The sequence below is a fragment of the Piliocolobus tephrosceles genome, chromosome 10 (genome assembly GCF_002776525.5).
Source record: "Piliocolobus tephrosceles isolate RC106 chromosome 10, ASM277652v3, whole genome shotgun sequence".
Classification (NCBI taxonomy): domain Eukaryota; kingdom Metazoa; phylum Chordata; class Mammalia; order Primates; family Cercopithecidae; genus Piliocolobus; species Piliocolobus tephrosceles.
The window spans coordinates 118,889,216-118,958,000 of record NC_045443.1 but is presented as its reverse complement, the minus strand read 5'-3'; the positions used below and the strand labels follow the sequence as shown (position 1 = coordinate 118,958,000).

The following is a 68,785-nucleotide window of genomic DNA, read 5'->3' as shown; positions in this document are numbered from 1 at the left end:
AAAAAAAAAAAAAAAAAAAGAAAATGAATTTCTAATTTCATTGAAATGTGGTTAGAGAACCTGGTCTGTATCATATTGCTGTTGGGAATGTATTCAGGAAAATACATGATCTAATGGATAACTGTTGTTTTAATTCTTCCTTGTGCATCCTAAAAGAGAATGTACTGGCCAGCTGCGGTGGCTCATGCCTGTAATCCCAGCCGTTTGGGAGGCCAAGGCAGGCAGATCACCTGAGGTCAGGAGTTCAAGACCAGCCTGGCCAACATGGTGAAACCCCATCTCTACTAAAAATACAAAAATTAGCTGGACACGGTGGCGGGCACCTGTAATCCCAGCTACTTGGGAGGCTGAGGCAGGAGAATTGCTTAAACCTGGGAGGCAGAGGTTGCAGTAAGCTGAGATCGTGCCACTGCACTCCAGCCTGAGTGACAGAGTGAGACTCCATCTCAAATGTACCTTCTTGACTGAGTGTTGAATTCTCTCTATATCTGATAGCTTGAGTGAGGCCCTCTCTGAGGAAGTCCATCTGAGCTGAGATCTGGATGTCAGGAAGGAGCCAGCTCTCTAAATACTTTTCCTGGGGGAAAGTATTCTAGGCAAAAGGAATAGCAAATGCAAAGTCCCTGAGGCAGGAATTAGCTTGATGTGTTCCAGGAACAGAAGGAAAATCAATGTGAATGGAGCAAAGCGGGCAAGGAGGAGAGTGATGTGAGCTAAGCTCCTGAGAGGGCCGGGCGCAGTGGCTCAAGCCTGTAATCCCAGCACTTTGGGAGGCCGAGACGGGCGGATCATGAGGTCAGGAGATCGAGACCATCCTGGCTAACACGGTGAAACCCCGTCTCTACTAAAAAATACAAAAAGCTAGCCGGGCGAGGTGGCGGGCGCCTGTAGTCCCAGCTACTCGGGAGGCTGAGGCAGGAGAATGGCGTAAACCCGGGAGGCGGAGCTTGCAGTGAGCTGAGATCTGGCCACTGCACTCCAGCCTGGGCGACAGAGCGAGACTCCGTCTCAAAAAAAAAAAAAAAAAAAAAAGCTCCTGAGAGACAGTCAGAGGCCAGATCGAGTAGGGCCTGCAAGGCCTGAGTATGGACTTCAGTCTTAGCTAATGCAGTACATTCACTGACACTTACCGGGTGGTTTGCCAAGCACTTCATAGAAGCATAATGTCAGGTACAAATTGGTCTCATCTTATACAATGGGGAGAGCATTTTGAGATTATTATCATTATTACTTTTTTTTTTTTGAGACAGTCTCACTCTGTCACCCAGGCTGGTGTGATCTTGGCTCACTGCAACCTCGGCCAACCGGGTTCAGACAATTCTCCTTGCCTCAGCCTCTGGAGTAGCTGGGATTACAGGCAGCCGCCACCATGCCCGGCTCATTTTTGTATTTTTAGTAGAGACGGGGTTTCACCGTGTTGGTCAGGCTGGTCTCGAACTCCTGACCTCGTGATCTGCCCAGCTTGGCCTCCCAAGGTGCTGGGATTACAAGCGTGAGCCACTGTGACCGTCCCATCCCCAAATTTTGAGATTAAAAGTACCTTACAGGCTGGGTGCGGTGGCTCACACGTAATCCCAGCACTTTGGGAGGCCAAGTCAGGAGGATTATTTGAGCCTGGGAGTTTGAGACCAGCCTGTGCAACATGGTGAGACCTCATCTCTACAAAACATAAAAAAATTAGCCAGGCATGGTGGCATGTGCCTGTAGTCCCAGCTACTTGGGAGGCTGAGGCAGGAGGATCAGTCCAGCCCAGAAGATTGAGGCTACAGTGAACTGTGTTCATGCCACTGCACTCCAGCCTGGGTGACAGAGTGAGACTCTGTCTCCAAAAAAATTAAATAAATAATAATTATTATTATTTCATTCAGTTTCCAAATATTTTAAAAATCTACCTTTTAAAAATTAATTTCTGGCTGACGTGGCGGCTCACGCTTGTAATCCAAACATTTTGGGAGGTGTATTATTATTAAATAAATAAAATAAATAAAAATTTAAAAAGTACTTTAGAGGCTGGGCACGGTGGCTCATGCCTGTAATCCCAGCACTTTGGGAGGCTGAGGAGGGTAGATCACAAGGTCAGGAGATTGAGACCATCCTGGCTAACACGGTGAAACCCCATCTCTACTAAAAATATCCTGTGAATGGCGAAACCCTGTCTCTACTAAAAATACAAAAAATTAGCCAGATGTGGTAGTGGGTGCCTGTAGTCCCAGCTCCTCGGGAGGCTGAGGCAGGAGAATGGTGTGTGAACCTGGGAGGTGGAGCTTGCAGTGAGCCAAGATCGCGCCACTGCACTCCAGCCTGGGCAACAGAGCCAGACTCTGTCTTAAAAAAAAAAGTGCCTTAGAGATCATGCTTAGCCTAATTCTTTTCTTTTGCAAGTAAGGAAACCAAGAAGAGTTCTAAAGCATTCTCACAGCCAGGGTCTGTGCATCCCTCTGTCTCCTCAATAGACAAGCTCCTGAAAAGGAGGACTCAGTTCTTACAATTTCATTCAGATGTTCTTGAAGTAATCTTGTTGTCTTATGAACCCCTTTGTAAAGTAAAAATTACTCTCGCCCCTCCCATTTACTTTTTTTTTAAATGTAGATTTTTATCAATCGTATTTTCTTTCTTTTTTTGAGACGGAGTCTTGCTCTGTCACCCAGGCTGGTGTGCAGTGAGTGGCATGATCTCGGCTCACTGCAACCTCCGCCTCTTGGCTTCAAGCAATTCTCCTGCCTCAGCCTCCTTAGCAGCTGGGACTAGAGGTGCCTGCCATCACGCCCAGCTGATTTGTGTATTTTTAGTAGAGACGGGGTTTCACCATATCGGCCAGGCTGGTTTTGAACTCATGACCTCGTGATCCACCTGCCTCGGCCTCCCAAAGTGCTGGGATTACAGGTGTGAGCCCCCACACGCGGCCCATTAACTGTCTTTCTATGGCATCATTTAAAATAGCTGCATACCCTTCTGTTATATGAATGTGCCATAATTTACGTAACCAGTCTCCTGTTGGACTTAAAGGAATTTTTAAAAATTCATTTAACCAGGCTGGGCGTGGTGGCTCACACCTATAATCCCAGAGCTTTGAGAGGCCCAGGTGGGAGGATTGCTTGAGGGCAGGAGTTTGAGGCCAGCCTGGGCAACATAGGGAAACCCTATCTCTACAAAACAAAAACAAAACAAAAACATATATCTATCTATCTTCCTTTTCTTTCTATCACCACCACCAATTCAGTAGCACAGGTGGCTTATTGAGTCACTCCTATATAATCCCAGCTGACTTCTTCTTTCTTTTTTTTTTTTTGAGACGGAGTCTCGCTGTGTCGCCCAGCCTGGAGTGCAGTGGCGCGATCTCGGCTCACTGCAACCTCCACCTCCTGTGTTCAAGTGATTCTCCCGCCTCAGCCAGGGGTGGTGAGCCACCGCACCCAGCTGGGATGTTCTTAAATCATTGCTTTTCTCTTGTCCTCCGTCAGCCACAAGAATGGCTCCATCTTAACTTTGCAACTGGTTCAAACATCTCAACCTTTTTTTCTTTTTGAAGATTTCCCCAAATCAGTCCCATTTAATCTCCTTCCACTATCATAGTCACTTGTTTCTGGGCCTGGCTTGTGCTGCTGGTCCTGTTGGGAATGCTTCCTCTCATCCTACTGTTTCCAGCCCCTTCCTCCAGTGAGGGCCCGCTTACATCTCACGAGCTTCATAACCCTCCCAAGGCTGTGCTTGCCTGTATGAATTTCACCTTTCTTTGAGCGTCTGTTTCAGTGAGATGGAACCACGCAGTTTAGGAGGCAGTAAGAAAACAAGCAAGCCTGTGTATCTCATCGCATAGTTGCACTGGCCATCTGACAGTTCCTGGATCACACTCATTTCTTTTCTTTCTTTGTTTCTTTCTTTCTTTTTTTTTTTTTTCTTTCTGAGATAGATTATTACTGTGTTACCCAGGCTGGCCTCAAACTCCTGGGCTTAAGGGATGATCTCTTGTCACTGGGACCACAGGTATGTGCCCCTGCCCCAGGCCCTGGAACACTCTTATTTCTGTCTCACCCCTCAGCTTTGTGTTTTCCTTCCCTCTTCCTGGAATGCCCTTCTTTCAACTCATTACAGCTGGCTCCTTCTCGATATTCAGATCTAGCATAAATGTCACTTCCTTGGAGACACCATCCCTGCCCCCTGTTGGAAGTAACTCCCTTGCTCCTATCACAGCATCCTGCTTGTTTCTTTCAAACTCTGTATCCCAAGCTGTCCTCACCCCATTTATTTTCACTGTGATTGCCTGTCTTCCCCACTGCACCTACCCTCCCAAAGAGCCTGTCTTATTCACCTGTTCATCCCTAGCTCCTTTACAGTGCCGGGGTGCTCAGTTAGTGTTTGCTGAATAAACAGATGAGATTGGACAGAATGGGGAAGGAGAAGGGAGACATCAAGGTGTCTGTTGCAGGAAGTCAGGGACCCCAAATGCAGGGACTGGCTGAAGCTGTGGCAGAAGAACATAAATTGTGAAGATTTCATGGACATTTATCAGGTCCCCAAATTAATACTTTTATAATTTCTTACACCTGTCTTTACTGCAGTCTCTGAATATAAATTGTGAAGATTTCTTGGCCATTTATCACTTCCCCAATCAATACTCTTATAATTTCCTATGCCTGTCTTTACTTTAATCTCTTAATCCTGCATCTTTATAAGCTGAGGATGTATGTCACCTCAGGACCCTGTGATGATTGCAGTAACTGTACAAATTGTTTGTAAAATGTGTGTTTGAACAATATGAAATCAGGGCACCCTGAAAAAGAACAGAACAACAGCAATCTTCAGGGAACAAGGGAAGATAACCTTAAGGTCTCACTGCCTGCGGGGTTGGGCAGAATAGAGTCATATTTTTCTTCTTGCAGAAAGCAAATAGGAGAAATATTGCTGAATTATTTTCCCAGCAAGGAATAACCCTGGGGAAGGAATGCATTCCCAGGGGTAGGCCTATCGACGACTGCTCTGGGAGCGCCTGTATTATGTGGTTGAAGATAAGGGATGAAATACGCCCTGGTCTCCTGCAGTGCCCTCAGGCTTACCAGGATTGGGAAATTCCAGCCTGGTGGATTCTAGTCAGACCAGGTTATCTGCTCTCGAACCCTGTTTCTTGTTAAGATGTTTATCAAGACAATGCATGCCCAGTGGGACATGAAACCTCATCAATAATTCTAATTTCGCTCTCTGCCTCTGCCTTGTGATCTTTTATTGCCCTCTGAAGCATGTGATCCCTGTGACCTTCTCCCTATTCGTATACTCCTCCCCTTTTGAAATCCCTAATAAAAACTTGCGGATTTTGCAGCTCAGGTAGGCATCCCAGAACCTGCCGATATGTGATGTCACCCCCGGAGGCCCAGCTGTAAAATTTCTCTCTTTGTACTCTTTCTCTATTTCTCAGACTGGCTGACACTTAGGGAAAATAGAAAAGAATGTACATTGAAATATTGGGGGCTCGTTCCCCCAATAGGTATCCTTTGAATTTCTGGTTTGGGAAGTTGAACTGATGGCAGGTGGTGCTACTGGCTGATCTTGGGAGCTCTGGGACTCATATGTGGGTGGGGTGAACTGAGATCATGATTTGTCTTTTGTACCTGTTTGAGTTGCCTCTAAACCATTTAAGTATAGAATTTTTGGAGGTGATTTAATGTATGGGCCTGGAACTCAAGAGTGATGCTTGGGTACCATCCAAATCATAAGAATAGCTACCATGGCTAGACATGAGAAGCTACCCGAAGCCATGTATTAGTCTGTTCTCACGCTGCTAATAAAGACACACCCAAGACCGGGTAATTTATAAAGGAAAGGTTTAATAGACTCACAGTTCCACAGGGCTGGGGAAGCCTCACAATCATGGCAAAGGCAAGGAGGAGCAAAGCCACGTCTTACACGTGGCAGGCAAAATGAGAATGAGAGCCAAGCAAAAGGGGGAACCCCTTATAAAACTCTCAGATCTCGTGAGATGTATTCACTACCACGAGAACAGTATGGGGGAAACTGCCCCCATAATTCAATTATCGCCCACCGGGTCCCTCCCACAACACATGGGAATTATGGGAGCTACAATTCAAGATGAGATTTGGGTGGGGACACAGCCAAACCATATCAGGCCACTTGGCCAATAAGTGACCAAGCCAGGATTTGAACCCAGGTGGTCTGTTTCCAGTGCCCACCATACCACTGGGCTGAGATAGGTGTGTAAGGGACAAAAACCAAGATAAGTTCCTTGCCTCTGAGTGTCTTATTGTTTTTTGGGGGGAGATAAAACATAAATACTCATAACTTACCAGACTTGAAGGGCTTGCATAAGAGCCCTGTTACTTTTAGTTAACCCTTATCCAAGCTTAAGTGCGGTGATTATTTGGTTAAAATGGTAAGTCAGTGTCAGCCACTTCCTCTGATTCCTGAAGCCTTAGGATCATGTGACCATGATAATTCATTAAAGTTAGCTAAGGATGTTGGAAATGCAAAATCCTCTCCATAGATCATCATTTATTTTGGAAATATGATTCATAGCCCTCAGGAATGGAAAACAGGAAGCTGAAAAGTCACAATAAAAGTGAAAGAAGAGAGGAATTTCTAATCTATTCAAAAAGGAAAAGTTGAGTCAGGGGATCCCTGAATGATGACTTCATGGGATTAGAACATGGGTTGAGAAACATACAAGCAGCAGAGGGCAAAACCCCACTCGGTGCATTCCAGTGGGTAATCTGAATAAATGGGAGTGGTGGTCATGGTTCTTTATTGCCACTAGTAGGCAGGGCTTTGTGTAGACCATGACTTTGGGCAGAAGCCAAACAAAGATTAATTTTTTAGGGCTGCTGGTTGGCCTGGAATTAGGGATTTTTTTTTTTTTTTGAGACGGAGTTTCACTCTTGTTGTCCAGGCTGGAGAGCAGTGGTGCAATCGTGGGTCACCGCAACCTCAGCCTCTCTGGTTCAAGCAATTCTCCTGCCTCAGCCTCCCAAGCAGCTGAGATTATAGGTGCCTGCTACCATGTCTGACTAATTTTTTGTATTTTTAATAGAAACAGGGTTTCCCCATGTTGGCCAGGCTGGTCTCGAACTCCTGACCTCAGGTGATCCACCCGCCTCAGCCTCCCAAAGTGCTGGGATTATAGGCGTGAGCCACCACACCCAGCTGAATTAGGGATGTTTTAATAACCTCCTCTTTACCTCAGTGGTGAGGGAGGGATTCCCAGTTCCCACCCCAGTGTAATGGGGGTGGCTGAACACATGACACCCAACCCTGGGCAGATGAGATTGGCAGCAGTTTTTGGTCACACAGCTCAGGGAGGAAGACCCCACATGCCGTGCAGGGCCACACAGAAACAGAGTGAACAGCCAGGGCCAGTGGGGGGTAGGCGTTGTAGCACCAAGAGGGTGAGGAGGCCCTGCTTCCCTGGAGGATGTGACTGGCTCATTTGGATAATTCCATGGGTTGGCCAGAGACTCACACCTGCCGCTTAGGGATTAGCAGGAACTGCATCTGGTCTGTTTGATAAGGAAGGCTGTTTCACTGGGCACCCTTTGCCAAGGGAGGACTGGGAGAGAAACTTGGGGTGAGGCTATTCCAGGCACTCCTGATTTCACCTGATGTCAAGGCAGCACCTCATATTAGAGCTTGATTTTAGGCCTTACACCGCAGGGTGGGTACCCAGTGGATCCTGCTGACTGCCCTTCGTCTCCTGGTTTGGTGCACTCCTTCCTGTGATCTGAAGCTCAACACGCAGACTCATCCCTGCCAGCCTGGGACAGGGGCCATTCCAAAATTCAAGGCACACCGCAGCTTTTCCTCCTTTTCTCTTGCTGCTGATTTTTTTCCTTTTTTTTTTTTTTTTGGTGACTTCCCAAGAGGAAGAGGAGGGGAGAAAAGAAAAACATTCGATGTGGCTGCTTATGTGGGGCAAATGTTTCATGGAGTAGCGAAAGACTGAAACAAAAACTATATCCACCACCACTCCCAGCTCATTTTCCACCCAGCGATCACAGTGATCTTTTAAACATTAATAGGGTGGCTGGGCGCGGTGGCTCACGCCTGTAATCCCAGCACTTTGGGAGGCCAAGGCCAGTGGATCACTTAAGGTCAGGCATTCGGGACCAGCCTGGCCAACGTGGAGAAACTCCGTCTCTACTAAAAATATAAAAATTAGCCGCGCATGATGGCAGGTGCCTATAATCCTGGCTACTCAGGAGGCTGAGGCAGGAGAATTGATTGAACCCAGGAGGTAGAGGTTGCAGTGAGCTGAGATAGTGCCATTGCACTCCAGCCTGGGAAACAAGAGTGAAACTGCATCATGGGATGGGATGGGATGGCATGGGATGGCTGGGTGTGGTGGCTCATGCTTGTAATCCCAGCACTGTGGGAGGCTGAGGCCGGCAGATCACTCGAGGTCAGGCATTCGTGACCAGCCCGGCCAACATGGTGAAACCCCATCTCTATTAAAAATACAAAAATTAGCTGGGCGTAGTGGCAGGCGCCTGTAATCCCAGACACTCGAGAGGCTGAGGCAGGAGAATCGCTTGAACCCAGGAGGCAGAGGTTGCAGTGAGCTGAGGTTGAGCCATTGCACTCCAGCCTGGGCAACAGAGCAAGACTCCATCTCAAAAAAATAAAATAAAAAATAATAAATAAATAAAAATAAAAATTAAATGTGATCTTAACAGGCTCCTGATTAGAACCCTTACCTGGCTTAGATCTTAGGATAAAGACAAACTCTACCATGGCCCACAGGCTGCTAGCCCTTGCCTGCTTGTCCAGCTGTGACTCATGCCTTACTTCCCTGTACTGTTTATGGCACAGTCATATAGGTCTCCTTTAAGTTCTAAAAACCTGCTCTGCTTTTCCTGCCCCAGGACCTTTGCACATACTGTTCTCTCTGCTAGAATGCTCTTTCCTCCCCCACTCACTAGTTAAGTAGTACTCATCCTTCCGATTTTAGCTAAAACATTCCTTCCTCAGGTAGGCTGATCTTCCCAAATAGGCCAAATTCCCCTACTATAAGCTCTCATGCCATCATTTGCCTCTTCACCATGATACTCAGCACAAGTTGCAAGATTCCATTTGCTTGAATTATTTGATTAATTTCCATCTCCTCATACCTCCACGAGACTGGCAACCTTATTTATCCTTGGTCTCTAGAGAGTGCCTCATTGAATAGTTGTTGAATGAATGCGTCCATGAATGAGTTAACTGTGATTTGGGGACCTTCTGAAAAGAAAAGAAAGATTTAAATAAACAAATTATACATTTTTTTTTTTTTTTTTAATTATCAAAACAGTCACATTAAGGACACTTACATTGCCAGGCTAAAATCAGGAAGGGTTTAAAAAGTTATTCCCCTTTAGAAAGAGAAATCCAAGTCTATTACCAATACTATGTGAAATCAGCCAAGAGAAAGCAGATCCCTTCTCTTCTGACGCAGAGAGGAAGCCATGAATACTGGCAATTACCATAACAGAAGACTGTCTTTAAGTATAAGAAAACAGATCCTACAAAAACTCTCATCACCTTTGGTGATGCCATTATTTTCTACAGTAAACTAAAAATAAGAATACAAATATGATGCCTGTTATTATAGGATGTGTCTGACATATTACACACAGTTGAAGTGACACATCACTGTCTTACCCAGAGCATCAGTGGGGAAGGTGATGGAAAACAGTAGATGGATCCAGTGATTATTTGTAATTTCACATTCTGACTCCATCTGCGGCCTCATTAAGGTGATAGAAACATACTAGGAATAAGGCACCAAAAGCAAAGGTACAAAGGCCCAGAGGCCATCAGAATGGAAAGATGTAACAGTAACATAGAATTCGTGGAGTAAAGAAATGTCAGCTCCAAAGAAATATTATGCATATTATATATGTATAATTATCCACTTTTTAAAATGTCTTTGAAAAGGTAGTAAAAATCAAAGTTCAATCTGGCATAATTAACTTGGTTCCTGAGTTTAAAGCCAGATAAAACCCTGTATCAAAAAACATTTTTATTCATGCTGTTTTACATGAATATAGTAGAAAGCTGCTGGTTTTTAAAAGGTATCAAAATGGTAACTCTTAGAATATGTATAAAAAAATTCACAGATCTTTCATCAGTCACAATATTTAATAGTGGTCTCTAAACTATTCGATAAAATGGCAGTTGTTTAGAAACAGATAAATAGCCAACTCTAGTGACCAAACCAGGAAAAGGAAATTCTGAAGCAGGATCCTAAAATCTGTCACTGCATTTTCATATTCTTAGCAGTTGATGTGTGGAAATGGTAAAAGTGTGGTGTGGGTTGCTTTTGAAGTAGCTAGCACCCAGACTGCGTCAGTTCTGATTGGCTGCAAAGTACAGAGTGTTAATGGCATAAAGGCAGCTTTTTAGTCACTTTCAGTCATGGAATTGTTTTGTTTTGTTTTTTGGTTTTTGTTTTTGAGATAGAGTCTTGCTCTGTCGTCCAGGCTGGAGTACAGTGGCACTATCTTGGTTCATTGCAACCTCCACCTTCCGGGTTCGAGAGATTCTCCTGACTCAGCCTCCCAAGTAGCTGAGATTACAGGCGCCCACCACCACGCCCATCTAATTTTTGTATTCTTAGTAGAGACAGGGTTTCACCATGTTGGCCAGGCTGGTCTCGAACTCCTGACCTCAGCTGATCCACCTGCCTCGGCCTCCCAAAGTGCTGGGATTACAGGCTTGAGCCATTGCACCCGGCCTTCAGTCATAGAATTGTGATGAGGATTGGAATGCATTGTGTAGCTCAGCAGTTAGATTTGATAGATTCCAAGGCTGGTCTGGTGAGCTACCTGATTTGGTCCATAGCCCTTCTAGAACTGTCCAGTGGACACCTAAGTTCCTGAGAGTTCCAGGGTTAGTCTGAGCTCCCTAAGAACATTAGAACCAGGGAAGGTAAGGGCTGAGTCTGTGTGCCCATTCGTCAGGCTTGCTCTCTGTTCCAGTTATCTGTTGCTGTGGAACAAACAAGCCCAAAACTTAGTGACTTAAGATAGCAATTTGGTTTTCTGGATTTATGGGGCAGTTCTCACTTGGGATGTATCACGTGGTATCAGTCATATGTTAGTAGAGTCCAGAATCACCTGAAGGCTTCTTCTCTCTCATGTTTGGTGACTGGGCTTGGATGGCTTGAAAGCTGGGGCTGGTCAGGCACTGTCCACATGGCTGCTTGGGCTTCCTCACAGCAGGGTGGTCTCAGGATAGGCAGACCTTTTTTTTTTTTGAGATGGAGTCTCACTCTGTCACCCAATCTGGAGTGCAGTGGCACAATCTCAGCTCAATACAACCTCCACCTCCCAGGTTCAAGTGTTTCTCCTGTCTCAGCCTCCTGATAGCTAGGACTACAGGTGCCCGCCACCATGCCCAGATAATTTTTGTATTTTTATTAGAGATATGGTTTCACCATGTTGGCGAGTCTGGTCTCGGACTCCTGACTTTAAGTGGTCCGCCCGCCTTGGTCTCCCAAAGTGCTGGGATTACAGGTGTGAGCCACCACGCCTGGCCAGGATAGGCAGACTTTTAAATGGAGTCTGGCTTCCCCGATAGCAAGAGTTCCAAGGGACAGGAAGTAGAAGCTGTCAGCCTCTTAAGACCAGGATCTGAAACTGACACAAGGTCACTTCCACTTTTGGATAAAACAATCAGAGCCACCCATACTCAAGGGGAGGAGATAAAACCCTTAGGTCTTGGGGGACTTGAGTGTCAAAGAATCTGTGGCCACTTTTAGTCCTCCACATTCTTCAACCAGGACAAAAAGGGTTTGTTTTCAGTTGGACATTATCCTAGTCTGACCTCATAATGAAATGTTTTGCATTCACGTAGATCTTTACATATTAACAAGACAGTTCTTGTGCACTGTCTCAATTTGTCCTCACAATATCTCTGAGATAGTAGTTGGGCAACGAGGAGACAGAGGCACAGAGGTGAGAGGCCTAGGGTCACACAACTTCCTAGGGACAGAGTTGAAACTTACATCTCAATCTCTTTGCTCTCAGTCCATGCAGAGGGATTCTGGGTTGTTTAACCAGGTCACTTTGCTCTCAGACACAGAGAGCTATAGAAGATGAAAGCACATTTCCCTTTGGTTAAAAATGTGGCCACAGTGCGTTGCAGGTGAAGTTCAAGTTGCTAGGAAAGGTCATCATGTTAATATGGCTACTGCAGCCCCTGCTATCAGTAGGGACTCTTTTTTTTTTTTTTTTTTTTTTTTTTTTTTTTTTTTTTTTTTTTTTTTGAGACAGTTTGCTGTGCCTCCCAGGCTGGAGTGCAGTGGCACAATCTCGGCTCAGTACAACCTCCGCCTCCCAGTTCAAGTGATTCTCGTGCCTCAGCCTTCTGAGTAGCTGGGATTACAGGTGCACGCCACCATGTCTGGCTGATTTTTGTATTTTTAGTACAAACGGGATTTCGCATTGTTAGCCAGGCTGGTCTCCAACTCCCAACCTCGGGTGATCTGCCTGCCTCGGCCTCCAAAAGGGCTGGGATTACAGACGTGAGCCATGGTGCCTGGCTTCAGTAAGGACTCTTGAAGCCACTGTACTGCCCTTCACTCTTGGGAAACTCTTTTCGGATCCTCCAGCGGCAGCAGCTGGGCAGGATGGCAAAGTCAGCCATGTCCTGGGAGCCGAAGCGCCAGGTGGCGTAGCACCTGTAGGCACAGTGCCGCAGCCGGCTGTTGGTGGAATCCACATCCAGCGCCAGCAAGGGCTCCTGGTAGAGCAGGAGGAACTGCAGGACGTGTCTGGACAGGACCAGCTTCCTGAACAGCTCTGAGGTGGTGATGCAGGCCCCTGGCTTTTTCCGGCAGCACAGCTCCTCCAGGCACCTGTGGCTCTTGGGGAGTTGGGACGGAAGGCAGCTTCCACACTGGCACCAGACGGGGCTGTCCCTGGATCTAGGAGTCACCTCCTCTCTAAGCAGCTGCATCTCCCCTGGTTGTCCAGGAATCGGGGGTGGGTCATGGAGGGCCAGGGGCAGCTTGGACAAATCTGTGAAGTCCACTGCAGGTCTCTGAAAAAGCAAGTTTCCAAACCTATTAGCAATGACAAGCCCTCAGGTTCTAGGTTCTTTAATTTTATTAACTTATAAAGTTACATTTAATATTACATGAGTTATAGTAGCCGTCATTTATTAGGTGTAGATATCAGGACCATGCATGTGTTCTGTAAGCATTGCCTCATTCAAGTCTTTGAAGATGCTTGTGAGGTAATGCATCCTTGTCTCTATTTTACAGATTTTTTTTTTTTTTTTTTTGAAAGAGGGTCTCACTCTCGCTGAGGCTGGAGCGCAGTCGTGTGACCTCTCAGCTCACTCTAACCTCCACCTCCCAGGTTCAGGCAATTTTCATGCCTTAGCCTCTTAAGTAGCTTGGATTACAGGTGTACGCCACCATGCCCAGCGAATTCTTTTGCATTTCTAGTAGAAACGGTATTTCAACATATTGGCCAGGCTGGTTTGGAACTCCTGACCTCAGGTGATTTGCCCGCCTCAGCCTCCCAAAGTGCTGGGATTACAGGCATGAACCACTGCACCTGGCCTATTTTATAGATTTTGGAAAATGAAATTCAGAAAAGCCAGGCCTCTGTTGAGATGTCACCTCCTGTCCTGACCACCCTCTCTAGCAGCTTTTATCCCACGTGATTCCCTTATCACACTGTGGTATTCCACATTCTTCCCAGGACTTAGCACTATCGGAATTTTTTTTTTTTTTTTTTTTTTTTTTTGAGAGGGAGTCTTGCTCTGTCTCCCAGGCTGGAGTGCAGTGGCATGATCTTGGCTCACTGCAACCTCCACCTCCCGGGTTCAAGTGATTCTTCTGCCTCAGCCTCCTGAGTAGCTGGGACTACAGGCGTGCACCACCACACCCGGCTAATTTTTATATTTTTAGTAGAGACAGAGTTTTACCACATTGGCCAGGCTGGTGTTGAACTCCTGACCTCGAATGATCCACCCACCTCAGCCTCCCAAAGTGCTAGGATTACAAGTGTTAGTCACCACACCCAGCTGTGACTTGGTTTTTAACAAAAATGTTTAAATAAAAATAAAAAATGTTAAAAATAGAAAACAGTATATAGAATATATAAAGATATAGAGAAAGAATTATTATTATTATTATTATTATTATTATTATTTTGAGATGGAGTCTTGCTCTGTCACTCAGGCTGGAGTGCAGTGGCGTGATCTTGGCTCACTGCAAGCTCTGCCTCCCGGGTTCATGCCATTCTCTTACCTCAGCCTCCTGAGTAGCTAGGACAACAGGTGCCCACCACCACGCCTGGCTATTTTTTTGTATTTTTAGTAGAGAGGGGTTTCACCGTGTTGGCCAGGATGGTCTCAATCTCCTGACCTTGTGATCCACCCACCTCGACCTCCCAAAGTGCTGGGATTGTAGGCGTGAGCTACCACACCTGGTGAGAAAGAAAATATTTTTTTTTTCTTTTTTTTGAGACGGAGTCTCGCTGTGTCGCCAAGGCTGGAGTGCAGTGGCGCAATCTCGGCTCACTGCAAGCTCCACCTCCCGGGTTCATGCGATTCTCCCGCCTCAGACTCCGAGTAGCTGGGACTACAGGCGCCCGCCACCACGCCCGGCTAATTTTTTGTATTTTTAGTAGAGATGGGGTTTCACCGTGTTAGCCAGGATGGTCTCCATCTCCTGACCTCGTGATCCGCCCGCCTTGGCCTCCCAAAGTGCTGGGATTACAGGCTTGAGCCACCGCGCCCGGCTGAAAGAAAATATTTTTATACCACTGTACAAAGTTTAAAAAATTTAAAAATTTATAAAGTAAAAAAGTCACAGTAAGCTAAGATTACTTTATTGAAGAAAAAGAAATATTTTGAAATAAATTTAGTGTTTATGAAGTCTACTGTAGTGCACAGTAACAACCTAGGCTTTCACATTCACTCACCACTCACTCGCTGACCGACTCACCCAGAGCAACCTTCAGTCCTACAAGCTCCATTCATGGTAAGTGCCCTATGTAGATGTACCATTTTTTAGCTTTATATATCATATTTTCACTGTACCTTTTCTATATTTAGATATACAAATCTTACCATTCTGTTATAGTTGCTTACAGTATTCAGTACAGTAACATGCTCTACAGGTTTGCAGCCTAGGAGCAGTAGACTACACCATGTAATCTAAGTGTATAATAGGCTATTCCATTTCGGTTTGTGTAAATAGAGTCTATGATATTCAAACAACCACAGAATCACCTACTGATGCATTTTTCAGAACATATCCCCATCATTAAGTGACACATGACCGTAGTTCACTTCATACACAAATCCAATAAGAATATTACAAGAATGGAAACACTTTGGTCAGTCTCAAGAAGAGATGTAAAAATCCTAAATATTAGTGAATGGAATTCAGCAATAGATATAAAGAATAGTACAACACATTCAAATTGAGTTTACTTCAGGAACGCAAGGTTGGCTTAATATTTGAAAATCAATCAGTGCAATTCACCACCTAACAGAAAAAAAGAAGAAAACTCATTGATATTTCAAAAGGAGCAGAAAAAAACTTTTTTTTTTTTTTGAGATGGAGTTTTGTTCTGTTGCCCAGGCTAGAGTGCAGTGGCATGATCTCAGCTAACTGCAGCCTCCACCTCCCAGGTTCAATCAATTCTCCCACCTCAGTCCTGAGTAGCTGGGATTACAGGTGTGCACCACCATGCCTGGCTAATTTTTGTACTTTTAACAGAGACAGGGTTTCGCCATGTTGGCCAGGCTGTTCTTGAGCTCATGACCTCAGGTGATCCGCCCACCTAGGCCTCTCAAAGTGTTGGGATTGCAGGCATGAGCCACTGCACCCGGCCAGAAAACAAAAAAGACATTATTTCAGAAATCAGTATCCATTAATGGTAAAAGTGCTTAGCAAACTAGAAACAGGAGGGAATTTTCTTACCTAATAGCACATTCTGAAAAACATACTGCAGGCTGGATGCAGTGGCTCACTCCTGTAATCCCAGCACTTTGGGAGGCTGAGGTGGGCGGATCACCTGTGGTCAGGAGTTGGAGACAAGACTGGCCAACATGGCAAAACCCTGTCTCTACTAAAAACACAAAAATTAGCCAGGCATGGTAGTGCACACCTGTAATCTCAGCTACTTGGGAGGCTGAAGCAGGAGGATTGCTTGAACCCAGGAGGCAGAGGTCGCGGTGAGCCAAGATCACACTACTGCACTCCAGCCTGGGCGTCAGAGTGAGACTGCATCTCAAAACAAACAAACAAACAAAAACTTACTGCAAATAGTGTAATGAATGGTGAAGTATAAAAGCCTTTCTCCCTAAGATAGGGAATGAGGCAGAGATGGCTGCTGTCACCATTTCTGTTCAGTATTGTACTGGAGGTCCTGGTCAATGTCATAAAACATTAGATGCCAGGAAGAGGCAAGGAAAGATTCCTCCCTAGAGCCTTCAGACAGAGAGGGGCCCTACCAACACTTTAATTTCAGACTTCTAGGCTCCAGAACTGTGACAGAATATGTTTCTGTTGTTGTTGTTGTTGTTTTTGAGACGGAGTTTTGCTCTTGTTGCCTAGGCTGGAGTGCAATGGCGCGATCTCAGCTCACCGCAACATCTGCCTCCCAGGTTCAAGCAATTTTCCTGCCTCAGCCTCCCAAGCAGCTGGGATTACAGGCATGCTCTACCATGCCTGGCCAATTTTGGTATTTTTAGTAGAGATGGGGTTTCTCCATGTTGGTCAGGCTGGTCTCAAACTCCTGACCTCAGGTGATCTGCCCGCCTTGGCCTCCCAAAGTGCTGGGATTACAGGCGTGAGCCACCAGCCGTTTCTGTTGTTTTAAGCCGCTTAGTTTGTGGTAATTCAGCCCTAGGAAATTGAAGATGCCCAGCAGCCAGAACTGTTGGGGAGAGTGTGAATGAGAACAGCCATTTTGTAGCACTGTTTGTTAGTATCTCCTAAAACTGAATATATGTCTGCCTTATGACTCAGCAATTCCACTCTTAGGTAACTGCCCAGTAGAGTACCGTATGTTGAGCATAGCAGCATTATTGGCATTAGCCCCAAACTGGACACTACCCAAATGTCCATTAACAGTAGGATGGCTGAATAAGTTGGATGCTTATAAAACGGAATTATACAATGGGAATGAACTAAACACAGCGTCATGAACGACTCTCGCAAAAATAATGTCGAGTAAAGGAAGCCAGACACTCAACCGAGTATATACCGCTTACACACTACATGATTCAACTTTTAGAAACTTCTAGCAGAAGTAAAATTAATCTTTGGATACAGGATAATGACTACTTTTAAGAGAGGGCAGTTGGGTGGACTTGGTAGAGCCAAGGCGGGAGGACTGCTTGAGACCATCCTGGGCAACGTAGTGAGACATCGTTTATAATTTAAAAATATACATTTTTTTCTCTTTTTTTTTGAGATGGAGTCTTGCTCTGTCACCCAGGCTGGAGTGCAATGGCACAATCTTGGCTCACTGCAAACTCCACCTCCTGGGTTCAAGTGATTCTCCTGCCTCAGCCTCCTGAGTAGCTGGGATTACATGTATGCCTCCACACCACCCGGCTGATTTTTGTATTTTTAGTAGAGACAGGGTTTCACCATGTTGGCCAGGTTGGTCTTGAACTCCTGACCTCAAGTGATCCACCTGCCTTGGCCTCCCAAAGTGCTGGGATTGCAGGTGTGAGCCACCATGCCCAGCCAAATTTTAAAAATTAAAAAAAGAGAAAGAGAGGGTAGTGATTGGAGGGGGGCATAAAAGAGACTCCTGCTAGTAATTTTCAGTTGTTTAATCTGAGTGCCGGTTACATGAGTATGTTTACTTTGTTAAAATCCATCAGTTTTGATTTGTACAAGTTTCTAGATGTGTTTATATTTAATAGTAAATTTTCTTTAAAAAATAAAGACAAAATTGTTTAACTTACTGGGACTTCTTGGCCCTTGACATCTTGCAGACTTCTCCCTAGTAGCTTCTGGTTCACCATCCTAATGTGGGATTCATCCACAAAGGACACATACTTTAATGTCTAGGAAAAGACCGTTTGAAAGTTTACCCATTTTTGTACAGAATTATCAAGAATTGCCTATTTAAAGGCAATTGTAATTCCTATTTGCCAAATGATAGACTATTGAACAAGCTGGCTCAAAACTCTCATTGACCAAGAATAAATGATTTCTGAGTCTAAAGGTAAATCAGAAATGGAACCCCATGCTTTTTTTTTTTTTTTCTTTTTTTGAGACGGAGTTCGCTCTTGTTGCCCAGGCTGGAGTGCAGTGGCGCGATCTTGGCTCACTGCAACCGCTGCCTCCCAGGTTCAAGTGATTCTCCTGCCTCAGCCTCCTGAGTAGCTGGGATTACAGGCATGCACCTCCATGCCCAGTTAATTTTGTATTTTTAGTAGAGATGGGGTTTCTCCATATTGGTCAGGCTGGTCTTGAACTCCCGACCTCAGGTGATCCCCCCACCTTGGCCTCCCAAAGTGCTGGAATTACAGGCATGAGCCACCACGCTGGGCAGAACCCCATGCATCTTAATTTGTAAATTCAACGCAGCCTTACTGCTTAATGTTTTTACATTGGATCCCCCAATTGCCACGTACAATTTCTTTGTGGTATTATCTCAATTTCAGTAACTCTAGATTCAGTATCTCCAGAAAGTTGTACTATTGCAACTTAAATTATTTATATGTTTGTTAAATTTCATCTCATCTTGGGCCATGAAGTAGTGATTAGTTTTAGCTGCAAAGATGAACTTTTCTTTCAAATTGTGAATGCATATACAATGGACAGTGAATTGTGCATTCAGCTGCTGGAACAGGACAATCATGTTCCTGGATGAGGGAAAGACAAATAAATTGTCTTTTTTTTTTTTTTTGAGACGGAGTTTCGCTCTTGTTGCCCAGGCTGGAGTGCAATGGCGCGATCCTGACTCACCGCAACCTCCACCTCCTGGGTTCAAGTGATTCTCCTGCCTCAGCCTCTGGAGAAGCTGGGATTACAGGCATGCGCCACCACACACCACTAATTTTTTGTATTTTTAGTAGAGACGGGGTTTCTCCATGTTGGCCAGGCTGGTTTTGAACTCCTGACCTCAGGTGATCCGCCCACCTTGGCCTCCCAAAGTGCTGGGATTACAGGCGTGAGCCACCGCGTCCAGCCAATCACCTTTGTTTTTAGGTACCAGAGATTTCTGTTTGGGGAAAATCATGGAGTTGAATGCAGAGGACCTGCTTAATAAAGTCCAAATTAATCAAATCAAAACAATACAGATGACACTGAAATCTCTTTGACTACTCTCTCACCTAAGCTCCTTTCCAGAAGCAGCCACTGGTACAATTTTGTGTACATACATACAACCACACATATGTATATGTATGTGTGTGTACACTTCTGTATACATAGAATATACATGCAGAAAATATATAGATTAGCTTCTGAGTCTAGTGGTTTTTTTATCCTATATATCATATAATATATGTTGTTCTACAGTTTGCTTTTTTTTTCTTTTAACAAATGTCTTGGAGATCTGCTCTTGTCAAGCCCTATAATTTTTTTTTTTTTTTTTTTTGAGACAGAGTTTCCCTCTGTCACCCAGGCTGGAGTGCAATGGCATAATCTTGGCTCACTGCAACCTCTGCCAACCAGGTTCAAGCAATTCTCCTGCCTCAGCCTTCCAAGTAGCTGAGACTTCAGGCATGCACCACCACACCTGGCTAATTTTTGTATTTTTAGTAGAGATGAGGTTTCACCATGTTGGCAAGGCTGGTCTCAAACTGTTGACCTCAAGTGATCTGCCTGCCTCAGCCTCCCAAAGTGTTGGGATTACAGGCATGAGCCACTGTGCCCAGCCTTGGGCCAATTATTTAACCTTCCTGTGGTTCAATTTCCTCATCTATGGAAAGAGATAATAGTAGCATCTGTCTACATCAGGTTGTTGTGAAGATTCAGTGAGTTAATGTATAAAGCATTTAGAAGTGTTGTGTAAGTGTTTGCCATTATTATTATCTATCTCATTTTTTAAAACTGGTGCCTGGTATTCCTTTCTATGGATTTACCATAGTTTCTTTCACCATTCACCTGTTGGATATTTGGTTAGATGCTATTTCTTCACTGTTAATAATCATATATGATTGATAATTTAATAAACAATCCTGCTTTGAACATCTTGCACTCGTGTATTGCTTGGGTACTCATGTGAGTATTTTTCTAGGGCAGGTGTGGAGAACTGAAAATGCCAGGCTGTAAAGTATGTCCCATTTAAACATTAGTCACTGCCAAATTGTTCTCTAAAGTCGTTATTCTTTTTTTTTTTTTGGCTATACCAATTTAATAAATGACAAAACAGACTGGGCTCAGTGGCTTACACTTGTAATCTCAGCACTGTGGCTGGCAGAGTGGGTGGATCATTTGAAGTCAGGAGTTTCAGACCAGCCTGGCCAACATAGCTAAACACCGGCTCTACTAAAAATATAAAAATTAGCTGGGTGTGGTGGTGTGTACTTGTGGTCCCAGCTACTTGGGAGGTTGAGGCAGGAGAATCACTTAAACCTGGGAGGCACTCCAGCCTGGGTGATAGAGCAAGACTCCATCTGAAAATAAATAAATAAATAAATAAATAAATGACAAAATTGGCAAGTCCTGGACATAAAAAATTGCCTTCCCTCTATCTTGCCCCTCCATTTTTTGTTTCTATTCTTCTCTAAGACCCAAGAATTTATCTCAGAGTTGGTTGATCGGGGTAGAGCCCAGAGACGTATCCACTACAGGAGGAAGCCTGTGATTTGGGCCTAACTTTCGTGCATTGCTCAGTGATTTCATGGAATCTCTCCATGTCTCAGTGTCCTGTGAACACAGCGGCCTCACCGGCTTTGGCTCCACAATGGACTCGCACTTCTTCCTGTAGTAGTATTCGTTGACCACACAGGGCTGACAGCACTTGCACCAGGGATAAATATGGGAGCGACAGTAGTTACTGGAGTAAGTGTTGATGAGGAAGTCGATGAACACAGTGGCCTGTGGAAAACGCAGACAAGCGCCACGTTAGTAACTTCCTTCTCCAAACCATTTTCCTAATGCGCGGAAAAGAGAATCTCTTACCAGACCGAAGTAGGAGAGGGTTGAGCCAATGTACACAACCAGCTGGATAATGTCAAATTTTCCTCCCTAAAAACAGAGTGGGAGAGTTTACTCAAGTGAAATTCAGAGCAGCGCTGTTTTGCTTCAGCGTGCAATGGTTGGTTCTATCAGGGAGCGGAGCCTCCTACTGTGACTTGGATAGATGCATTCAAGTGCTGGCGGAGGCAGAGACTACGCAGACTGAAACTGACTCTCAGGCATCCTGCTTCAGCCGTGCAGGGTGTGCTTAGACCCATAAAGGTTTTACATGAACAAGCACTGGGGCCCACACATTAAGGGGAGACCCATCAAAGGGCTGTCATTTCTTCATACAAGGTGAGGGTTTCAGACAAGCTTCTTCTCCAAAAGGTTTGACATTACTTCAGAAGCAGAGGGAAGGAATGTCTGGGTGGCCTCATGGTTTTTTGTTTGTTTGTTTGTTTTTTGTTTTTTTGAGACAGAGTCTTGCACTATTGACCTGGCTGGAGTGCAGTGGCGTGATCTCGGCTCACTGCAAGCTCCACCTCCTGGGTTCAAGTGATTCTCCTGCCTCAGCCTCCCAAGTAGCTGGGATTACAGGCACCCACCACCACGCCCACCTAATTTTTTGCGTTTTTAGTAGAGACAGGGTTTTACCATGTTGGCCAGGCTGGTCTTGAACTCCTGACCTCGTGATCCACCCACCTCAGCCTCCCAAAGAGCTTGGATTACAGGCGTGAGCCACTGTGCCCAGCCCAGCCTCGTGGTTTTTATTCCCAGTGGTCTTTGCATTCTTTCAGCTATATCTCATTGCTTCTTGTCCTGCTTATCACCATCTTACACAGATAACATGCTCTTGGACACCATGTCATGGGATATGTTGATTTTTGCATACCTGGCATCTTTTCCTTCTGTCTTCAGAGGGCAACACTCCAATTTTCTTTTCAGTCCATGTAGTGTGTGTGTGTGTGCGTGTTGAAGGGGCTGGGGTGTTGGCCTCTCTGCTGGCCCCTGGGCTGGGTTAGGGTTGGTTCGAGACCAGCCATTGGGAGTATGGCATGACCCTGGTCACAGTGATTAGTTCAGTGGTGGGCATGTCATCCATAGTGGGCCAATCAGAGCCAATGACATTTGTCTGAGACCTTTGCTGAACCTTCTGGCAAAGAGGCATTTTCTTTTCACTGAGGTTGCTAAACCGGTCAGATCGAAGGTGCTGCTTGATACCTTCATAGAGAGATGGCTGGTCTGGGGATGATGCCAAGACCGAGGAGGACGTACACAAGACACAGAGGGTGGCAAGTTCTTTTTTTTTTTTTTTTTTTTTTTGGAGACGGAGTCTCGCTCTGTCGCCCAGGCTGGAGTGCAGTGGCCGGATCTCAGCTCACTGTAAGCTCCGGAGGGTGGCAAGTTCTTGATGATGATGATGATGTTGTTTTAACACCTGGATCCAACCATGCTTGTAGCTTAAAAATAACCCCTGGAATTTTTTCAGTTATGTGAACCCAAAAAAGCCCACTGAAAACGTTTTTTTTTTCCCCCTTAAGCCAATTTGAATTGGATTCTGTTACTTACAAACTATTTTACAGGAGATTTCTTTCTCTCTCTTGTTAAGTATCAGAGTATTTTTATTTTTATTTTTTTATTTTTTTATTTTATTTATTTTTTTGAGACAGAGTCCCGCTCTGTCACCCAGGCTGGAGTGCAGTGGCTGGATCTCAGCTCACTGCAAGCTCCGCCTCCCGGGTTTACGCCATTCTCCTGCCTCAGCCTCCCGAGTAGCTGGGACTACAGGCGCCGCCACCTCGCCCGGCTAGTTTTTTGTATTTTTTAGTAGAGACGGGGTTTCACCGTGTTCGCCAGGATGGTCTCGATCTCCTGACTTCGTGATCCGCCCGTCTCGGCCTCCCAAAGTGCTGGGATTACAGGGTTGAGCCACTGCGCCCGGCCCAGAGTATTTTTAAAGCCGAATGTTAGAATTGCTTTCTAGGCCCACTCCTGTACTCATCAGATGACTCATTCAGGGACAGCACCCCGAGGACATCTTCTTCCTCTTTTATCCCATGTGCAAAATGCCCAGTGCTAGCTAATGGCTGTGACCAAAACCCTTCCCTCCATGGAGGCCCCACAGCAGTAATTAGGACACAGTCATAGGATGCCGGTGCCCGGAGCTGGGAAAGGAGACTTACAGTGCCAAAAACCAGGATGTCAAAACGGATCCCGAAGACTTTTATCAGAGTCCGTTTCTCAACATTGTTTTCCTTGTAGTACTTGGCATATCTGTAGGAAGAAAAGGATCTGTATTTATAAGATCTCTTTGAAGGTGTTGGGCTTTTGGGGTTTTTTTTGAGACAGGGTCTCACTCTGTTGCCCAGGCTGGAGTGTAGCAGCAGGATTACTGTTCACTGCAGCCTTGACTTCCTAGGCTCAGAAGATTCTCCCACCTCAGTCTCCCAGCCAGGTGGGACTACAGGCATGCACCACCATGCTCGGCTAATTTTTTGTATTTTTTGTAGAGATGGGCTTTTGCCGTGTTGCCCAGGCTGGTCTCAAACTCCTGAGCTCAAGTGATTTGCCTGCCTCAGGTTCCCAAAGTGCTGGGGTTACAGGCATAAGCCACTGCATCTGGCAAAAAATGCTAGTATTTTATGGAAGGAAAAGCCCAAACAGTGGCCCATCTAGTCCTCCTGGTCTGTCCCCTGGCTCTGTGACAGGTGGCAGGGGAAGGAACACAATCCAAAGCCCTGGGTGACTCTCTCCAACCACCTGCAACCAAAGAGCATCCCCCTCCCCGTGTCACTGCCTGTACTTGCATCATCTCAGAGTGATGGAAAATCAGCTTGTCGCTTAAGATTAAAATGCATTTTAAAACAATACAGGATCAACAACAAGCAGATACATTTTTAAAAAATAGCTTCAAGCAATATGACTATTCCTTAAGGGGGAAGAAGAGGTTGGGCATCTAGAACAAAGCGGGAATGGATGGTGGTAAATCTTAGATACTGATTACTGGACTGGGGACAGGCACACCTCAGCAAACTGTATTTTCTTAGATTCTGTGTATGTCTATTTGGCAATCAATCACAGGGCCAAACTAAAGGCTGAAGTTGTGTTTTTTGTTTTGTTTGTTTGTTTTGAGGTGGGGTCTTGTTCTGTCACCCAGGTTGGAGAGCACTGGCATGATCAGATGATCAGAGCTCACTGCAGCCTCCACCTCCTGGGCCCAAGTGATACTCCCACTTCAGCCTCCCAAGTGGCTGGGTGGGACTACAAGCGTGCACCATCACACGTGGCTAATTTTTATTTTTAAAATTTTCGACTGGGCATGGTGGCTTACATCTGTAATCCCAGCACTTTGGGAGGCCGAGGTGGGTGGATCACTTGAGGTCAGGAGTTCGAGACCAGCCTGGACATCATGGTGAAACCCCATCTCTACTAAAAATACAAAAATTAGCCAGGCATGGTGGCACATGCCTGTAATCCCAGCTACTCAGGATGCTGAGGCACAGGAATCACTTGAACCCAGGAGACGGAGGTTGCAGTGAGCCAGGATCGTACCACTATACTCCAGCCTGGGTGACAGAACAAGACTGTCTCAAAAAAAAAAAGAAAAAAAAAAGTTTTTTCAAAAATGTTTTGTAGAGTCAGGATCTCATTCTTTCAACCAGGCTGGGGTGCAGTGGTGTGCTCATAGCTTGTTGCAGCCTTGAACTCCTGGCTTCAAGCCATCCTTTCATCTCGGCCTCCGAAGGCTGAAGTTGTTTACATCTCCCCTGCAATCCAGCTTTTGTGAGGGTGTGAAAATCATATTACAAACCCTCCAACCAATCCCTCAACCACTTCCTTTTCTAACTCTCCAGTATTTCTCCTTAGGGACAGGTAGGGTGAGGGCCAGACATTTAGAGACCATTCCTGTAACTCAGAACCCACTGGCATTATTCAAAGTAGTTCACCCTAAGCTGTTTCCCCAGTCCTGCCTTGCCCTTCCATTGGGAAACACAATAAAGCTCTGGACCATTCTTTCCCCTTTATTCTGCCTCTTGACCGGATCTGGTACTTCCTCCTGTGGCCCTGTCTAGCGTGGCATGGCCTGGTGTGGCCTGGCATCGGGTGGTGTGGCCCTATCTCTTGGGAAAAGTATGTAATATATTCTTCTTGGCCAGGTGCAGTGGCTCACGCCTGTAATCCTAGCACTTTGGGAGGCCAAGGTAGGCAGATCACCTCAGGTCAGGAGTTTGAGACCAGCCTGGCCAACATGGTGAAACCCCGTCTCTACTAAAAATACAAAAATTAGCTGGGTATGGTGGCAGACGTCTGTAATCCCAGCTAGTCGGGAAGCTGAGGCAGGAGTATCACTTGAACCCAGGAGACAGAGGTTGCAGTGAGCCAAGATCACACCACTGCACTCCGGCCTGGGTGACAGAGTGAGATCCCAACTCAAAAAAAAAAAAAAAAATTATTCTTTCAGTGGCATTGACCTTTCTCTGTCATCACCCAGTGCTAACTTTAAAAATTAAGCCCCAGGCACAAATCATCAGTCACCCGTAATATGCAACCCTCCCCAGTGCTGCAGTCAGGAAAAGTGGTGTGTTTTGTTTTTCAAGAATAATTAAGGAGGCTTAAAACGAATGCTTCATAAAACTTTTAAATCTGCCCCTTATTCTCACCACATTTTGATGATTGCTTTTAGATAAGGTTACATATACATATATATTTTTTCTGAGTTATTAATTCACCATCTAGTTACAAGATGTGGGGAGAGAAGAAAGCAGATGGCAGATGTTCTGCCAAAAAATAGTAAGAAACATCTGAAACTGTTTTTAAAAAACCTCTCAAAACCTGACATTGAAATCGATCAGATATTCTCAGGCACTTTAGTGCCTCTTTCTGACTAGAGGGAATTCAATTTCTTTGTATGTGACTATTTCAAGAGAGCTTTTTCTCCTGATGCTATATTGAGTGATTTATCTTTGTTGTTGTTCTTGTTGTTGTTTGTTTTTGTTTATTGAGACAGGATCTGGCTCTGTCACCCAGGCTAGAGTGCAGTGGCTTGAACACAGCTCACTGCAGCCTCCGCCTCCAGGGTTCAAGTCATCCTCCCACCTCAGCCTCCGGGCAGCTGGGACTACAGGTGCAAACCATTACACCCGACTAATTTTTAAAAATTGTTATAGAGATGAGGGTCTCACTGTGTTGCCCAGGCTGGCTTGAACTTCTGAGCTCAAGTGATGCACCCACCTCAGCCTCCCAAAGTGTTAGGATTATAGGCATGAGCCAACGTGCCCAGCCAGTGATTTGTTTTTTAATACACAAGCAAGCATGCGTCGCCACTGCCTGCCCTGGGCTTGGCATTATCTTCCTGTGAGTTGGTTTGCCTGGGAAGGTTAACATTGTATAGTAAGCGTGTGAATTTCTGCTTCCAGTGTCTTGTTACAGTGGCTGTTAAACTGAAGACAAGAATCACTTGGGGTGACGGCCGGGCGCAGTGGCTCACGCCTGTAACCCCGGCACTTTGGGAGGCCAAGGCAGGTGATCACAAGGTCAGCAGATCGAGACCATCCTGGCTAACATGGTGAAACCCCATCTCTACTAAAAATACAAAAAAAATCAGCCAGGTGTGGTGGTAGGCGCCTATAGTCCCAGCTACTGGGGAGGCTGAGGCAGGAGAATGGCGTGAACCCAGGAGGTGGAGCTTGCAGTAAGCCAAGATCGTGCCACTACACTCCAGCCTGGGTGACAGAGCAAGACTCCGTCTCAAAAAAAAAAAAAAAAAAAAAGGATCACTTGGGGTGAGTGTGTTCAAAGGCAGACTCCTAGGCCCCTCCCCCAAAGAGTGGTTACAGAAGCTCTGAGATGTTTCTAGGAGTCTGTATTTCCACTAAAGGTACCAAGTAATTATTCTGAGGCCCTGAGAAACATTGGGCCTTGAAGAAGAATGTTTTTTGCACACTGGAATGGGTTGAGCCCCCTAAATAAGATATGTTCAAGTATCTAATCCCTAGTGGCTGTGATATGACCTTATGTAGAAATACAGTGTTTGCAGATAGATATAATTAAGTTAAACATCTCAAGATGAGATTATCCTGGATTTAGGGTAAGCCCCAAATCCAATGACTAGTATCTTTATAAGATAAAGGAGAGATCAAATTGCTTGAGCCCAGGAGGCAGAGGTTGCAGTGAGCTGAAATTATGCCATCGCACTTCAGTCTAGGAGACTGGAGTGAAACCCTGTCTCAAAAAAAAAAAAAAAAAAAGAGAGAGAGAGAAATTGAAGACATCGAGACACAGGGGAGAAGGCCCTGTGAGAATGGAGGCAGAGATTTGAGTGACGCCGCCATAAAGTTATGAAATGCCTAGAGCCACCAGACGCTCGAAGAGGCAAGAAAGGACCCTCCCATAGAGCATCAGAGCAAGTGTGGCCCTGCTGACATCTTGATTCCAAACTTCTGGCTTCCAGAACTAGAAGAGGATTAATTTCTGTTGTTTGAAGCTGCCACACTTGTGGCAAGTAGTCATAGCAGCCACAGGAAATTAACACAGACACGTACTCCTGCTGGGCCTGAGAAGCGTGTCGTGCATTCTTTGTGGCCTGATCCACTTCACACAGGTCGTGCATGAGCGGAATCACCTATTCACTGAGTAAGGACATTTCACCACGGATCATTTTGTAAGGGACAGAATTCTGTAATGTGATCAACTTCTTCAACTTCCTATGTTTTAGAAAGTTATATTTTCTGAAATACCTCCTATAACCTGTAATTTCCTTCTCTTGTGTGTCTGCTGGAAAATAACTTGTCCACTTACTCATCAGACCTCAACAATTTATTTATTTATTTATTTAAGTTTTTTTTTTGAGACAGAGTCTCGCTCTGTCACCCAGGCTGGAATGAAGTGGCATGACCCCGGCTCGCTGCAACCTCCACCTTCCAGGTTCAAGCAGTTCTCCCTGCCTCAGCCTCCCAAGTAGCTGTATGAGGATAGGCACCTGTCACCACGTCCAGCTAATTTTTGTATTTTTAGGAGAGACAGGGTTTCGCCATGTTGGCCAGGCTGGTCTCGAACTCCTGACCTCAGGTAATCCTCCAGCTTCAGCCTCCCAAAGTGTTGGGATTACAGGCATAAGCCACCGCTCCTGGCCCTCAACAATTTGTTTTTGGCCAAAGATTTCTTCTGGTGCTCATTCCAGACAAGAAATGCTCTACCACTTTGTTGTAAAAGAATATTAACATCATAACTGGCTCAGGCCTTCAGAGGGCTCAGATCTCTCCAGGAGCGGATGTTCTTGGGCTCAACTCAGCCACTGGAAGGACATTTGCTGACACCTGATTGTACACTGCCCTGCATGCTTCTGCTGACAGCTAAAAAAAATACCCTGGAAGGGCAGTCAGGGGACCACTCATCCTGTCCTCTCTTCTTACTAATGGCCATGGGCCTATTCAGCAGAGCAGCAGGGGATGATCAAAAAGTTATCTCAACTGGGAGCTGGTTTCAGTGCCCTGGATGAAATTCCACTGACCCAAAGGAAGCAAAAAGCATCAGCCCACCTTTACGTCAAGGGTTTCAAACTCAAATGCCTACAGGGGCCAGGCAGATGACAGAAACGAGGATGCGGGCCGGGTAGAAGCACTAAGGAGTGGCAGTGACGGTGATGAACCAGAAAGCCCAGACCCTCTCTAAATAGGACCACTGATACGCAGCTCCAGCCTGTGGCCACCATGTAAGATATGGACCCTGGGGTGTCAAATAGTTTAATTTTTTTTAATCAAATAGTTTAATTTTTCAAGAAAAGCAGGAAGTCCAAGGTTTTACATAGAATGTCTCAAATTTTATTATTTATTTATTTATTTATTTTTGAGACAGGGTCTCACTGTGTCACCCGGGCTGGAGTGCAGTGGCACAACCACAGCTCACTGCAGCCTCAACCTCCCAGGTACAAACAATCCTCCCACCTCAGCCTCCTGAGTAGCTGGGACCAGAGGTGCATGTGCCCACACCTGGCTGATGTTTTAAAAATTATTATTTGTAGAGATGGGGTCTCCCTATGTTGCCCAGGCTAGCCTCAAACTCCTGGGTTCAAGTGATCCTCCCACCTTGGCCTCCCAAAGTGCTGGGATTACAGGCATGAGCCACTGTACCTGGCCTATCTCAAGTTTTAAAACATCATGCAGGCCAAAAAACAAAACAACACAAAACCAGAAACAGAAAGACATTTAAGGGGCTGCCTGCCAGTTTATGAGGCTGCTTTGAGTAATATATAAGGAATACCTCCATAACACACAGCACATGCAGAACTTTGCATAAGATCTTTTTCTACTGAAGACAGTATTTCAAAGCCCACGAGGAGAACTCCCACCCAAGTTACTTTGGATAATAGGTCGGTATGAAAGGAATGATATAATAGAATGGACAGAAGTAGTAGGATCCTTAAGGTAAGAATGGGACTCACTGGAACAATAATAGATGACTTTGGAAAAGAACCAAATAAAAATCCTAGAAATGAAAAGTATAGGCCAGGTGCAGTGGCTCACACCTGCAATCCTAACACTTTAGGAGGCCGAGGCAGGTGGATTGCTTGAGCTAGGAGTTTGAGACCAGCCTGGGCAATATAACGAGACTCCGTCTCACAAAAAAATTTTAAAAATTAGCTGGGCATGGTGGCGTGCACCTGTAATCCTAGCTACTCAGGAGGCTGAGGTGGGAGGATCGCTTGAGCCTGGGAGGCAGAGGTTGCAGTGAGCTATAATCGCACCAAGTCCACTCCAGCCTAGGTGACAGAGTGAGACTCTGTCTCAGAAACAAAACAAAACAAAACATTATAACCATAGATTTTTTTTTTTTTTTGAGACGGAGTCTTGCTCTGTTGCCCAGGCTGGAGTGCAGTGGCCGGATCTCAGCTCACTGCAAGCTACGCCCCCCCGGGTTCACGCCATTCTCCTGCCTCAGCCTCCCGAGTAGCTTGGATTATAGTCACTCGCCACCTCGCCCGGCTAGTTTTTTTGTATTTTTTAGTAGAGATGGGGTTTCACCGTTTTAGCCAGGATGGTCTCGATCTCCTGACCTCGTGATCCGCCCGTCTCGGCCTCCCAAAGTGCTGGGATTACAGGCTTGAGCCACCGTGCCCGGCCAACCATAGATATTTTTAAAAATCCGAAAGCATATGATAAAATGTTCGCAGCCTTTGATTTAATAAGTCTAGAAATTTATCCTAAGGAAGTAACCTGGAATTCAAACAAAAGTTTATGTGCAAAGATGCACACTGTGGTTATTTGTAATAGAAAAACTGGAAGCAACTCAAATATTCAATCATGGAGGCATGGGCGAGAAAATCATGAGGTGGGAAGGAAGGGATGGAGTGTGAGTGTGGGGTCAGAGTGACGAGGGTTAGAATTATGCAGCGTGTATTATCTGCTGTGGGTCTTGGGCAAATCATCTTCTAGAAACAATAATATCTTTCTTCCAGGGTTGTTGGGAGATTTTAGGGATGGTGACAGGGAGTGCTTGGTATATGGAAAACCCTCCTTGGGCCAGGCGCAGTGGCTCATGCCTGTAATCCTAGCACTTTGGGAAGCCGAGGTGGGCAGATCACTTGAGGTCAAGAGTTCGAGACCAGACTGGCCAACGTAGTGAAACCCCGTCTCTACTGAATATACAAAAATTAGCTGGGTGTGGTGGCACATGCCTGTGGTCCCAGATACTTGGGAGGCGGGAGGATCGCTTGAACCCAGGAGGCAGAGGTTGCAGTGAGCTGAGATCGTGCTACTGCACTTCAGCCTGGGCAAACAGAGTGTGACTCCATCTAAAAAAACAAACAACAACAAACACGAAAAACAAAGAAAAGAAAACACTCCCTGAATTGTAGCAGTTGTTATTTTGTTATTTGTTCACCTACAAAATGGAATGTTATGATCATTAATGTGATGGTTACAAAGAATTTTGAGTGACTGGGGTATGAAAAACCCCAACAGAGTACCACTATACATATATATATATATATGTATGCATGCTATGATTTCATAGGAGCTGCATGAAATAATTGGTGCAGATGAGGAAAATTCCCCCGAGGGTTATCATTGATTATTTCAGGGTAGGGGAATTATGGGTGATTTTGATCCCCCTCTATGCTTTTCTGTTTCCCAGTAGTTTTGTTTTATAAAGAGTATGCATCCGCCTGTAATCTCAGCTACTTGGGAGGCTGATGCAGGAGAGTCGCTTGACCCTGGGAGGTGGAAGTTTGCAGTGACCGAGATGGCGCCATTGCACTCCAGCCTGGGTGACAGAGCAAGACTCCATTTCAAAAAAATAACTAAATAAAAGACAGTGTGCATCTCTTTGAGAATTTTAAAAAATTATGGAAAAAATTCAGTTATCACCTAGTTCTTAGAGAAAGTCTTTTTTCATTCATCTTGTTGCCTTGGAAACCAAAATTAGTCTCACCAATTGCTGGGAATGAGATTCAGCCACTGGGTGAGTTTGACCTGGGGCCTTGGAGTTACCTGAAGTTGTAGCCAGGGTACAAGGACACGTTGGTGGTCTTGTCGTCAAGGCGACGGAAACTGTATTTGGGACGGCAGTGATGGAACCAACGGTCTAGGTTGCAGTCCCAGTAGATCTCAATGCCCATTATTCCGCCCTGAAGGATCAACAAGAGACAGTCTCTATGGCTGCTGGGTGTGAGTTATGCAACCGCCAGACATCTCCCTGCATAGCCATGATTGCTTAAGATTTTTAGAGGAAAAATGCTGATTGAAGAACCATGTGTACAACCCCATCTAACTCGCACAAGTGTTATTGTGGTGGCCACAAACGCATCTCCTCACTCTCCCTACCGCCGTCTGGGACACACCACCGTTAAACTCAGTGTCCTAAAATACAACTTTCAACAGACCACTCCTCTACTCAGACACCTTTAATGCCCCCCACACCCCCATTACAGATCAAGTCCAAACTTATTAGACTGGAATTCAGGGCACTCTGTCAAATATATTTTCTGCTTTACCTCCTAGTACTCCCCTAGGGAAAGCTCTTTGCAGATGCAATTACATGAAGGATTTTTTTTTTTTTTTGAGATGGAGTCTCGCTTTAGTCACCCAAGCTGGAGGGCAATGGCATGATCTCAGCTCACTGCAACCTCTGCCTCCTGGGTTCCAGCGATTCTCCTGTCTCAACCTTCCGCGTAGCGGGGCTTACAGGCGCCCACCACCATGCCTGGCTATTTTTTTTTTTTTGTATCTTTAGTAGAGAGAGGGTTTCACCATGTTGACCAGGCTGGTGTTAAACTCCTGACCTCGGGTGATCTGCCCACTTCAGCCTCCCAAAGTGCTGGGATTACAGGCATGAGCCACCGCGCCCATCCTAAATGAAGGATTTTGAAATGGGAGATTATCCTGGATTATCCAGCTGGTCCTTAAATGCCCCCTCTTGTAAATACTCCCTCTCTTTATAAGACAGGCAGAGAGAGATTGGACACAGGATAGGGAGTGAAAGTGGCCACTGAGGCAAGATTCCATGCTGCTGGCTTTGAAGAAATGCAAGGAATGCAGCTCCAGAAGGTGGAAAAGCCGAGGAACTGCATTCTCCCCTAAAGCCCCGGAGGGAGCACGGCCCTGGCTCAGGGAAAATCATCTCCAACTTCTGATCTCTGGCAACATAAGCAAATATATGTTGTTTTAAGCCGGTAAGCTTTGGTGACTTGTTACGGCAGCCATAGGAAAAGAATACACCAAGTAGCTCTCGCTCATAAGATTGTTTTGGGATTTGATGTGGTAGCGTAGGTAAAGCCCTTAGCACAGTGGGTGAATTTACTAAATGCTCAGTAAATGTGAGCCACATTGTGAAGACCCAGTGGCCCGGCCTCTTGGCCGTTTGACAGCCTCCATCCCCAGACACATAGCCCCACATCCCAGTGTACAAAGCACCACCAACCTGAATTGCCACATCTGAAAAATGATCGCCTGTTTCTCGGAAGATGTCTCCTAGTCGGAAAATGGGACACTGTGGATTCTGAGTCTTGTGGAAGGTACAAGTGATGTTTAAACCAGGCAAGATGTTTCTCCTGTGCATAATTAAAAGCAAACAAGCAAACATCTCGAGTGAAAACAGATCTGTCTCTTTCCCAGGAGTGAGCCAGTGTGGTGGAGAGGTTCCATGAAAGCCCCAAACGATCCCTGCCTCCTGGGCCCCTGGGCAGTGGCCTCTCACATTGGACCAGGGTTGATCTGTGTCACCAATGGCATATGGCAGAGTGTTGCTCCCAAAGACTGTGGCTTCCATCTTGGTTATACTCTTGGTTGCTTGTTGGTTAGACTCTTGGTTGCATCTCGGTTATACTCTCGCTTGCTTGCTCTATCTCTCTTGGGTCACTTGCTCTGGGAGAAGCCAGCCGCCGTATACCAAGGATACTCAAGTGGTCCTAGGGCGAGGAACTGAGCCCTCCCACCAGCAACTGTGTGAGAGCTTGGAAAAGGGTTCTCCAGCTCCAGTCAAGCCTAGAAATGACTGCAGCCCTGGTTGACAGCTTGGCTACAACCTGACAGACCTTGAGTGAGAACAACACAGCAAAGTCATTCCCAGATTCCTGACCCACAGAAACCATGGGAGACAATAGGCATTTCTTGTTTCAGGCTTCTGAGGTTTGGGATAATTTATTACACAGCAGTAGATAACTAAGACAGCGAGGCAGCCTGGGCACTTACGTGGTGTAGTTGTGGCCGGGGAAGTCGATATTGTTTTTGATGAGCACGGTGAAGTTTTCCGCACTGTTCAAGAGAGCAGGCCTGGAGAGAGACGTGCAAAATGGCCATTAGTGACGGCGGGGACCGAGGGAGTCCATGGGCCAGTGGGACCAGAGGTTTCTGGTTTCTTGGTTTGGTCTTTGGGATGCGTGAAGAGAAATGGATACAGCAAACCTAGTGGGCAAAGCATTCTGAAACTCTCCACAAAGCCCCTCCAGCTCCTCCAAGAAGAAGTTCTCCCTTCTTGAGATCTGATAGGGTTTTTCTCTGTGTCCCCACCCAAATCTCATCTCGAATTGTAATCCCCATGTGCCAGAGGAGACGTCTGGTGGGAGGTGACTGAATCATGGGGCCAGACTTCCCCCTTGCTGTTCTCCTGCTAGTGAGTGGCTCTCACGAGATCTGATCTGAAGTGCGTGGCACATCCCCCGCAGCCCCCCTCCTGCTCCATCATGGTAAGATGTGTTTGCTTCCCCTTTGCCTTCTGCCATGATTGTGAGTCTCCTGAGGCTTCCTGTTAAGCCTGTGGAACTGTGAGTCAATTAAACCTCTTTTTTTCATAAAGTATTCGGTCTCTCACCGAAAAAAAAAAGGTAGTGTTTTTTTTGTTGTTTTTTTTTTTGAGATGGAGTCTCACTCTGTCACCCAGGCTGGAGTGCAGTGGCACATCTCAGGTCACTGCAACCTCCACCTCCCGGGTTCAAGTGATTCTCCTGCCTCAGCCTCCTGAGTAGCCGGGATTACAGGTGTGTGCCACCACACCTGGCTAATTTCTGTATTTTTTAGTAGAGACAGGATTTCACCATGTTGGCCAGGCTGGTATCGAACTCCTGACCTCAAGTGATCCGCCTGCCTTAACCTCCCAGAGTGCTGGGATTACAGGTGTGAACCACCACACCTGGCTAGGTAGTTCTTTGTGTGAGAATGGACTAATACAAGACCCAATGGCATTTACTGTGGCACCTTTCACACTGATGTAATTACACATTCAGGTATGTACAGTGGTTGGGACTTGCTCCGTATCTGGAACTTGTATTTTACCTAAACCTTAGCAACGTCTCTTATGCATAGTTAACATATGAGATAAATATCTAACACCTACTACATGGTGATGGATGTGTTGAATGAATGATTAAATGAACCATCTTAGCTAATTCATATAATATATGAGAAACTGAAGTTCAGGGAGTTGCTTGCCCAGGTCACGTCAAAATCCAGCCCAGCGGCAGGCACGCTGGAGATGCAGTTTATTTAATGAGTGAGTTGATGGCGGAGCTGGAACTGAAACCACAGTCAGTCAAGGGCCGCTTGTCTTGAACCAAGGACTACCTGAGTGGAGGCTGCTGTATCTCCCAGAACTGGATGATTCCTTCTGTGACAAAGAAACACCCCTGACCTAGAAATGAACCTGAGTGGAGCTACTGGCGATTGAGAACCATAAGGGGTGATGCTGCTGAGTGCACCCCCTGTCCCGGCATTGGGAAACCTTTGCCTGAGCCTTCTATGAGCCAGCTTGGGGCGATTTTCTCTTTGCTCCACGATGCTGAGGGAATGATCCTGAATCACGATGGTCTAGAACTGCGCTGTCCAATATGGTAGCCACTGAACATGTGTGGCGATTTAAATTTAAATTAAATGAAAAACTCAGGCTGGGAGCAATGGCTCACACCTGTAATCCCAAAACTTTGGGAGGCCAAGGCAGGAGGAGGATCGCTTGAGCCCAGGAGTTCAAAACCAGCCTGGGCAACATAGCAAGACTCTATCTATCTATCATCTATCTATCTATCTATCTATCTATCTATCTATCTATCTATCTATCTATCTATGTATCTATCTATCATCTATCATCTATCTATCTATCATCTATCATCTATCTATCTTTCAAAAATTCAGTAGTCACACTTCATGTACTCAATAGCCACATGTACCTAGTAGCTGCCCTATTGGACAGCACAGATACAGAACATTTCCATCACTGCATAAAGTTCTATTGGACAGTGCTGGTCTAGAACCACCACACCTCCAGGGGCAGATTTTTTTTGTGTGTGTGTAAGCCAGGCATGGGGCTTACCTTACAATAACTGTACAAGTATCATCTCATTTAGTCCTTACAACAGCCCTATGAGGTTGGTGAAATTATTGTTTTGCTTTTACAGGTGAGGACACTGAAACTCAGAGAGGTTAAGCCACTTGCCCAAGGACACACAGCAAAAAGTGTTAGAGCTAGGAATTGAATCCAGGTCTTTCTTTCTCTGCTGAAATACGTCAGCCTTTGTGGCTTCTGAGATTTGACATCATGATTTTGTGTATTGAAGCAAAGCATCAATACAAGGGACCACCAAATCTGTATGTCATTGTGAGCATTTAATTTGAGAAAACTTCCTTTCCCTCCCCTCTTTTACCCTCCCCCCTTCTCCTTTTTCCTCCCCTTCCTCTTCTCTTTCCTTGCTTCATCCTTCCCTTCCATCTCCCTCCTTCCTTCCTATCCTTAATCACTCAGTATGGACACTGACAAGTCAGAAGGGATCCTGCTGTGGCACTAGAGGAGGGGGTCTGGGGGTACCCTGGAAGATCTGGGGGAGGGAAGGGGGCCAGGGACACCCAAGGATGCTCAGGGTAGTAGCTATTTACCAGTTGGTACGGAATTGTTACAATAGTTTACCAACCACCAGGGCCCTCCCAGAGACACTAGTTTGTGCCAAGTAGTGCATCCAGAGCACAGGGGTCCCCAAGCCAGTAGGACCCAGGACTTTGCAGGGCTGTGCTGAGAGGGGAAGGCCCAAGCAGCCTCGGCAAGGGCTCATCTGGTCGCTGCTGAGGGCCACTGTGTCTGTCTCCCCATGCAACTCACCGGGGGGCTTCTCCCACTGCCTCGATGGGGCACCAGGCAGAGACTTCACAGGTCTTCCGGTTCCCTTCATACACTACACACCTTCCAGTCTGAATTCCTATAGGGGCCAAAGCATCGTAGAACCACAGATGTGAAAGAACTGCAGAGAGGAAGTTCTCCAGGAGGGACATCATTAACTCAACCCAGGCGAGAGACTAGGCTTTGACCAGGCTTTCCAACCCATGCAGCTTCAGCTTCCGTCAAGCCCGTCCTAACCACAACGAACACAAGGCAAGGCAAACGAGCAAAACATAATAGAGATCAGACGGAACACAGGAAGACTGTGGATTCTGCTGGCTCTTTTGTTTCTTTACAAGAAAAGGTGCCCATGAGGGGAGCGGAACAGGTGTATGCTCTCACTTAGTATAAATGGACTAGAACATGGCCTCTCCAAAGGGCACAAGTCCCTCAAGGGGTACACAGCCTGTCCAGGATGCGCCAAGCCATGAAATAAGCATGGCGCAGCTTCCTGGAGTGTTAGGATGATTAACCGGTTTCCAAGGGAGAATTAATTAAATAGTGAGCAATGTTAAAATAATCTTTATACCAACTCGAATACACATATAGTATGGAGTAGAGTGCAGTAATGGGCATATGCCTTTTTGTGTGCATTTGCATTATAACCACTGAATTTTTTTTTTTTTTTTTTTGCAGTTTTTTAAAAATTCTCCTGTTTTTTTTTTTTTTTTTGTTCTTTTTTTTTGTTTTTTTTTTTTACGGAGTCTAGCTTTGTCACCCATGCTGGAGTGCAGTGGCACGATCTTGGCTCACTGCAACCTCCACCTTCCAGGTTCAAGTGATTCTCATGTCTCAGCCTCCCAAGTAGCTGGGATTATAAGCACGGGCCACCATGCCTGGCTAATTTTTGTATTTTTAGTAGAGATGGGGTTTCACCATGTTTTCCAGGCTAGTCTCGAACCCCTGACCTCAAGCATCCATCTGCCTCACCCTCCCAAAGTGCTGGGATTACAGGCACGAGCCTCTACACCCGGTGCCCTGTGCCTTTCTAAGTTAAAACATGAGATAAAGAAATTCTGCAGGTATCACAATAGCACTATTGTTAGATATAAATAAAATCAAAAGTAAAATAAAACAGTACAAAAAATTTTTGAAAAGTAAAAAATAAAATAAAATAAAAAATTTGCAGGTGAATATGGGTATTACTGCCAGGTTCCCTGGGGGTATAATTTCATAGTCCTCAACCTTTGAGGAGATTCAGGGGGAAGTTTAGAATATTCAGATGATACTATAGGCCATGTGATTTTTCTACCGATTAGAACGTGAACCTGCTAGGTTTTTAGGAGCTTCTCTCACTGGAAAACTGGAGTCATGTTTACAGCCAGCAGCTGGTCTGCTGGGGACAGAGCCGAAGCATGGGCAGACTCGCCTATGGCTTGGTGATGGTGGAAGAGGACAGCTGAGAGCAGAGGCTGAAGACCTGAACTGGGCATCACAAATGTCACCAAGAGGCCTGACCATCCAACCCTAGGGTCTCGGGAAAAGAAACAGAAGGTACCTTTGCTCTGTGGGTCCATCCATCCCTTTTTACAACCCCGGTCAGAGGAACAGAGCGTCCTGCGGGTGGGATACTGCAGATAGAAGGATGAGAGAGTGGGGAGTAAGTGACGTGTGTTACTAAGACACGGAGAAGAGATTCAATATCCACCAGGATGTGCACACGAATGCTTAGAGCAGCACTACTCAGAACTGCCAAAAAGTGGAAACCACGCAAGTGTCCACTGACAGATGAGCGGACAAATAAAATGTGGTACGTTCATACACAGAATCTTATTTAGCCAGAAGAAGGATGAAGCGTTGACACCGTGTACAACATGGATGGACCTTGAGAACATGATGCTGAGTGAAAGAAGCCAGACACAAAAGGCCACACCATGTACAATTCTGTTTACAGGAAATGTCCAGAATAGGCATCTATAGAGACAGAAAGCAGATTGGTGGTGGCCAGGGACCAGGGGAAGGGGAGAATGGGGAGTGACTGCTAATGGGTTTGGGGTTTCCTTTGTGGGTGATGAAAATGTTCTGGAGGCCAGGCGCCATGGCTCATCACGCCTGTAATCCCAGCACTTTGGGAGGTCAGTCACCTGAGGTCAGGAGTCTGAGACCAGCCTGCCCAATGTCGTGAAACCCCGTCTCTACTAAAAATACAAAAATTATCAGGCATGGTGGCGGGCGCCTGTAATCCCAGCTACTAGGCAGGCTGAGGCAGGAGAATTGCTTAAACCCGGGAGGTGGAGGTTGCAGTGAGCTGAGATTGTGCCACTGCACTCCAGCCTGGGTGACAAAAGCAAAACTCCACAAGGAAGGGAGGGTGGAAGGGAGGGAGGAAGGAAGGAAGGAAGGAAGGAAGGAAGGAAGGAAGGAAGGAAGGAAGGAAGGAAGGAAGGAAAGGAAGGAAGGGGGGAAGGAAAGGAAGGAAGGGGGGAAGGAGGGAGGGAGGGAGGGAAGGAGGGAGGGAAGGAAGGAAGGAAAAAAAAAGAAAGAAAGGAAAATGTTCTGGAATTAGATGGTGGTGATGGTTGCACAACTCTGTGAATATACTAAAAACCACTGAACTGTATGCTTTAAAATGGTGGGGTTTATGGTATGTGAATTATATCCCAATAAAAATGAATAAAAATGGGTAAAGCAGAGGTCTGGGCAGCTAGAAATCACTTTCAGGGATGCTGGCTAGGGTGGAGGACAGGTGGTTTGGTCCAAGTGGCCCTGTGGCTGAAAGGACTAAGCAGGGCAAACAGGTGCGGAGACTCAGCAGGACACATGGAACTGAGAGACATTGGCCAGGACACTCACCTGGCCCAAGAAAACAAGACCAGCTGGGTCTCAGGGCTGAAGGACAGAACATGAAAGAGAGAAATGAGCTGCCCTGGTTTATGCATATTTCTCTTCCTGTTTTCTAGGGAGCAGGCTTCACGGCCAGTCGTGAGGAAGCCAGAATATGACATAGGTGTGAAAATAGCCTCTGCTCCTTGTCATCTGTGCAATTTGTGGCTTCTACAGTGATTCAGGCCAAGGACCTAGGTCTTAGACCAGGTATACCTGGTTCAGCAGTAGCTGTACCATTTTCTAGCTGAGAGACCTCAGCCAACTCACTCACTTCTCTGAGCCTCAGTTTCCTCATCTGTAAAAACAGGGTGAACAGATTTGCCTTTTTTTTTTTTTTTTGAGACAGAGTCTTGCTCTGTTGACCAGGTTAGAGTGCAGTGGTGTGATCTTGTCTCACTGTAACCTCCACCTCCTGGGTTCAAGCAATTCTCCTGCCTCAGCCTCCCAAGTAGCTGGGATTACAGGCACACGCCACCATGCCTGGCTAATTTTTGTATTTTTAGTAGAGATGGTGTTTTACCATCTTGGCCAGGCTGGTCTTGAACTCCTGACCTCGTGATCTGCCTGCCTCGGCCTCCCAAAGTGCTGGGATTACAGGCATGAGCCACCGTGTCCAGCCAACAGATTTGTCTTGCATGGTTGTTGTGAAGATTAAATGAGTTATGAAAAGAAAGGGTTTAGCACATAGTACATGCTCAATGAATGTTTCTTGTAGTTTTCAAACTCTCTCATGATCTCTTTATTCCCCAGGCTGCCTTAGTCACATGGCATGCCGTTGGTCTCTTCCCCTTGTGACTCCCCAAATTAGACTATGAACCTTTTGAATACAGAGCAAAGGTCATATATTTGTAGCCCATGTGCCTGGCAAATAGTAGGTCTTGATAGTCATGGAAGGAAGGAATGTGTGATCATTCACTGTGGCTCATGGAAAGTTACATTTTCATTATCAACTGGAGATGAATCTCAGGGAAGAAGAGAAATCAATTTTATTTTGCTCTCCAAAAGGAATTCTAAAATTAAAAAAAAAAAAAAAAACAGCATTAGTTTTGTTGTAATCTTCTCTTTTGTGATTGTTGCATGGATTAAAGATGGCCACAAATTCTTGGTCACTTTCCCCATTGAGAGGTGGAGTGTTTCCTCTACTTTCAGAAGCTGAACCTGTGCTGTGACTGCAAAACCAATAGAAGCAGCAGAAGGAACGCTGTTGCCAGTTCCAGGCCTAAGCCTTAAGAAGGCCAGGAAGCTTCTCTTTTTTTGTTTTGTTTTGTTTTGAGGAACCTGAGCCACTATTGGAAAGTTTGACTACCCTGCTGGAGAGACAATGTGGAGAGACCCTGAAGAGAGGGAAACTCTTAGGGGTTCCCAGAGAGGAAGAGATGTCTAGCTGTCTCTGGGTGCCAATTGAGGCTCCAAGGGATGCCAACCCCAGCTGCCATCCGACTGCAGCTCCTTGAGAGATCCCTAGTGACACCAGTAGAAGAACCACCCAGCTGAACTCAGTCAACCACTGAACTGTGAAAGTTAATAAAATGCTTGTGTTAAGCCCACCATGATCAGGGTAGTTTGTTTTGAAGCCACAGGTAACTGGAGCAAATATCTATTCAGGTTAGTGTGTAACTGGAACTTGGTCATATTTACCGAGACAACCAGAGATAGAAGGGTGTTGATGGGCAGAGAGGAGGTGAATGTCCAATTAGACCAGCCCAAACCAGCCTGGAGCATAAGTTAAAATCCCAAAGAGTCACATGTACTCCCTGGGGTGGCAGTGCCTCCACGGAGCCTGTTGGGTTCCAGCCACTCTGAGTGACATCCCATCTGAGGAGTAATGTGTCATTTGAATCATGACAGCTGACATTCACTGAGTGCTTATAATGTACCATGCCTTGTTTTAAGCATGTCACAGGTATTCACTCATTTGTTTCAATGATCTGAACAGCTAGGTTTTGTTCTCAGCCCCATTTTATAGATGCACACAACTTGGCACAGAGAGGTGAAGAGTCACCTGCCTGAGGTCACAGAGCTAAGAATTTTAAGTTTTGAACCTTTAGCAGTCTAGCTTCTGAGCCCAGGCTCTTAATCTCTGGGCTATCCTAACTCTCTTTCTTCCAAGTCTCAATAACTCCAGAAGTGTCTTTATGTGTACATGGGGGTGGAGTGTGGTGTAGAGATGACCAAAGGATGGGGCAAAAGAGAACCAGGGCCCCCAAACTGGATTGGAGACAGAACACTGCTGGGAAGGGAGACAGAAGGGAGGGCTTGGCTGGCCTGGCTGTCAGAGATTTCACCTGAACAGCAGGGACAGTTAAGGGGCAATGAGGACTAAACAAACAAAGAAAGCTCTCCTTTTAGGGGGAGTGTTATCAAGATAGACACCAAGGGAAAGTTATCTTGGTTCTGAGTTTGGGTACAAATGATGGCAAAGACTGTACTCAAAGACAGCACTTTTGCCCAGAGTTCCTGGACGCTTAGGAAGCTAGACCTTGTTGCCAGAGTGGGCCCGTGAACAAAACCCCACCGGCAGGGCTGGGCCTACTCATCAGTGGAGGATCTGGCTGGGTACCACCAGCGCTGCTGCAATTGTCAGTGTTGGGAATGGTCCCTGGTACAGCACAGTTACGTTACCTGAGAGGGGAGGCTGGGAGGTTGGGAGTTACCGGTAATGCCTAACGGCAACACGCTGGTATAGATAAACTTAGAAGAATAGCTGGCTTTCATCTTGAAGAGCAGAGAGCAGGATGGTGAGGTACAGAATGAGACAAATACAGTTTTTGTTTTGTTTTGTTTTTAGAGACAAGGTCTCACTATGTTGCCCAGGCTGGTCTTGAACTCCTGGGCTCCAGTGATCCTCCTGCCTTGCCCTCCCAAAGTGCTGGGATTATAGGTGTGAGCCACCGTGCCTGGCCCAGAATAAAACAAATATGATTTGATAGGGAAGAAGCTCTTCCAGAAAGAGGCAGCATTGTGGAGAGGGCAGAGCCAAGCTGGGAAAGATTGTCTGGGTTGGTGGCAGGGAGCAATGGGGGCCCATGCACCTGATGGAGAGGCTGAGACTCTAAGAAGTGGGTGAATGACCAAGAGAGCTGTGTGCCAGGGTTTCCCAAAACCGGCCCTGCAGACAGTTCACTGTGAACCATGCTAGGAGATGCTGTGAGTGAGCACACTCAGGTCCTAACCCTGGCTGTGCCTGCAGCAAGCTGTGTGACCCTGGGGAAGTCACAACCTCTCTGAATCTGTGTTCTGGTTGGTAAAATGCCATTTTTCTCCTAAAGTCATTGTGAGCCTCAAAGCAAATGTGAAATGTTATGCAAATGCCAAGAATCACCATTGTCATAAGCTGCGAAGAGAGCCACAGATAGAAAGAGCAGGGTTGACGTCTGCACGGGTCCCTAGTGCTAGAACCGGAGACTGAGGCAGGCAGACAAAGATCTGGTGGCCATGGAGAGACACTGCCATGTGTTCTCTCCCTTCCTCCACTCAGCCCAGCCCTACCCCAGAAAAGAGGCAGGTAAATATTTGTGGGCTGAAATACACCCCAGGGTCCTAATTTCTGCTTCTTCCGACTTGCACCTCCTCCAGGAACTCGAACGACCTGACCTACCACTCCAGGTCCCCTCCTTACCTCGGGACATAATCGCTGCTGTTGGCCTTCTGTTTTGAGAAAGTTTGTCATCACGAAGAAAGAGTTCCCCTGTGGAGAAGGAGAGGCTAAGGAAATGCAAAGCCTTTGAAAAGAGAACTACTTAATTATAATAATCCAGCTTGCTGGGCGAACCTCTCCACTTTTCTAAGCTTCTAGAAATCAGGGTCTGTGGGCAACTTGGAATATGCTGAGGGCTTAATATCAAAGCTGGACGGGCAGCCCTGCTGAGCTGAGGGAGAGCGAAGGAGCATTTGCATGGGTTGAGGAGTCATTTGCCACTGCAGTCTCAAAAGCAGCCTTTTCGTGTTTTTTTTTTTTTTTTTTTTTTTTTTTAACACAGTAAAATCTCATTAAATTGAAACTCAAGAGACCTGGGGAGGCGAGGGTAGGGGAGCAGGTTCATCAGAACACTGTTCAGATTTTCCGGACTTTAATGAAAGGCACTAGGGCATCCCACCACCTGAGCAATCACAGGATTTTAATGACCGACTGTTAGAAACAAATAGATAGCAACTGGGGCTTTATAGGGTTTTGCAAAGCATTTTAGCTCCCCAGGCCACAAACGTGCCCCTTCGTCCCTCCCGCCCCCTTCTCTGTTTTTTGGCCTCCTCAACCCTACTTTAATTTCTCCTTTTTGGCAATTCTGCTTTCATTTTCCCTGCTTGCAAATTTAGAAGTCACATGCCTTCTCTCAGTGACCGATGCCTTTCTTCTTTTTGTCATTTACATCCTTTCTTGGTGGAAAAATGTACCCAAGAATGGTCTCCTGGAGTCGTTTTTGTTGATAAAATGCCACACAATCTAGAAGGGCTGGTACTCTTTGGTAGAAAGTTCTCTGTCCTTCTGAATCTAGGCAAACCTTGCTGGCTTGGTGGCTGTGCCTCTAAAAAGCTGCATATAAATCAAATGTGAGTGAATCAAATCCTGTTTTCGATGTACCAGGACATGCGGCTATTTTGAGAAACCCTGTAGGATTTGATAAAGCAAAGGATCATCTTCTGGATCTCACCCAGGTTTGCAATTTTTAGGTTTTCTCAGTTGAGATGTTCACAGAACTTTTAAAATAGGGCCAACGTTTTTTCTGGAGTGAGGCTCTAGATCCTAGGGGGAGGGAGCAAGGCCCTGGCGACGGTGACCAGCGACGAGCCTGGGAGAATGCTACGAGGTGCTTACCTGCAAAGGGAAGGTGTAGTCTGCAGTGTCAAAGACACTGTGCACCAACTTCTTCACTCCATTCTCCACGATCTCCTCTTTCACCTCTGCTATCCCCTTCACCTTGGTGTGCACAGAACTAATGACAGGCTCTTTCCGCTGGTACAACTTGTCACTCACCAGAGCAAAGCTAAATGGCAGACATGAGAAACGGGAGGCATAGCACAGCGGGTTGGGATGCAGGTGCTGGAGGATGCAGGCACTTCTGTTCCAGTCCTAGCTCTGCTGCATGACTTGCTTCCATGTGACTTGTTTTCCCTCTCTGGACAATGGGAAGAATAGTCATACCTGCCTCATGGATTGCGAGGATGAAATGAGAGATGTCTGCAAACTCCTTTGCCCAGTATCTGGCACCTAGTGAGTACTTGCCACAGGAAAGCTACTGCCCCCAATCCTACTCTTTAATATTCTCTAACATGGACCCTCATAGATAGGACAGCTTCTCAAGTCAGAAAGTCCCGCCCCGGTAGGTTCACCAGCTTTGTCTGGAGGTTCAGTAACACATCAGCACCTTCCAGTCTAAGACAGTGTCTGGTGCGTTTTCAGAAACACCCACCTGCTTTATCAATAACATTAAAAATGGCAGCTACTCTCTCTCTCTCTTTTTTTTTTTTTTTTTGAGACAGAGTTTTGCTCTTGTTGCCCAGACTGGAGTGCGATGGTAGGATCTCGGCTCACTGCAACTTCCACCTCCCAGGTTCAAGTAATTCTCCTGCCTCAGCCTCCCAAGGAGCTGGGATTACAGGCGTGAGACATTGTGCCCAGCCTCTCTCTTTTTTTTTTTTTTTTGTATTCCAGAGAAAGGGCCTTGCTCTGTCACCCAGGCTGGAGTACAGTGGCGTGGAGCTCACTGCAGCCTCCAACTCCCGAGCTCAAGTTGATCCTACCACCTCAGCCTCCTGAGTAGCTGGAACTACAGGTATGTACTACCACATTCAGCTAGTTTTTATTATTTTTTATAGAGACGGGGCAGGTGGGGTCTCTTTATGTTGCCCAGGCTGGTCTCGAACTCTTGGCCTCAAGTAATTCTCCTGCCTCAGCCTCCCAACACGTTGTGGTTACAGGTGTGGGCCACTGCACCAGGCTGCAGGAGCTGCTCTTTCTTGAGCACTTCATGTGTGCCAAGTGCTCTACACGCACCATCTCCTTGCTTTAACCCTCACGACAGTAGGAGATAGTTAGCGGGATTACCGGCATGCGCCACCGCACCTAGCCTAAAGGGTTTGTTTTATTATGTTTTTTTGAGATGGAGTCTTGCTCTGTAGTGCAGGCTGGAGTCTGGAGTGCAGTGGCTCCATCTCAGCTCACTGCAACCTCTGCCTCCCGGGCTCAAGTGATTCTCCTGCCTCAGCCTCCTGAGTAGCTGGGATTACAGACGCGTACCACCACACTTGGCTAATTTTTGTATTTTTAGTAGAGACAAGGTTTCACCATGTTGGTCAGGCTGGTCTTGAATGTCTAACCTCAAGTGATACACCTGCCTTGGCCTTTCAAAGTGCTGGGATTACAGGCATGAGCCACCGCGCCCAGCCCTAAAGGATTTGTTTTAAATGTTTTGTTTACTCATTCAGACTTTACTTATTTAGTCCCTTCTCTCTGCCCAGCTGCTGAGTGATATTAGCAAGTCTAAGATGATGGCTGCCCTCTATAAGCTGACCTTGGGAAGCTGAGACAGAGTGGGCCAAGACTCAGTCCCAGCTGTTCTCCACCTTGGCTGTGTAACCACCCAGGGAGCTTTCAAAATTACAGGTCCCCAGTCCTATCCCTGGAGACTATGATTCCATGGGTCAGGGGAGTTACATAGCCAGGGCTGAGAACCACTAGTAGGCTCCTGAAAAGACAGCTCAGGTTTGACAATAGCAAGTACATTTGAAGAAGAGCATTCCCCATGACCCAGCAATACAACTCTTATGTATGTGCCCTAGGGAAACTCTTGTACAGTGCGGGAGGAGCTATGGGCCAGAATGTTTCTGCAGCATTGCTTGTAAGAGGGAAAGCAGGAAATAACCTAAATGTACTCAAACAACGAATGGATAAATTGTTGGATTCATACAATGAGATGCTTTGGGCCAGGCACAGTGGCTCACGCCTGTAATTCCAGAACTTTGGGAGGCCGAGGCAGGTGGATCACCTAAGGTCAGGAGTTCGAGGCCATCCTGGCCAATATGGTGAAAACTTGTCTCTACTAAAAATAAAAATTAGCTGGGTACGGTGGCGTGAGCCTGTAATCCCAGCTACTCGGGAGGCTGAGGCAGGAGAATTGCTTGAACCTGGGAGATGGAGGTTCCAGTGAGCTGAGATCGCGCCACTGCACTCCAGCCTGGGCGACAAGAGCGAAGCTCTGTCTCAAAAAACAAAACAAAACAAAACAAAAAACAAAGAACAAAAATTTGCTGGATGTGGTGGCATATGCCTGTAGTTCCAGCTACCCTAGAGGCCAAGGTGGGAGGATTGCTTGGGCCTAGGAGGTCAAGGCTATAGTAAGTTATGATTGCACCCCTGTACTCCAGCCTGGGCAACAGAGTGAGACCCTGTCTCAAAAAAATAATAATAATAAAATAATTTTTTAAAACGGGATGCTTTGTAGCAGTGAAAATGAATCGACTAGGCTGGGCATAGCGAATCACGCCTGTAATCTCGGCATTTTGGGAGGCCAAGGTGGGTGGACCACTTGAGGTTAGGAGTTCAGGACCAGCCTGACCAACATGGTGAAACTCTGTCTCTACTAAAAATACAAAAAATTAGCCGGGTATGGTGGCATGCGCCTGTAATCCCAGCTATTCAGGAGGGTGAGGCAGGAGAATCGTTTGAACTGGGGAGGTGGAGGTTGCAGGGGGCCAAGGTCACACTACTGCACTCCAGCCTGGGTGAGTAACATTGATGAACCTTGAAAACTATATAATTTATGGCTGGAGTTCAAGCGAGTAGGTGAGATTACAGGCTTGCGCCACCACACCCAGCTAAGTCAAAGAGACCAGTCACAAAAGGCTACATATTGTATAATTCCATTTGTATGAAACATCCAGAATAGGTAAAACCACACAGACAGAGAGTAGATTGGTGGTTGCAGGGAACAGAGGGGAGAGAAATGGGGAGTGACTCCTAAGGGGCATGGGGCGTCCTTTTGGGGTGATGAAAATGTTCTGGAATAGATAGATGTGGTGGTTGCACAGCACTGTGAATGTCCTAAATGCCACTGAATTGTTCATGTTTACGGTGGTTAATTTTATGTTATGTGAATTTTACCCCAATAAAAAATTATATTTTTTACATATGTAGACATATATGTGCTGTAGAAACATTAAAACAAACAAGGGAATGACAAATGTCAAATTCAGGATTTCTTTTAGGCTGGGCATGGTGGCTCACGCCTGTAATCCCAGCACTTTGGGAGGCCGAGGCAGGTGGATCATCTGAGACCCTGGGTTAGAAACCAGCCTGGCCAACATGGCAAAACCCCGTCTCTACTAAAAATACAAAAATTAGTCAGTTGTGGTGGCATGTGCCTGTAGTCCCAGCTACTCCAGAGGCTGAGGCAGGAACCTGGGAGACGGAGGTTGCAGTGAGCCGAGATGGCACCACTGCACTCCAGCCTGGGAGATAGAGTGAGACTCCGTCTCAAAAAGAAAAAAAAAAAGGATTTCGTTTAGAGATGGAGTCTTGCTGTGTTACCTATGCTGGAACACAGTGGCCATTTCACAGGTGCAGTTAGCACACTACCGCCACAAACTCCTGGGCTCAAGTGATCCTCCCAGTAGGATGTTTATAAAACAAAAGGAAAGAGAATGGGATGAAGGATGAGTTTGCAGGGAGCAAAACTGGATTAGTAATGCTTTATTTCTTAACTTGGATGGTGGTACGTGGGTGTTATATTATTCACAATATATTTTAGTATTTCCATAACGTTTATTTATTACTTATTTGAGATGGAGTCTCACTCTTGCCCAGGCTGGAGTGCAATGCTGCGATCTCGGCTCACTGCAACCTCCGCTTCCCAGATTCAAGCAATTCTCCTGCCTCAGCCTCCCAAATAGCTGGGATTACAGGCACCCACCATCATGCCCAGTAATTTTTGTATTTTTAGTAGAGACAGGGTTTCCCCATGTTGGTCAGGGTGGTCTTGAACCCCTGACCTCAGGTGATCCACCCGCGTTGGCCTCCCAAAGTGTTGGGATTACAGGTATGAGCCACTGCACACGGCCAACATTTATTTAAAAAGAAGGATTTTCAAGAAAGATGTTGGGGTAAGAGATCCAGATTTGAGACCCAATCAGCACATATGAGATAGAGCTATTAAATAGAATTCCATAGACAAATATGATAACACTTGCTCAATGATACATTTCAGCCCAGCATCCCAACACATACATGGTGTGTGCAGCGCTCTCATACTGGATGTTGCAATGTTCTCCTGGAACAACACTTGGTCATGTGACCCACCATTTGGGAAGCTCAATTCTGATCTCTCATGTTCATTCCAGAACATGCAACATATGATCGATCAGCTTTAATGGAGTCAGGCCCTCTCCTAAACAGAAAACCTGTCTCTGTGTCATCATGAACATGTAAATTTTAAGAATTAAAATGCTTCAGAGCTGCATCAAAGACAAAAAGGGAATGGAAGCGAGTTTACACACTTTTTTTTTTGAGATGGAGTCTCGCTCTGTCACCCAGGCTGGAGTGCAGTAGCCGGATCTCAGCTCACTGCAAGCTCCGCCTCCCGGGTTTACGCCATTCTCCTGCCTCAGCCTCCTGAGTAGCTGGGACTACAGGCGCCCGCCACCTCGCCCGGCTAGTTTTTTTATTTTTAGTAGAGACGGGGTTTCACCGTGTTAGCCAGTATGGTCTTGATCTCCTGACCTCGTGATCCGCCCGTCTCGGCCTCCCAAAGTGCTGGGATTACAGGTTTGAGCCACCGCGCCTGGCCGCGAGTTTACACACTTTACCTGTCGGGGGGATACCGTGATCATGAAAGTGAGTTTGTGGTGTCCTCCTTTTGGAAAGAAAGTGCTAATGACTATGCCAGAAATACTCTCCCAACCTTGCTTGGTGACCAAGGCAAGCCATGTCACCCCTCCAGGTGGTCGGTTTAATCCCTGAATGAAGAGAGAACTCCCAGCCTCCCCAATCCCCATGACCTTTTTGCTCTAAGAGGCTATAATGTTATTCATTCTGTAGCAGGCAAAGCCGCTGGTGTCTGGAGCTAACAGGAGTGTGAAGAACCTAGGGATTTCACTGGGCTGGGGAGGATGGGTCAGTTGTGGGGCAGGAGGATGTGCGCCGCCTATAGTCGCAGCTACTTGTTAGACAAAGGTAGGAGGATCCCTTGAGCCCAGGAGTTCAAGACAAACCTAGGCAACACAGTGAGACTTCAGTCTCTAAAAAAGAAGACGAAGAACAAAGCTGGAAAGATTCTGGGAAGTAGAAGAGAGCTAATGGGAGGGAAGCCAGGGCCATTGATATGGTTTGGCTGTGTCCCCACCCAAATCTCATCTTGAATTGTAGCTCCCATAATTTCCATGTGTGTGGGAGGGGCCTGATGGGAGATCACTGAATCATGGGGGCAGTTTCCCCCATACTGTTCTCATGGTAGTTAATAAATCTCATGGGATCCGATGGTTTTATAAGAGGTTTCTTCTTTTGCTTGGCTCTCATTCGCTTTTTGCCTGCCAACATGTAAGACATGCCTTTCGCCCTCTGCCAAGATTGTGAGGCCTCCCCGGCCATGTGGAACTGTGGGCCCATTAAACCTCTTTCCCTTATAAATTACCCGGTCTTGGGTATGTCTTTATTAGCAGCGTGAGAACAAACTAATACAGCCATCAAGGAGCATTCACAGGCACGTCTGGCTGAGGAGGAGCCCTGGAGTGGCAGGGAAATCAGGATGGAGGGTGAGGTTGGGCCCGTGGGACCCTCAGGCTGCTTGCTCTGGACCCACCAAATGGAGATGAAGGTGCCCACCATAAAGTCATTCTTCAGAGCCTCAGTCCACATGCTCTGAACATGAGTGACTGTCACAGACTTACACTGGCATCGCAGGTAGGATGGGCCCCATGCCAGCATGGTTAGATTGTTCTTCAAGCTCTGCAGGGAGGACCTGCCTTTCAGCAAAGTTCCTCTCCGCCTGACAGCCCCTGGGCTTCCAGAGCAAAGGTGACATCAGAGGGCTGAGCCTCCAAAGTGTATCCCTTGTATCTCTTAGTTCACGCCTAACCCAGGCCAACAAACATCTTCATGGACCCCTAAAGAACAGTAGCGCCAGGCACTGTGCCTGCAGTGCGGCACGGAGAAGCTTGGTGTGCAGCCTCTGCAACTCTTATTTAAAATCCCAAGAGGAGAATCTGATCAGGTCCATCGCTGGTCCACCTGGCCATGCTGGGAGCTCAGCAAGGGGCGAGGATCCAAGAGATGCTCTGATAAGAAAGTGAGGGGGGAGCCAGCACCCCCAAGGCAAGTTAAATCCTGATTGAATTAGTTTCTGGTTGTTGCTCTAACAAATTACCACAAACTTAGTGGCTTTCAACAACACTAATTTATTCTTTTGCAGTTTTGGGGGTCAGATTCCTAAAGTCAGTCTAACAGGGTGAAAATCAAGGGTTAAAAAGAAAAAATATAAGTTAAGATCACAGCTGGGTGCAGTGACTCACGCCTGTAACTCCAGCACTTTGGGAGGCTGAGGCAGGTGGATCATTTGAGATCAAGAGTTTGAGACCAGCCTGGGCAACATGGCGAAACCCCATTTCTACTAAAAATGCAAAAATTAGCCAGGTGAGGTGGTGAGCGCCTATAATCCCAGCTACTTGGGAGGCTGAGGTGGGAGAATCGTTTGAACCCGGGAGGCGGAGGTTGCAGTGAGCCAAGATTACGCCATTGCACTCCAGCCTAGATGACAGAGCAAGACTCTGTCTCTAAATAAATAAATAAATAAATAAATAAATAAATAAATAAATAGAAAGATCCCAGTACAAGTCATTCCCATAGGCAATGGGAGTGTCTTCTAGATATCTCTTTATGTCCACACCTAGACACATGAATAGATATACTGATGTTACAAACATGGCTGCAGGCTGTTTTGTAACTTGTTCTTTTTACTCAATAATACGTTATTAATTCTTTCTATGACAGTAAAGATATATCTGTGATAAAGATAGATCTGTGATACACAGTCATTCTCAGTGGCTAAAGAGTATCCTAGTGTTTAGATTGAATGTATGAAACGGCCCATTTTGACTGGTTGCAGTGACTGACGCCTGTAATCCCAGAACTCTGGGAGGCCGAGAAAGGCAGATCACTTGAGGCCAGGAGTTCAACACCAGCCTGGCCAACATGGTGGAAACCCCATCTCTACTAAAAATACAAAAATTAGCTGGGCATGGGGGTGCACACCTGTAATCCCAGCTACTTGGGAGGCTGAGGCAGGAGAATTGCTTGAACCCGGGAGGCAGAATTTGCAGTGAGCCAAGATTGTGCCACTGCACTTCAGCCTGGCGACAGAGTGAGACTGTCTCAAAACCAAACAAACAAAACTGCCCATTTTGCATTTTGTAGGCCATAGCTATAGAATATAGGCCGTTCCATACGGTTCAAGCTAAAAGGTACATTGTGATAATTTGCCAACCAGCCTTCAGGGATGGATAATTACTGGAACCTTTGTTCAATTTTCCCAATTATAAACATTTTTGGTAACCCTAATATAGTCCTTACCATATGCCAACCACTCTTCTAAGTCCATTTTGCTAACATATATTAACTCTTGCAATCCTTACTCTCCCCCATCAAAAACAAAAGCAAAACCAAAACCAAACAAACAAAAAAACCCCAACTCTATGAGGAAGGTACTAGTATTACCCCCACCTGATAGCTAAATAAACTGTGGCATGAATGAAGTGAGAAGCTTGTCCAAGGCCACGTAGTAAATAGCAGCACCAGCTCCAAACACAGCCATGTGGCTTTGCAGCCTCAGCTTTCTTAAATGCTACAGTAAATGGAATTCTTTTTCCAATATCCTTTTCAGATGTTCATTGCTGGTATAAAAAAAACCACACAATTAATTTTTGTGTGTTTATCTTGTTCCTTGCAGCTTGACTGCAGTGGTTTCTTTGCTCTAACAGTTTTCTTGTGAATTCTTTGGAATTCTCCCTATATGGGATGGTGCCACCTGTAACTAAAGATAGTTTTACTTCATCCTTTCCCATCTGGATGCCTGTTATTGCTTTTTCTTGCCTAATTGCTCTGGCTAGAACTTCCAGTACAATGTTTAACAGCAGTGGTGAAAGTGGGCATCCTTGTCCTGTGCCTGATCTCAGGGAGACGCATTCATGCTGTGCTCCTAACCACTGTGCTTACTGTCTGTTCCCGCATTCGTGTTGCCAGGAATCCCTGCACAAGCTTCTTCTCACACCTAAGGCATTAAGTCCATAGGACAACTTCTGGGTCAAAGGGTGTGCACATTTTATATCTGAGTTCATTTTCCCAAATCACAAAAGCTTGAACCATTTCATGCTTCTATCAGCAAAGCAAGAGTGTGCACACTGCCTCTTCGGAGGGGCTTGGCCCAGCTCAGTGGCCCACGCCTGTAATTCCAGCACTTTGGGAAGCTGAGGCGGGCGGATCACTGGAGGTCAGGAGTTCAAGACCAGCCTGGCCAACATGGTGAAACCCCGTCTCTACTAAAAATACAAAAAATAACCAGGCATGGCGATGTGTGCCTGTAATCCCAGCATTCGGGAGGCTGAGGCAGGAGAATCGCTTGAAACCAGGAGGCAGAGGTTGCAGTGAGCCGAGATTGCACCATGCCCTCCAGCCTGGGTGACAGAGTGAGATTCCATCTCAAAAATAAAAAAAAAAAAGAGGGGCTTGACAAATAAGGGGACTGTCATGTGAACTTGGCTGGGACAGTAGAGGGTCTGGTAGCCAGGCTGGGAGCACATGGCCCATAGGATGGGGGCTGTGAGTTTGAAGAAGAGGAGAGACACAGTAGCAGTGTGCAGCCATTTGAAGAGTAGAAGAGGGACGCAAGGCAGAACTCTAACCAAAAGGCGAAAGTTACGGGGAGATAGACTGTGGCTCAGTATAAGGAAGAAATGTCTAGCAGGGCAGTCCCAGAGCAGAACAAGCTTTCCTTGTGGTTGCTGCTGGTGATGGTGAGGAAGATGATGAAGATAATTTTCATTTACCCCATCAACTTCCCTTTCTCTCCTGTCCCATTTCCATCTGCATTTAAACATCATTTCTCCTCTTAAAAATGCCTCCCCTCCCCAGCTTAATCCCTCCTACCACCACTCCATGCCTCTTTTCTTTATAGCCAAGTCCCTTGAAAGAGTGAGTCACCAGGCTGGGTGTGGTGGCTCACGCCTGTAATCCCAGCACTTTGGGAGGCTGAGGCAGGTGGATCACGAGGTCAGGAGTTTGAGACCAGCCTGGCCAACATGGTGAAACCCCGTCACTACTAAAAATACAAAAAATTAGCCGGTGTGGTGGTGCATGGCTGTAATCCCAGTTACTTGGAGGGCTGAGGCAGGAGAATCGCTTGAACCCGGGAGGCGGAGGTTGCAGTGAGTGGAGATCACACCATTGCATTCCAGCCTGGGCAACAGAGAAAGACTGCGTCTCAAATAACTTTAAAAAAAAAGAAAAGTAAAAGAAAGGGTGAGTCATCACATCCACTTCCGCATCTCAATTCACTCGCTCCTCTACCCATTCCAGTCTGGCTGCCACCCCCATCCCTTGTCTAAAGCCTCTCTTGCCAAGTAAACAACAACGTCATTGTCACTAAATCCAATAGATACATGACGGACCTGATCTTGCTGGAACTCTCAGCAGCAGTTGACACTGACTGTGACCATGCCCCACTTCCCTCACCTCCTTCCCTTAGCTTGCAGGAATCCACTTGTGCCTGACTTTCACTGGATCTCTGTGGCTACCCTTCTTAGAATCTTTTGTGGATTTCTGTGCTCCCACCCCTTAAAGGTTAGCACTCCTCGGGGGCATGTTCTAGGCCCTTTTGCTTTCTCATCTACATCTTCTCTTGCTGGTCGGTTGCAACTTCTTCCAGGGTTCTGGTTGTCATCTATTTGCTGGTGATATAGAAACCTACATCTCAGCTCCAGATTTATATATCCAACCACCCATTCAACATCTCCATTTGTACATTCCATAGACACCTCAAACTCAATGCCTTCAGTTCTGACCTCATCTTCCACACCAAACTGGCTGTTTCTCCTGCATTTCCTATCCCAGCAAGATATTCCAGCACCCATCAGTTGCCCAAGCCAGAAGCATGGCACATTCCTTGACTCATCCTCTCCCTCTTGTCCACCCACCCATTCAGTTGCCAAATCCTACTGTTTCACTTCCTAATATTGCTCAAATTCATCTACTTCTCTCTTCTGCCTCTGTCACCTCCCCAGTCCAGGTCACCATCAGCTCTCAGATCTGGACATCCCAATAGTCTCCTAAATGGCCTCCATTCCTCCAGTCTCACCCTGTCCCCTCCACTCTCCACACTGCAATACTTTAGTGAGAGCATGGACTCTGGAGTGAGGTTCAATTTCAGCTCTACCGTTTACTGGTACACGACCTTGGGCAAGTGACTTAACCTTTCTGAGTCATTGTTTCTTCTTCTGTAATACGAGGATATTAGGGCTGGGTGCAGTGGCTCACGCCTGTAATCCCAGAACTTCGGGAGGCCAAGGCGGGTGGCTCATTGGAGATCAGGAGTTCAAGACCAGCTTGGCCAACATGGTGAGATCCATCTCTCTCTTTTAGTAGAGATGAGATTGCTGAGTAATCCCAGCTACTCAGGAAGCTGAGGTAGGAGAATTGCTTGAATCCGGGAGGTGGAGGTTGAAGTGAGGTGTGATCATACCACTGCACTCCAGCCTGGGCGACAGAGTGAGACTCTGTCTCCCCCGCAAAACAAGAGGATATTAGTATTCTATTGGGCAGGGTTTCTAGTTCTCAACAACAGAATTCACTCTGCTGAGTTTAAGAGGAAAGATTGTCCAGAAAAGACAAATCTCCAGAGGCAGAGAGTAGATTCTTGGTTACCTGGGTTGAGCAACCACGGTGGGGAGTGACTGTTAATGGGTGTGAGGGCTCTTACTGGGCTGATGAAATGTTCTGAAACTGGATCATGATGATGGTTGCACAACTTGGTAAATTTACTAAAAGTTATTGAAATGTATATTTAAAACAGGCAATTTTATGATATGTAAGTTATACCTCAAAAAAGTTGTAAAAAGAGACTTTCTTTTTGAGATGGAGCCTCACTCTGCCACCAGGCTGGAGTGCAATGGCATGACCTCGGCTCACTGCAACCTCTGCCTCCTGAGTTCAAGCAATTCTCCTGCCTCAGCCTCCCGAGTAGCTGGGATTACATGTGCCCCCACCATACCCAGCTAATTTTTGTATTTTTAGTAGAGACGGGGTTTCACCATGTTGGTCAGGCTGGTCTCGAACTCCTGACCTCAGGTGATCCACCCACTTCGGTCTCCCAGAGTTCTGGGATTACAGATGTGAGCCACTGCGTCTGACCGATACTACTTTTTTTGAGATAAGGTCTCACTCTGTCACCCAGGCTGAAGTACAGTGGCACAAACACAATTCACTGCAGCCTCACCCTCCCAGTATCAAGCAATCCTTCCACCTCAGCCTTCCCAGTAGCTGGGACTACAGGCATGCAGCACCATGCCTGGCTAATTTTTTTTTTGAGACAGAGTTTCGCCTGTTGCCCAGGCTGGAGTGCAGCAGAGTGATCTCAGCTCACTGCACCCTCCGCCTCCCAGGTTTAAGTGATTCTCCTGCCTCGGCCTGCCAAGTAGCTGGGATTATAGGCACCTGCCACCACGTCTGGGTAATTTTTTTTTTTTTTTTTTTTTTTTTTAGTAGAGATAGACTTTCACCATGTTGGCCAGGCTGGTCTTGAATGAACTCCTGACCCCAAGTGATCTGCCCACCTGGGCCTCCCAAAGTGCTGGGATTACAGGTGTGAGCCACCGTGCCCAGTCGCTCTGTCCCCCAGGCTGGAGTGCAGTGGCATAATCTTGGCTCGCTGCAATCTCTGCTTCCCAGGTTCTAGCGATTCTTTTGCCTCAGCCTCCTGAGTAGCTGGGACTACAGGAATGTGCCCAGCTAACTTTTGTATTTTTAGTAGAGATAGGGTTTCACCATGCTGGCCAGGCTGGTCTCGAACTTCTGACCTCAAGTGATCTGCCTGCCTCAGCCTCCCAAAGTGCTGAGATTACAGGCATGAGCCACTGCACCCAGCCAAAGTTAACAATTTTGAGATGGTGAGAGGACCTTGTGTCATCCAGGTGTGCCCTAAATGCCATTACACATGTCCTTATAAGAGACAGGCAGAAGGAGATTTGACACACACAAAGAGGAGAAGGCCATATGAAAACAGGGCAGAGAGGTCTGAAGATGCTGGCTTTGGTGGGGCACAGCAGCTCCCGCCTGTAATCCCAGCACTTTGGGAGGCTGAGGCAGGAGGATCACGTGAACCCAGGTGTTCAAGACCAGCCTGGGCAAGATGGCGAGCCTCCATGATATGGTAGAGTTGACCTGACCCAATCACATGAGCCCCTCAAAACCAGAGAGTATTCTACTGGTCCCAGGAGAGAAGTCAGAGGTTTGAAGCATGAGAACAATGTGTTGTGTCATAGTAGGCTTGGAGATGGAGAGGACCACGTGGCGTGGAATATGGGAGGACTTCAGAATCTGAGAGTGGCCCCAGGCTGACAGCCAGCAAGGAGCAGAGCCCAGTCCTGCAGCCTCAAGGGATTGAATTTTGCCAACAACAAAAATGAGATTGGAAGTGAATTTTCCCCAGAGTCTCCAGACGGGAACTCAGCCCGCTGGCACCTTGGTTTAGGCTTGTGGGACTGTGTTAGTTTCCACTGCTTGTAACAAAGAGAAATTAATCCAGCCTCAGACACCCCTCATTCCATGGGGCAGCTCACAGTGTGCAGTGGGAGTGGGGCCCTCTAAGGCAGGGTCCAAGGAAGGGGATCCCCTATTGTATGGGTCAAAGAGCAGTACTTCTCTCCATTCCTGAATTTGAATTCTGCGCACGCCCAGCATCCTGTGTTATTCCTTGTGTATCAAAATGTTGCCTGGGGCATATGTTTAGAAAGCTTGGGTCTCCTGTTGTGTCCCGGCCGCAAGGGAAGCTGGGACATTCAGCTGTGACATGGATTGGGGGGGTTGGAACTCATAACACAGAGCATTCCCTAAACATGGTTAGGCTGTTCAGGTCATGATCACCCACTCCCACAACCAACCTTCCAGGATTATGTAGGAGGATCAAATAGGCCAATACACTTCACATGCTAAGAACAGAACTCGGCACATGCTAAGTCCTCTGCAGTACTCAGTAGGTGTTATATTTCAAGCAGAATGGTCTCTCTAAAATGAAAATATGAGCATAAAACCCTTCATGTTTTCTGTATGTTTGAATATTTTCTAATAAGATGCTGGGAGCTGGGGGGACAGCTCTCCATGCTTTCTAGTGCCTGCGGGATGCAGCTCAAGGCGCTCCATGATCCGGCCCCTGCTGGCTTCCCCAGCCCCGCTTTCTCTGCTACTGCACCGGCCAGCTGTGGGCCTGTGAAAAAGCTGGACAAACTGTTCCTTCCTCTTCCCAACACTGTGCTACCCATGCAGAGGGGCTGGAAGGCTCCAGTCCAGGGTGGGAGGCTGGGCTGGGGTGGCATCCCCAGAGGCCTGTGGGTGCAGGAGAGAAGCCTCCATCATTACCCCTCAAAACAAGAAAATCAGACACAGCGGCAGGTTTTCATAAGGCTACAGCCATTCATTTGAAAGAACCATGCTTATCGTTTGAGATGATGTGCTTCCAGCTATTTTGGTATTTTGGTGTTAGACATGAAAAAAAGGATGTGGATAGATGGCAGTAGGCAGGTGTTTTAGTTGCTTGTCTGATATCCTTTATTTATTTATTTATTCATTCATTTATTTATTTATTTTTGAGATAGGGTCTCGCTCTGTCGCCCAGGTGGAGTGCAGTGGTGCGATTTAGGCTCACTGCAACCTCTGCCTGCCGGATTCAAGTGATTCTCCTGCCTCAGCCTCCCAAGTAGCTGGGATTACAGGAGTGTGCCACCACGCCCGACTAATTTTTGTATTTTTAGTAGAGACAGGATTACGCCATGTTGGCCAGGCTGGTCTCGAACTTCTGACCTCAGGTGATCCACCTGCCTCAGCCTCTCAAAGTGTTGGGATTACAGGCTTGAGCCACTGCATCTGGTCCTTTATTTATTATTACATAAATATTTTAAGACCGGGTCTGTCTGTCACCTAGCCACAGCTCACAGCAGTCTCCACCTTTGCCTGGCCTCCTTCACAGTGCCATGTTAGTCCTCAAGCCTCTCCTTGGTCTTCTTCAAGTTGGTAAAAGGCATCATCGTACCTCAGGAACCCAGAGTCATCTTTCACCTCCTAGCAAATCTGTCAGTTCTGCCTCTAAAACACATCCCGGCTTTGTCCACCTCTCTCCAGCTCCGCCATCCCATTTTAGCCCAAGCCTCCATCTCCTCACATCTGGTGACTCCAGGAACCTTCTCACTGGTCCCTCACCATCATTCTTGTCCCACCACACTCTGTGCTCTGCATAGTGACCCATAAGTCTTCTGGAAACATGAGTCAGATGCTTTCACTTCTCTGCATAACACTTTTCAGTGGCTTCCCATGGCACTGAAAATCAAACTGCAACTCTTCCCCCGACCTGCCCTCAGCTCTGGCTGCTCCCTCCTCTCTCTCCAGGTTCTGGGACATGCCATCCTTGCTGTTCCTCCTGTGTTTCCAGATCTTTGCATTTACTGTTCTCTTCATGCTGTGTGTCACGTGGTTGGATTCTTCTCCTCCTACGGGGTCACTTCCCGAACTGGGTTATCTCTGACCCTCCCCCTCAAGCTCTAGCACATCACCCAGGTGTCAGGGTTTGGATGAGAATGTGGCAGACCTCCTGCTTCGACTTCTCTGAAGACGGTCAAGGGCAGGCCGGGCAAGGGTGGCTCACACCTGTAATCTCAGCATTTTGGGAAGGCAAGGCGGGAGGCTCACTTGAGGCCAGGAGTTCAAGACCATCCTAGCCAACATGGCAGAACCCCATCTCCACTAAAAATACAAAAATTATCTGGGTGTGGTGGCGTGTGCTTGTAGTCTCTACTGGGGAGGCTGAGGCAGGAGAATCGCTTGAACTCAGGAGGTGGGTGTTGCAATGAGCCAAGATTGTGCCACTGCACTCTAGTCTGGATGACAGAGGGAGACTCTTGTCTCAAAAAAAAAAAAAAAAAAAAAAAAAGATGGTCAGAGGGGCCATGCTTGGGTTGGATTTGGATTTGCTCCTCCTGGCGTCTGGTGCCTCCCTGGCCTCTGTGCTGGGCTCACTTCCACTCAGCTGGAGGAGGCCCAGACTCACAGGTTTGTGGCCACCCGCTGGGAAACAGGTGTTCAGCCAGGAGCTCCATTTTAACAGCCACAAACTAGCATAGCAGCACCATCTCCATGGCGACAGCCAGCCTGGGACCAGGAATGACAGCACAGGCTCACTGTTGGCGCCAGTGGAGGCTGACTGGGCAGTGAAGCAGCAGCAGCTCTGAGTGGAATTGTTTCCTGTGCCTCTCTCTATCTTCCTTAGTCTTCTGTGGCCATTGGAAAAGCTTCTGTGAGGACTGGTCTCCAGGGAAGAGGGAAATCCTCCAAAGAGAATGCAACCATCGTTTATTCCTTTGCTTGAAGTCTTCCCATGGCTTCTCAACCCACTCGGAATAAAATCGAAAGAATTCTCCAGCCGGGTGCAGTAGCTCACGCCTGTAATTTCAGCACTTTGAGAGGCTGAGGTGGGCAGATCACCTGAGGTCAGGAGTTCGAGATCAGCCTGGCCCACATGTTGAAACCCCATCTCTACTAAAAATACAAAAATTAGCTGGATGTGGTGGCATGCACCCATAGTCCCAGCTACTGGGGAGCCTGAGGTGGGAAAATCACCTGAGCCCAGGAAGTCGAGGCTGCAGTGAGCCAAGATCATACCACTGCATTCCAGTCTCGGTAAACAGTGATAACCTGTCTCAAAAAATAAAAAATAAAAATAAAAAAGAATTCTCCAAGGTGGTGCCATCATAGGCAGCTTGGTTTAAGCAACAGCTTGGTGGTCAAAGAAACCAAATAGTAGTAAAGTACCAAGGTGAGCTGGCAGCCTCCGTAGGCCAAGCAGCACGTCCGAGATGAGGAGCAGGGCTCCTGGTGGGACTGAGGAAGGGGCCGAGGTAAGAATACGAGCTCAGCAGTTGCCCAGATAAAGTCTCCGCAGCCCAGCTGCAGGGCTGAGACAAGCCAGGACTACAGAAGCAGACTTCAGAAATCCCTAATTTCTGGTTTTTGGAAAGACCTTGTAATAGATCACTGATTTTTGTCTGCCTCCCCTCCCCATTTCCTTTTCCCATTTGGTCTGTTAACAGAATCTTCCTTCCTAAGGAAAATCCACTGAATGTGGTTCAGGTAGGGCTCACACGGCTCCCTTGTTTTCTACCTACTTCCTGCCACGGGAGCCAGCACGTGACCCAGGCTGGCCAATCAGATGACACCTTGGCCATGGCCACAGTGACTGATTCAGGGATGGATCTGTAACTCACATCTGATCAATCAGAGTCTTTCCTGGGACTTTCCTAGCAGAGCTATCAAGAAAGACTTGTTTACTCCTCTAAGGTTGTTAAAAGAAGAGTATGTGAGGATATCTTGCTACATAGAGAGCTGTTCAAGAAGGAAGCCAAATAGAAGCAAATGGAGCCAGGATGTAGGGAGAGGGATCCGCCCTGATGACATAGTTTTCCGCCCTGATGACATAGTTTGAACTCTTATCTTCATTCATGTCCGACGATAGCACCATCTCTTCCAACTGCCCAGTTACATGATCCAATAAATTCCGCTTTGAGGCTTTGTGGTTAACATAAGTTGGGTTTCTGTCACTTACTGCCCAAACGATCCTGGCTGACACAGACCTGCTTAGCATCCTGTCTGCACAGACCTCCAACACAAACTCCTCTTGTAGCTGCATCCCTGCCTTTGACTCCAGATCTGAACTTGGTTGTGAGAATAAGAGAAGCTGAACAGCCTCTTGGTTAATTTCCCCCATAACGAGTCCCTGCTTTGTATCCTATTTTCAGTAACTGAGGCCCTGTCTCCTTATCCTGGCTCTTAGTCCTTCCAGCCCCAGTAGGAACACCTGGTCAGAACATGTCACTTACTGCTGTGTCCTGAACATTGCTCGAGCCTGTCTGGATTTCCACCTATGGTCCACACCAGTCCTACTTGATGCAAACTACATTCCCCAATTCCTATGCCCCATGGGTCTACCCATTTCACAGATGGCTAAGTCATGGTTACATGAACTGAAGGCTTCACAGTGCAACTTAAGGCAGCATTTCCCAAACTGTGTACTGTGAGACTCCATTTGGCCATTTAGTGAGATGTTAATAGATAGTCCATTAAGCAAGAGGAAAAAAGCAAAGCTGGCGATAGTTTTTTCTTCCATTTTATATTTTAAAATACAAACAGTAGAGAAACTTTTATGTGAAGGTTATCTTCTAAAGGTGGCACTTAAGATGAAAATCATGGCTCATCAAAATGGCCTTTTAAACCCTTAAATTGTCCACAAAGCATAGCAAATGCCTCCCACTTCCTAGTGGGTCCGCTGGAGCCAATTTTGCCTCCAGCTCTAGAATAAGTTACTGTTTTGACAGTTTCGCTCCAGGTGAAGGTGAAGGAGTTGACTTATTTTAGGGGCCTCGTGGCTGAAAAATATGTACCCAGATTAATACGTAGAGCAGCAAGATGCTCGCTAAAAAGCATGTGGGAACAGAGATTGACGGAGGGAACCCCAGATGCCAGTATCCCGTCTCACACCTACTCCAGGGAACCTGGTTGCTGAATCATTGCATTATTTATATTGTTCTCTCTCTCCATGTCCCCATGGAACATGTATGACTGAATCTGAGGGAGTTAAATACATGTAATCATTACAAGGTGTTCTCATAGTAGTCTGTTTTTAGAAAATTTATTATTATACAATAATCTACTTTTAAGAAATTGAAGGCTGGGCATGGTGGCTCACACCTGTAATCCCAGCACTTTGGGAGGCCAAGGCGGGTGGATTGCTTGAGCTCAGGAGTTCAAGAGCAGCCTGGACAACTATGGTGAAACTCTCTCTACCAAAAATACAAAAAATTAGCTGGGCGTGGTGGTGTACACCTGTAGTCCCAGCTACTCGAGAGGCTGAGGTGAGAGGATTGCTTGGGCCTGGGAGGCGTAGGTTGCAGTGAGCTGAGATCATAAGACTCCACTACAGCCTAGGTGACAGAGTGAGACCTCATCTCAAAAAGAAAGAAAAAAGGAATTGTTGGCCCGACCCAGTGGCTCACTTCTATAATCCCAGCACTTTGGGAGGCCAAAGCAGGAGGATCACTTGAGGCCAGGAGTTTGAGACCAGCCTGAGCAACATACGGAGACCCTCATCTCTACAAAACAGATAAAAAATTAGACATCATGACGTGTGCCTATGGTCCCTGCTACCTGGGAGGATGAGGCAGGAGGTCACTTGAGCCTGAGAAGGTGAGGCTGTGATGGGCTGTGATCATGCCACTGCACTCCAGCCTAGGGCGACACAATGAGACCCTGTCTCTAAAAAAGAAAGAAAAAGACTGTATGCTGAGCCCAAGAATGTCAGGAAGTCCCATCACCTGCTACATGAAATTGTGACATACAATCTATGTATTAATGCAGAAGGGGGCATTTACTAATTATGCTCTTTACCATTGGTCATATGATAGCTGGTTTAAGTAATATGTCTTATTTTAGATTGCAGCACACATATATATATATATATATATATATATATATATATAACTATATAAAAATATATAAAAATATATTAAAAATATATATATTTAGTAGAGATGGCAAAATCCTGTTTCTTCTAAAAATACTATATATATATATATATATATATATTTTTTTTTTTTTTTGAGACAGAGTCTTGCTCTGTGGCTCAGGTTGGAGTGCAGCGGTGCAATCTCAGCTCATTGCAACCTCCACTTCCTGGGTTCAAGCGATTATCCTGCCTCAGTCTCCCAAGTAGCTGGGATTACAGGCGCCCACCACCATGCCCGGCTAATTTTTGTATTTTTAATACAGATGGGATTTCCACCACGTTGGCCAGGCTGGTCTCAAACTCCTGACCTCAAGTGACCTGTCCGCCTTGGCCTCCCAAAGTGCTGGAATTACAGGCATGGGCCACCATGCCCGACCCAGCATATATGTTTACCATTCAATGTTTGTTGAATGGTAAACGTATGAATCTAATAATAATAATCCTAATAATAGCATTATTAATAGTAAGAACTAACACTTAATCAGGGATTGCTATATGCCATATAGTTCTCAAACAACTTTGCATTTATTAGTTCATTTAATATTCCTATCAACGATGCTCCCCATTTTACAGATGACGAAACCAAAGCTCAAAGAAGTGAAGGATTTTTGAATCCATATTTCCAGATCTCAAATGCTGAACTTGGACATGATTACTTTGAGGGTCAGAGCAGAGGATGTATATAAAAATACATATGTGTATTTTATATACATATATACTATTATATAATCAAAAAGATTATTATTATTATTATTACTTTGAGATGGAGTCTTGCTCTGTCACCCACACTGGAGTGCAGTGGCTCGACCTTGGCTCACTGCAACCTCCGCCTCCGGGTTCAAGCGATTCTCCTGCCTCAGCCTCCGGAGTAACTGGGATTACAGGCGCCCACCACCATGCCCCGGTAATTTTTGTATTTTTAGTAGAGATGGGGTTTCACCATATTGGCCAGGCTGGTCTCGAACTCCTGACTTCATGATCCACCTGCCTCGGCCTCCCAAAGTGTTGGGATTATAGGTGTGAGCCACCGCACCCGGACTCAGAAAGATTATTTTTAAAAATAGATACCAGCTCTTATCCTATGTCAGTCATCATGATAAGGGCTGCTCATGCCTTTTTTTTCTTTTTGGTTGTCACAACCCTACGACCAGATGCAGAAACTGAGGCTCAGAGAAATTAATGACTTGGCCCAGAAGACATAGCCAGTATTATGAAAAAAGTTACCCTAACTCTTAGTAAACTACACTGCCGCTGTCTATAGATAAAAGTTGCCTCCATCATCATTATCAATCAGCACAGAGAATAAGAGGCACTCACCATCAGGGAAATTCAAATCACAACCATAGTGAACTACCACTTCACACCCACTAGCATGGCTATGATAAAAAAGACAGACAACTGGCCAGGCATCGTGGCTCACGCCTGTAATCCTAGCACTTTGGGAGGCCGAGGTGGGTGGATCACTTGAGGTCAGGAGTTCAAGACTAGCCTGGCCAACATGGCGAAACCACGTCTCTACTAAAAATACAAAAATTAGCCAGGAGTGGTGATGCACACCTGTAATCCCAACTACTTGGGAGGGTGAGGCAGGAGAATCGCTTGAACCAGGGAGGTGGAGGTTGCAGTGAGCTGAGATTGCACCACTGCACTCCAGCCTGGGCAGCAGAGCAAGACTCTATCTCAAAAACAAAAATAAAACAACAGCAACAAAACCCAAAGAGACAGATGATAACAAGCATTGGTGAGGATGTGGAGAAACTGGACCTCTCATACTCTGCTGATGGGGGTGTAAAAACGGCAGCTGCTGTGAAATTCAGCTCCATATTTCCCCCAAAGGTGAAGCATAGTTAACATATGACCCAGCAATTTTATTCTTAGGTACATAATCAAGAGAAAGGAGAATATATGTATCCACATAAAACCTTGTACACAAATGTTCGCATGGCATTATTCATGATAGCCAGAAAAGGACACAACCCCAATGCCCATCAGTGGATGCATGGATAGATAAAAGTGGTCTATCCATGCAATGGAATATTACTCAGCCATAAAAAGGAATGAAGTATCGGCCGGGTGCAATGGCTCATGCCTGTAATCCTGACACTTCGGGAGGCTGAGGCAGGCAGATCACTTGAGTCTAGGAGTTTGAGGCCAGCCTGGACCACATAGTGAGACCCCGTCTCTTAAAAAAAAAATTGAATGAAGTATTAACACATGCTACAACATGGATGAGCACTGAAAACATGCTAAGTGCAAACAGCCAGGCACAAAGGCTGTGTGATTCCCTTTATGTGAAATGTCCAGAATCGGCAAATCCATACAGGCAGAAAGTAAATTGGTGGGTAGGAAGGAGGAGGAACAGTGTTGGAAATTATGGCCAAGGAGTGTGGGATTCCTTTTGAGTCGATGAAAATTGATTGTGGGGATGGTTGCACAACTCTGCGAATAATCTGAAAATCATTAAATGATACGCTTTAAATGGGTAAATTGTATGGTGTATAAATTATATCTCAGTAAGTTTCTTTTAGAAAAAACAAAAACCAAAAAGCAGGGCCTTCCTGACATTGGTGAAGACCTAAAGTTATCATACATTTTCAAGCCTGTATTATCACCTTGGGAGGGTGTTATTCCTCCCAAGCACGGTGACTCAGATGCCAGCATGATCACCAGGTGTGCCCTGAGATCCTTGCCTCCTCCCTGGGGATCCAGGGCGTTGCCCTGCGCTTTCCCAACTTCCCCAGGCGTGCCCTGCCCTGCTCGCCCTGGCGGGCCTGGAGTAGAGCAGAAAGGAATCCTGCCCGTCCCGTGGCTTCCCTCTGCTGCAGCCTGGCACCGTTTCCTCTTGCCTGCTGCTGCTGCTTCCTCCCTCCCGCCCAGCTTGCTGAGAGCACGTCTCAGATTCGAAAACCATGTGAGATTCAGACTGTGCACCTGAAGCTGCCCCCTGGGGCTTTCTGTGCTGTCGGCCACTGCAGAGATCTGGATCCTCCTCACATCCCACTTACCTAACGTAGGAAAAGACGATCACATGGAAGAACCACTTAATGGTGCCATAATTCATGCTCTGGATCCGAGTGACTTTGGTGGTCTCATACTGGAAAACATCACTGCAGCTGCAGCAGGCTGGCATGGTGACAGTCTCCGTTCCTGCGCGGAGCTGGACCAGAGCTCTACTCTTCCTGACGGGCCCACAGCAAGCCCCCTCCCAGTAACTGCAAAATGAAACGTACTGATTTTTAGCAGGAGCCTTTAACTTCAAGCTCCTCCAATGGCTGCAGAGTTGGGGCGGGCCCTGGCAGTTGCCCCAGATGCGGCCGCGATAAACAAGAAGAGCCAAGTCCTACGGGCCTGGCTGGCAGATGACCTCGCCCCAGCTGGCCTCCCCCAGATGCCTACACAAAGATGGTGTTCAGAGGACGGGCATTTTTAGAATTCTCTCTTTCCCCCTTTCCTTTCACTTTTTTGGTTTCATTTCTGTTAGAAGAAAGGGGCAGCCGTGCAAATGTCACAAGACCCGGAGCTTCCATTGTGCCTCAGAAAAGGGCTGAGATCTTTCCATTGCCTGAAGCCCCACTCAGAGATTGATTCATTCATTTCTACAACCCTTTATTCAGCCCCTGATGTATAGGAGCTCTGAGTAAATGAAGATGTCCGTCTCTTCTTCCGCCGCCCCTTATAATACTCTGGTCTGCAGTTGGTGGGGGAAATCAGATTTGCAGGGGTAGGCATGGTGAGGGTGGAGGGGCTTGATTTTTCTGCCAGATCTTTCGTGCTTGACCCTCTGAGTTACTCTCCACCCTGCTCGGCACCCCGGAAGGTCGACCCGTGACCTAGACCTGAATCAGCTGAAGATCACCGGGGACACAGTGGCAGTCCAACAAAGTTAGGTTTACTGACCTACTCAGTGAGGGACACCACCCACCAGAAGAACTACAGGACGTCACCAAACAAAGGAAGATAGCGATTTATTATAGGATTCCGAGGAAAGTGGAGTTTAGATAGAATCTAAATGAAGCCATGTTTTGATAGACTACAAGCACAACAGGTTTGTACAAAGTAGTCAACGTCAAGTCTGGATTGCAAAGAGGACCCAGGGCCCTGCTTCCTAGGAAGCAACATAGCTAAGATAAATGTCAAATGTGTCCAGAAACTCTTTATCTGAAGCTCTGCTCCTGAGTTGTAAATTGAGGCTGCTTCCCTGTGTCAAGATGACTTAGATCCTCCAGGCAAAATTGGAATATTTCAGTCTTGGTCATGTAATTTCAAACAGCAAAGTTTCCGAAGGTCTCTGATTTTAAAGGACAATGTTTCAGCAGTCACTCAAAGAGGCTGGGTTGTATTATCATGACAGCTACAGAGAAATATTGTTCCCTGTTGTCTTTACAGCTGGCTGGATCCATTTCTGTTATTCCAGCCTGCTAAGTGGCCAGGTAGATTTTTAGTTTTTCAGTCTAAACTAATTGTACTTTCCCACCCATACAAACTGCATCAGGGTTCCCCTCACCCTCTGGCTTCCAGTTCAGGAGACTGGAGAGCAGTGAGGATGGGCGTGACTCCCTGGCCCTGCCCTTCTCAGTTGCATATAGGTGGGGCTTCTGGGCACCACTCCCTCCTTTAGTCCTGAGAGTGATAAGGGCTCCCCACTCCCCAGCCCCAGGCAGCTCACTATCCCCTATTGCTTTTTCTTAACTCTGTCCACACCTTTGTAGATGGTTCCATCATTAGTTACCCCACCTGAGTATGCCATTGCTTTCCCGCCGGGAATCTGAGTGATAGAGCCATCTTCGTCTGTAAAAAGAGGGGATTAGCAGGTAAAGCCTGATGCTGAGAACATAGGCTCTAGGGGACTAATGGCCTGGCTTCCAATCCTGGCTTCACATTTTACCAGCTCTCTGACCTTGGACAGCTCTGTTTATGCTACTCAGTCACTCATTCATTCACTTATTCCCAAGAGCACCAGGAATAGTAGATATAGCAGTGAACAGGCAGACAAGTCAAATGTCCATCCACTGATGGATGGATACACAAAAGGACAAAAGTCCATACAAGCGAATATTATTCAGTCATGAAAAGGAATGAAACAGTGACCCATGCTGGGTCATATGGATGAACCTTGAAAACATTACGCTAAGTGAAAGAAGCCAGACACAAAAGGATACATCTTTTATGACTCCATTTATAGGAAATGTCCAGAATAGGCAAATCACTTCAGCGTTGCTCTTGCTACCATTCAAAGACATCTATTTTCTTGTCTTTCTTCTTTTTTCTTTTTCTTTTCTTTTTCTTTTTTTTTTTTTTTTTGAGATGGAGTCTCCCTCTGTTGCTCAGGTTGTAGTGCAGTGGCAAGATTTTGGGTCACTGCAACCCCTGCCTCCTGGGTTCAAGCAATTCTTGTTTTTTTTTTTTTTTTTTTTTTTTTTTTTTTTTTTTT

The 68,785-nt window shown here is 46.4% G+C and overlaps 1 protein-coding gene across 4 annotated transcripts; it reads right to left on the bottom strand.

Moving 5' to 3' along the window:
* Positions 1-12,249: 12,249 nt before the first annotated feature.
* On the bottom strand, positions 12,250-66,620 carry P2RX7 (purinergic receptor P2X 7). 4 transcript variants are annotated; one of them, XM_023204916.3, is made up of 13 exons: positions 66,360-66,620; positions 44,370-44,538; positions 43,176-43,244; positions 38,229-38,301; positions 36,674-36,770; positions 33,784-33,864; positions 33,014-33,143; positions 31,585-31,721; positions 23,281-23,371; positions 21,098-21,163; positions 20,864-21,013; positions 17,926-18,027; positions 12,250-13,023 (listed from the first exon to the last, which is right to left on the bottom strand). In XM_023204916.3, the coding sequence occupies exons 1-13, from the start codon at positions 66,482-66,484 to the stop codon at positions 12,526-12,528; spliced, it is 1,788 nt and encodes a 595-aa protein (XP_023060684.1). In that variant the 5' UTR covers positions 66,485-66,620; the 3' UTR covers positions 12,250-12,525. The 4 variants fall into 4 exon arrangements, with proteins under 4 accessions (XP_023060684.1, XP_023060714.1, XP_023060705.1 ...); XM_023204946.3 differs by having other exon boundaries at positions 12,302-13,023; positions 17,926-17,986; XM_023204937.2 differs by lacking the exons at positions 44,370-44,538; positions 66,360-66,620 and adding an exon at positions 43,882-44,355 and having other exon boundaries at positions 12,302-13,023.
* Between the last annotated feature and the right edge of the window lie 2,165 nt (positions 66,621-68,785).

Excerpts from the sequence above, each read along its gene's own strand:
- P2RX7 (XM_023204916.3), bottom strand. The coding sequence starts at position 66,484 with ATGCCAGCCTGCTGCAGCTGCAGTGATGTTTTCCAGTATGAGACCACC. Across the intron at positions 31,722-33,013 it reads TTTCAGATGTGGCAATTCAG|GGCGGAATAATGGGCATTGA; the intron begins GTTGGTGGTGCT and ends TTGATCCTTCAG. Across the intron at positions 13,024-17,925 it reads TCAAGGGCCAAGAAGTCCCA|AGACCTGCAGTGGACTTCAC; the intron begins GTAAGTTAAACA and ends TTGCTTTTTCAG.